At 39.4% G+C, this 72,089-nt stretch overlaps 5 protein-coding genes across 6 annotated transcripts; 4 read left to right on the forward strand and 1 right to left on the reverse strand.

The window, feature by feature from the left end:
* The first annotated feature begins 38,647 nt into the window (after positions 1 to 38,647).
* Positions 38,648 to 39,409, forward strand: LOC128740543 (uncharacterized). The gene is made up of 2 exons (XM_053836091.1): positions 38,648 to 38,904; positions 38,959 to 39,409. Exons 1-2 carry the CDS (start codon positions 38,648 to 38,650, stop codon positions 39,407 to 39,409), a joined length of 708 nt encoding a protein of 235 aa, XP_053692066.1.
* A 2,307-nt stretch (positions 39,410 to 41,716) lies between these two features.
* Positions 41,717 to 46,770, forward strand: LOC128740544 (uncharacterized). The gene is made up of 2 exons (XM_053836092.1): positions 41,717 to 42,389; positions 46,574 to 46,770. The coding sequence occupies exons 1-2, from the start codon at positions 41,717 to 41,719 to the stop codon at positions 46,768 to 46,770; spliced, it is 870 nt and encodes a 289-aa protein (XP_053692067.1).
* A 7,257-nt stretch (positions 46,771 to 54,027) lies between these two features.
* LOC128743164 (uncharacterized) lies at positions 54,028 to 55,783 on the forward strand. Of its 2 annotated transcripts, XR_008412288.1 has the most exons (5): positions 54,028 to 54,129; positions 54,187 to 54,247; positions 54,308 to 54,575; positions 54,635 to 55,010; positions 55,085 to 55,783. XR_008412288.1 is itself a non-coding variant. In XM_053839689.1 (4 exons), exons 1-4 carry the CDS (start codon positions 54,081 to 54,083, stop codon positions 54,761 to 54,763), a joined length of 507 nt encoding a protein of 168 aa, XP_053695664.1. In that variant the 5' UTR covers positions 54,028 to 54,080; the 3' UTR covers positions 54,764 to 55,783. The 2 variants fall into 2 exon arrangements, 1 of the variants encoding a protein (XP_053695664.1); XM_053839689.1 differs by having other exon boundaries at positions 54,635 to 55,783.
* Positions 55,784 to 59,944: 4,161 nt separating this feature from the next.
* On the forward strand, positions 59,945 to 61,096 carry LOC128740545 (uncharacterized). Its single transcript, XM_053836093.1, has one exon. The coding sequence runs from the start codon at positions 59,945 to 59,947 to the stop codon at positions 61,094 to 61,096; it is 1,152 nt and encodes a 383-aa protein (XP_053692068.1).
* An 883-nt stretch (positions 61,097 to 61,979) lies between these two features.
* On the reverse strand, positions 61,980 to 63,134 carry LOC128740546 (uncharacterized). The gene has a single exon (XM_053836094.1). It carries the CDS (start codon positions 63,132 to 63,134, stop codon positions 61,980 to 61,982), a length of 1,155 nt encoding a protein of 384 aa, XP_053692069.1.
* Positions 63,135 to 72,089: the final 8,955 nt, after the last annotated feature.

Below are 72,089 nucleotides of genomic sequence, written 5' to 3' on the forward strand. Positions count from 1 at the left end.
TGAAACGATTAGCTGAGCTCGATGGAAGCAAGTTTCCGGAAGCAGCAAGGATATTGGCAGAGGATTTTTATGTCGATGACATGATGTCCGGAACAGAAAGCATTGAGGAAGGCGTACGACTATGTGCCGATATGCAAGCCTTGCTGACCGGAGGGGGATTTATACTGCGGAAGTGGAGTTCTAATTGTCCAGCAATTTTAGAACAGATACCTGACGAATTTAAGGATGATCGTACATCATTCGACTTTTGACTTTTATTTCAGCATTGCCAGCTAGTCGTCTCTCTAGTGCCAGAAATCGTTTGAGCGCTGTGTGTTTTGAATCCCCCATTCTGGAAATGAGCGAATCTTTCTTCGGTAGGGACACAATAAATCTTCCACTAGCGTCTCTAACTGTTGTGCGATCGAACCAGGCTTCGCAAGCTGATTCGTCCACCGAATGAATAGTGCTAGATCGACAGGTTTCAAGCTCCCAAAACCGCGCAACAAGTTCATCTATCTGCTCGCTGCACGTGTTTGCGACAACAGATTTAGGATGTCTAAAACTGTCCGCAATTTTTCCACACACAATCCAACCGAAAGCACTATTTCGCATGGATGGCCCTCGCTCCCAAGATTAAGCTTATCTGTTGAGAGTGTGTCATAAAATAGACCCGCTCCAATAATAATGTCTATTGAGCCTGGCTCATAGAAAGTGGGGTCTGCGAGGATTATGTCTCTTGGCAGTTCCCAATGGTTGGTATTCACTCTCGTAATCGGCAAGGTTTGCGTCACTTGCGGTAAAACATAGAAGGTTTCGTCACCGATAAAGTCGGATACTCGAGAGCGAACACGAGCGATAACAGATTGTTTGCATTTTTTTATAGCTTGTCCGATTCCACTGATGGAGAGATTTTCACGAGATCGTTTAAACTTGAGCCTTTGCGATAAACTCTCCGACATAAAAGAAAGCTGAGAACCACTATCGAGAAGAGCTCTAGCTAACGTGGAATTTCCAAAGTGATCTTCGAGAACGATGAGAGCAGTAGCAAGTAATACCGCTTCAGCAGAATGGATAGCATTGTGGCATGTAGGTGTAGAAGGCGGTGTGTGTCCGTGTGTGCTTGAAGTAGCGAGGGTATCGTGTGAGGGTTGGTGTGATTCGTGCTGAGGAGTTGTATTTCGTGTCTGTTTCTGTGTTTGTGAGGTTGTTGGTGTCTGTGTCGTGTGTGGGTTCTTCTGATTCGTTTGCTGGTGCGGTGGCTGTGGAACCGGAGATTTACTCGCATTCGTTCTGGAACCTTGGTGCAGCATCGTATGATGCCGTTGTCCACATATTTTACAACTAGTTCGACAGCAGAGTTTTGATACGTGGCCTCTCGATAAGCAGTTGTAACACAGTCGATTGATTTTAACCGCATTTCTTCTCTCCTCTACCCCCATTGCCTTGAATTTTGTGCACTGAAAGCCCTGGTGATTCTCATTATTGCAGAATGGACAGACGATTTGTGTACTGGTATAGCTACTAGCAGCCCGCTGTGGCCTTTTGGATTCGACTAGTTGGAGACGGTTTGGAGCCACCGATTGTAAAACGATACAATGCTTCTTCAGAAATTCTATCATATTCACGTATTTTGGGACATCACGTGAGCGGTGTTCACTTTCCCACAAGCGCAGAGTCGTGCTGTCTAACTTGCTGGCCAATATATGTGCCATGACAGTGCTCCAAGATGCCGTATCTTCTCCCAATTTACTCAGCATTTGTAAGTGCTTATCGAATTCGTTGATGACATGATTCAAAGATTCAAATCCTTCTTTCTTCATTTGATCTACCGCCAAAATTGCATCAAGATGAGACTTTACCAGCAGTTTTTTGTTCTCATATCGCGATTCGAGTGCTTGCCAAGCTATCGAATAGTTGGCCGCAGTGAGCTCTATTGACCCTATTTCTTGAAGCGCTTCCCCGAGTAATGCCGTACGAAGATATGTGAATTTATCGATGTCGGAGAGTTGTGTATTATCCGAAATCAGGTTTTTAAACGTATCTCTGAACGTTATCCAATCTCGTAAGTTACCACCAAATGTGGGAAGCTTGAGTTCTGGAAGCTTCACACGCATCATGGAAATGGAGGACGGTTGGTGATTGACGATTGCAGCAGGAACCATTCTGGAGCTCGATTCGGCAGGCATTAAAAGATCTTCCATCGATTGTTTCAGCAGGAAATATTCGCTTACAAAAACCTTCAAGATTTGCTGATTTTCCCTCTCACGTTTTTCCTTATTCACCGCCATTCTTTTAACATGTGCTTCCTCGGACTCATCTGGATCTACAAAATCTTCTCCGGTGTCGGTATCTTCGAGAATCATCTCTATTCGTGTCCGCACATGACAGAACAAATCGTAAACCTCATCCAATTTTTTGATCCGAATCTGCAATCCAGTTTTATCACGTGCTTCTTGATAATTCTGAACGAAGTCTCTAATTGTATCAAGAACACTCCGAAGTTGCCGTTCCTGCCTTGTTAGTGTCCGCAGTTCGGTGCTCGACATATTGCACTTTGTATAATTTTCACTGCACTTTAATTAATGCTCCACAGCTTGACCGACCGAATGATTATACGACCGAGAAATTGACAGAAAGAACCCACCGATCAACAGACTAATAATTGTGAAATATAAATCAACTATAATGCCAACAAACCTCGAAACTCAACTCAGCGGACCAAACCCTTTTCTTTGCAATCAATAAGACACAAATCGTAGCATTTATTTAACTTTATTGTTTCACCACTAGGCCACATGCAATTTTGCCAATTTGCAATGGCGGAGGACTGACCATGCATTCAGTTCGCCACCTGTACTTATCTGTTCCTTTCCAAAACGATGTTCGGCGATGCAAATATTAACCGTGTCTCCAACGTTCCGATGTGAATTTAATTCCAACAGTTTTACACCGCCTTTACTGCGAGGGCTGCAATCTCGTCGTCACCGATGAATACTTCGTCGATTAAGTGCAATGGCGCGATCCCACGCCACAAGAACAAAGCCACGAAATTTTGGAGATAGTTCACTATATTAATCTGTCGTGTCCACCGGGTCATCCGGTTCGAAGGACCACAAAATGATAGTTCTTCTTCGAAAAGTCACTGGTCACAATTTGCGTTTTCTTAACACAGAGTTTATTTTAACAGACTAACACGTTTTAGAGGAACAGACCGATATGATCACACTAAGTGGTTTATTCATAATGAATGTATAAGATGAATGCTAGTTTGATCGATGGCAAGTATTTATAGAAATTCTCTCGGCTAATGCTATCGTTATTCGTTATAGATAGCGCTGTCAATGTATGGATAGAGAGTGAGTTCCCGCACTCTTTTGATCATCAGTGATGCTGATGATCATTACAGAGTGGGCCGGTTGAACGAGAATCGTAATAATAATTAACACATGCATTGAATTAGGCCGTTATGTAATTTCAACAAGATGGCGCTACTTGCCACGTAGCATGTGAAATAAGTAATCATTTGAGCGGTGAACTTGATGAGTAACTAATCTTTCGTTTTTTCGTTTCGTTTTTCGTCATGGAAGACAATATTACACGAATTTTTGTTGAGATATCAGCCAAAAAGCTCTTGATGTTTCTCATGAACCATTTCAAACGTAGTTGCGGCCAGCATTTGCAAAGAATCAGCTTGGCAACTACCAATTTTTCCATTCATATAAAAATTCATTTGTCACACACCTTTTTCAAAATTTGTGTTTTATTTTAATATTAAAAAAAAACGAACATCTTAAAAACAAACTTGTTATAAAAAGTTTGTTTTGAAAAAAAATTTAAAAATGACGGAAGCCTGAAACTTTTGAACATTATTTTATGTAAATATATCGAAATTGTAAAAAACTATAAAATAATTTTTATGTTAGCTTACAACCATAGTGACTCATACCGATTGTTTTCGGTTTTGTGGTGAAACAGAAAAGAGTTCTTTAAACAAATCGCTATTACAGTTGATCAAAGCCACTATTATGGGGCTTCGACCTGAGTGAGCATTATTATTATTGTAATTATGATTACTATTATTACCCCGAGCGTCCAATGGATTTCAATCGTATTGATTAGCGGGATCGGCTCACGATGCACCCAGCAAGAGGGCACACATTCAGCGCAATTTTGCATTTCAACATCGCGTGCGATTGGCACGCAAAGCGAAAAGTTAACGGGATAATTGTGATGATGGAAGCCGATCTCGTTTCACCCGTTTTACTTTCAGCTGGAAGATGCACCTCACACCGGCCGGAGGGCGGGCGGGCGGTCGGTCGGCCGGCCGTGATGGATTGAGACCGTGGAAACAAAGGGAATCAAAAAACCCCTCGAGACACGGGAAATGAATAGCTTGCGATAAAACCAAGTATTAAATGTGGTGAATTTACAAAAACCAGGTAAAACTGGGCCCGGACCTGACGAGAGCCCCCATTGTTCCTATTCCATTATGGCAATTGTTTCTTGACACACGAGTGGATAGAGAAATGCACTCACGCTGATGCAGATGCTTCGGAAGAGATTTCATGTTATGCTAAATATGCTTCTTATTAGTTTTGCGATGGTTGGTTCGCAGGACTGTCCAGTATTGTAAGCATTTATCAAGACAACAATTGGCAATCAGCTGTCCTTAGAGAATCGAATAGCTGATTTATAAATTTATCAGAAATTAATTTTCATCTAGTTTTATGTTTTGTTTGCAAGGATATACACCTAATTAGAAATATGAAAAATAAATTTCCTGTTTCAGTTCATCACTTCTATGTACACACGTTTAATATACTATTTCCTGAACATCATCACCATATCAAACTTTTACGAGACAATCATTTCCAAGAGCATTGGGCTGTGTGTCTCTCGGTTGCCGTGCAGGAAATTCATTTCTAAATTAATCCAGACTGTGCCACCGCGCTATTAGTCGAGTCATAAAAATGACAAATGCTCCCCCGGGCAAAAACTGCTGTGCCAGACGTCGAAAATAAATAAATACTAAAGTTAAATGCTGACGGAAATATGAACGCACACTCCGATCCGACTCCCGGTGAGGGTACCGGCGATTATTATTATGGTTATAATAATTGTTATGGCTCACGGCGATACGAAATGCAACGCTGCAGCAAGCAAGCAAAGCAACACTCTCTCGGATCAGGATGATAGCGCAGCGAGCCGTCGTCGTCGCGTGTTCCCCCCAAAACCTTTTGCTGCTTCCGAAGCAACAATGACGGGCGGCTTTTGATGACGAAGATAAAGTTATCCTCTGTCGAATTCCCTCAATGAAGCAACGAAGTTTGAAAGTTGATTTTACACTTTTATCACGATTTGCAAAACCGTTTCATCAGAAACTCGGTCTTTAAAAGGTGGACATTTAACAGAAAATTTTCCGTTTTTGCCTTAGGCAGCTTCCATTCTATTTGTGCCAGGACAACGTGTCGAGCAAATTCTGCAAGTGATTTCATTTCCTTCTATCATCTCGTCATTTCCTTCCGAGTTTTCCGTAAATCGATTATCGCAGCCTTTTATAGCACTTTGCGTTTTTTTTCGCAAAGCACAAGTGTTGGGAAAACGTTCAAAAGCAGGGATTTCATATAACAACCGACAGTAAACTCATCAGACAGCCTTCAACTTCGGTTTTATTCTTTGATGTTTTGTTTTCCAACTTTCGAGTCGATTCGCGACTTGTTTGCGGGAAAAAAGGAAATGCTATACTTTTCATCGCGCAGGCATCGTTGACAACGGAAGATGAGATTTGAATTAGGAAATAAAATTGAAGCAATCTCAAAACTTTCCTCAAAGTTATATTTGAAAGCTTCCATTAAGTGTTTGTTATTTTTTATTGCTACAAAGTGAAACTGGTTTAAGAAGTTTGAAATCCTTTTCGATTATTTCGACTGCTTATTTAAGTTTTGGTTTCATTGAAAGAAGGAAAACCACCCGATGCTGGAAGGAAATACTACATTTACCAAACATCAGCTGTTATCGACTGAAACCACCCAGTTGCAGTGAAAACCAACATACCACTGCACTGACTGAGACAGAGAGATTTACCTACTTTATGCTCTCGTCCGTACCAGAAGTCTGTACTGCGGCGTAAAATGCAAGCAACATCGTTTCGGCTTCGGTGCCTCCACCCACCGATCACATGTTTTGTGCTGGCAGTTTATGTTTGCCAGCATAAGTAGAAGCGTTACGTGTTATGTTGGCATCGGCAAAGACTACAGAAAGGGGAATCAAACTGATGCTGTCAGTTGACTTGCAGGCGTATTTCATCCTTTGGATGTGATGAATCTACAATTCACAAATGAAATGGGATGTTAGTCGCCACTCGAAAAGTGTGGAATAAATTGATCAAATTGAATTGAAACAAGCACATTCAAAAAGGTCACTAATTTTTATCGAACAAACCCAAGAGATCCCAGCTCTTGTTCGGCTAACAAATCCCCTTGTTTCAAGTATGATGAGCAGAAGTATGCAAATTATAAGTTACGGCTCGAAGCATACTTCTCCGAAGAACATGGAAACTGGTGACACTCGATGATGATTATGATGGCCATTGAAATGCAAACTACATGCCAGCTTTGGGTCAGCTGCGGACTACGTGTCGTGGCTGGTGGTGTAGTGCTTTGGGTGCTGAATGATCCAATTTCAAATACCCCAAAATGGAAATCTCTTGAAAGTTTTATACAATTGAGCTCGAAATGAGATTTTCCTTCTCACGGGCTTGCGTGCTACAAGGATTGGAATATCATCAATTGTGCACTATCAAATGCTGCTGTAGTGATAAGAGGAAGTAAATTTGGTTCCCTTGACAAGTTGATTCTCGCTTTCTAGAGAATTAAAATGTCAATATAGCGTAGATATTGAATAGGATGGTTGATATGCAAATAAGTTAGAAATATGTTCAGTTTCAAGATCAGGCGTTTTGGGTTTTAAAACGTTGACCATTAGTGCTTCTATTTATTCCTCATTCCTGCGTTTGCTGGTAGCAATCAAGCTGGTTCAATGATATCGATTCTAATGACAGCTCTGCTACAGCTACCAAAGACCGGTGCACCAAAATACCCTAGAATGAGTACTCTAAGATCTTCAGGGTCAGTAGACAGCCGGGTGACTGGTTTGGAGTTAACTCTCAATCTGGACCAGTAGCATCTCGAAATTGTCATTGTGAAGGACTGTTATTACGATAGTTGATTTTAGGTGTTTTTAAAAGACTTCATGGCAGCCTCCCATAGGCCACCGAAGTCCGAAGAGCGAGGTGGTATAAATTTGAAGTGAGTTCCTTTTCCAGACAGTACGAAACGACGGCATGTAATGTTGCTGGGATTTGAATTGGGTTAGAAGTTCGGCTAGTGCTCGGAAAACTCCAACAAACTTCATTGCATTGTCGTACTCAATGATTGCTGGCTTCGATCGCCGTGCAGTAAACCATTTCAGGGCAGAAATAAAGACATCGGTGGTTATGTCAGCCACTAATTCAATGCGCAACGCTTTTGTAGCCAGTCAAACAAAAACCGCTATGTAGCATTTCACCGGAGGTGTTTAGCGGCCGACGCGACAGTAGAATAACGGACCACAAAGATCAACGCCGGTTGGGGATACACGTTCACTGGGAAGAACACCCATCAGCTGCTCTTGGACTGTGTTCGGTACGATAGCTCGCTTGTTTGAACAAAAGTGAAATCACAGGAAATATGTTGAATACCTGTCAAATAGGAAACAGCTCGTAAAGCTTAATAAGTCTTGCTCAGAAACCTTCGATGTAAATTATGGAGTTCCACAAGGGAGCCACCTTGGGCCCTTGTTCTTTATTGTTTTAATGAACAATTTACCTGAGTACATTAATGATGCGTTCTTGCTAGTGTACGCTGATGACGTGAAAATGTTTTACCCGGTGAAAAACAATATTGACTGCTGCAAGCTCCAGGCTGATTTGGACAACTTCAAGACATTTTGCGACAGATGTGGTTTGATAGTCAACACTTCGAAATGTAGCATTTTGACTTTTTCACACAAGCTATCTAATGTCATACATCACTACCGCATAGGAGATTTTGACTTACAACGATCGGACACAGTACGCGACCTGGGAGTGATTATGGACAAGAAACTATCTTTTAACGCACATATCGATGGAGTGATTCGAAAGCCTTCTCGATGTTCGGTTTAGTAAAACGTTATGCAAAAGATTTTGACGATCCGTATACAATTGTGACACTGTACACAGCTCTGGTACGATCAAGTGTGGAATACGCAGGAATTGTCTGGACACCTCAGTATAATATCCACAAACAGCGGTTGGAACGTGTTCAAAAGAAATTTGTTCGGTTCGCACTTCAGAACTTGGGTTGGCGTGATGGTTTAGCACCGTACTTAGATCTCTGCAGATTAATAAATCTAAATTCGCTGGATTGTAGACGGAAAATGAACGATGTGCTGTTCCTGAAGGACCTCTTAACGGACCGGTTCTACTCGCCATACCTTCTGAGTCAGGTAACGAAGGAAATAGAAATTTGAGGAGAGTTCGCCAGTTCCAGCTACCCACGAGAAATACGAACTACATCATGAACGAACCAGTTCGCCGCATGATGTCCATGGCAAACGACGAACAAAACGTAGTATCAATTTTAGAATGTAGACAATCAATTAAAAATAAGTTAAGAGTGCATTTTATGTAATTTATGTTATACGTTTTTATGTTAGTGATTTTTTTTAATATCCTATGAATGAAGGGCAAGACCCATATATCCGGATTTCCTAATAATAATAAATAATAATAATAATAATAATAATAATAATAATAATAATAATAATAATAATAATAATAATAATAATAATAATAATAATAATAATAATAATAATAATAATAATAATAATAATAATAATAATAATAATAATAATAATAATAATAATAATAATAATAATAATAATAATAATAATAATAATAATAATAATAATAATAATAATAATAATAATAATAATAATAATAATAATAATAATAATAATAATAATAATAATAATAATAATAATAATAATAATAATAATAATAATAATAATAACAATAATAATAATAATAATAATAATAATAATAATAATAATAATAATAATAATAATAATAATAATAATAATAATAATAATAATAATAATAATAATAATAATAATAATAATAATAATAATAATAATAATAATAATAATAATAATAATAATAATAATAATAATAATAGCTCTTTAAACAGCTAAAGCTTCCTTCAGATAGTACCGGAACAAAAACAATTGCGTGTATTTCAGTTATTTATTATTGAATTCAAGATCTTTTCTTACACAAATGTAGCATTTTCTTCATACTTTTAAGAAAAAATACGGATAAAATTATTCGTCACGGTTTCGAAGGAATCTCGAACTTTTCCTGTAATTAGGCGGCGCACACTATCTTCGTCCATCGTTTTGGCTTCCTTATTCCACCAAGTCTTCATCTGATTGATGTCTTTGACAACTTTTCTCTTTGCCTTGAGTCTCCTCTTCATGATTGCCCAGTATTTCTCAATAAGACGGACTGGGAGCAATTAGGTGGGTCTTTCGGAATAAACTGGACCCCTTTCTCTGCATACCATTCTTGAACCACTTTGCTGTAATGACAGCTTGCCGAATCTGGAATCTGCCGAAACATTTTTTTTTGTATGGACTTATTACTTTGACCACAACATTATTGATCTATTGTAATGTTGCCCGGGTGTATGCTGTATTCTGCACTGCATTTCTATGCTTTATCGTTATTGAGTAAACGATAAACTTATATATTTTTTTTTATGCGTGCTTATGTGTTGAGGGTTTTACCCATGCTTCGATGCATGTCCTACTATATCAAACCTGTTTCGCCTCGTTATAGTTAGCACTGGTGAGTCCTCCTGAGGTTCAAAACCATTACCTCATTGAGTCCTCATAGCAGTATACTAACCATAAGAAGCGTCTTTGGGATAAAGTAGAACTCAGTATGAAGGAAGGGTGATGAGGGGCCAGAGAATAAACCCATGCTAAAGTCATTTTGACATCGAATGGCCTGATTCGAACCCACGACCATTCGCTTGTCAAAGCAGACTCGGTAACCTTGCGGCTACAGAGTCCCCCTGCCGAAACATTACGGGATGATGGTAGGATCGAATGAACGGCAAAACTCGTTTTTGGAGACACTCCTTTTGGTACAGTTCCGATGACATTGTCTTATTTGTAACGAAAATTTTCGTTTTTCTGCCACAGCCGCAAATGTCCTGCCAAATCATACATTTTCGAGCAAATATGTCGGCAAAATCAAATTTAAATTTGCTTGGAACATCCCCCCGAGCCGTTGCCCAGTAAAATTTTTGACCTGGCATTTGCCCGAAGATAGCCTTGACATAGGTTTCATCGTCCATCAAAAGACGCCCGTCGATCTTGGTTAGCACCCGGTCGTATAGCTTTCGAGCATAAATTTTGGCCACACTATTCTGTTTTATGGTTCGATTTGGCTGTTTGCTAGCTCGATACGACTTGATTCCTTCCCGGAGTCGAATTCTCCTCTCGGTGCTATGGGCAGCACCAAATTTTCTGGCCAAATCACGGTCCAAATGATTGGGATTGCTTTTGATGGTCTTGAAAATCTTACCACGCAGTTTCCGGTCGACAGTTCCATTCCGATGATTAGCTTGAGGCTATCGAATTGCCGTCAATACCGTTTGATAACGTTCCTTATACCGTTTGATAACGCGCCATACGCGCAATTTCAGTTGTTTAGCTAGCTTGGATGCAGACTACAATGGATTTTCCAAATAAGGCCATTGCAAATCATATTTAAAGTTTTTGTCACCCCCAAAGTCTAGGTTAAGTCTAGGATAGAACAATTTTACATATTGATAAAATATATGCGATCAATATTGGCTGTTGTAGAATTTTTTAACTAATTTGTTACTAGTAACCCTTGAAACGGGGTAACTTACAACAAGCAATATTTTTTGGAAATTGAACGAATTTAATGATTTGTATGAGTTTCTTTTGACTTGAATATGCAAATAATAATCGGACTAGCGATTTTTAATGCTTTTGCTATGAATATACGCATAAATGTCCTATGTCACGTTGGTAGATATAATTTATGAGCCCCGTAACGGAAATTACGAATTAAACTTTCTATATTATTCATGCAGTTGATATTCCTTGTCTGGATCCGATAAAGCTGCCTTTTTTAAGGACCATTCACATATGCAAAGCCTGGGTGCTAATTCCGTTATCGAAATTTGACCTTCTGATTTTATACGACAGACTTCGCAATCAGCTGTTAGAATACAGGACAGTGCGGAGTCAGTGCTACGATCCTATTGACTCTAACAGCCTCTCTCAGCCGAGATTCGAACATACGACGACTGGCTTATTAGACCAGCGTCTTACCTCGAGGCCAACTGGGAGGCTGTTTTATTCAGTTAATGCCACTGCACACCTAATTTTATGAATGTTTCTTGTAGCATTTTTCCTCAGCTTTCCAATGGCGGTCTTAAAATGAAAATCGGTTGGGGGCTCATGGTGATAACGGCGATTGTTTGATAAAATCCAATATGGCGACCAAATCTAAGATGGCCGCCAAAAAATTTTTACTCCATTTGAAGCCCTGTTCTTCTTTACAAAACCGGGCTATTTGTTAGTTGTTTCAAGGTAAATTTATGAAATATCACATGATATAGATCTCAAGGTTTGCTCAAAATTCAACTTTTTTTGAACCTGTTAGGCCCCTTGGCGGTCCACTATTTCGAGGTATCGAAAGTGTAATTCTTATTTTTTAAGCATTTTCAACCATTTAAGCGCAAAAGTTCCAATATTTGAAGACCTCGTGTCAGTAGTGGCCCTGTTTCAGCGAGAACCGAGAATTACCCTTTTACAGCATTTGTTTAATTTCAGAACATCAATTTAATCTAGCTTCAATTGAAATAAATTGATTGAAATAAATAAATTCAATTGAGAAAAACTGGCATATTTCCGACTTACCGAAAGTGTCTTACACTCTTCAGGTGTGCTTTAGTATTGCTTAATGCAAAATTAAATGATAACTTGCCTCGTGAAGTTAACGGAACACAGCTTTTTATATCTACCAGCTGTTGCAAGTTACCCCATTTAAGTACTTGTTTTACGAATACTATGGTAACAAGCAGGATAAACAAAACTAGTCATCATAAATCAACTATTTTGTTTCCTTATCATTCATTTTACTATAAAAACGCATGCTGGCTTCTTTTATTTGAAGTGCTTGTGGGCGACACAACCGTTTTACAGACGCAAAATTGACGATGAATTTGCCATCATCTTATGGGATTTTTTAAAACAGCAGCAAATCAATATAACAGTATCTAAGGCTTCTTTGAACTGTTAGCAACAAGGTTTAATGACTGATATAGATTAAAAATTGAAATAACAAAGCAAAAAGCACAATAAATTGGATCGATATAGCATGTTATATAGCGTTGCATCTTATCCCGCTGTTGCAAGTTACCCCGTTTGACAGTATTGATTTTTAAGTTCACAACATTGAAACATTGTCAACCTGGAAATCCTCGCTTCGCGATTGATTGGAAAAGACGCCATCATAGTTTGAATTGTCGTGGATTTCAGAGCAGCACACGATATAGTTGAACGCGAACAGCTATGGCAGATAATGCACGAGTACGGTTTTCCGGACAAACTGAAGCTGCCGATCAAAGCTACTCGGAGCGAGTGAGCGAGTGCTACGTGCGCGTTTCGGGGATACTATCGAGTTCTTTCGAAATGCACAGAAGGTTGCGGCAAGGGGATGGACTGTCCTGTATGTTATTCAATATCGCTATTAAAGGTGTGATTCGGTGAGCGGGCATCGAAACGAAAGAAACGATCTTCAGCAAGAGTATTCAACTCCTAGCGTTTGCAGACGACCTCGACATGATTACTAGAAACCTTAGGACGGCAATCTACGTCAGACTAAAAACGAAGGCTAGGAGGATAGGGTTACAAATCAATGCGTCGAAAACCAAATATATGGTAGGTAGAGGCTCCAGAGAAAGAAACGTTTGCCTTCCACGAACAGTGACTATTGAAGGCGATGAACTGGAAGTGGTTGATGAGTTCGTATATTTGGAATCTCTAGTCACCAATAATACGAGTAAGGAGCTCCAACGAACGACGCATTTAGGCTGGAAATCGAGCCTACTTTTCCCTCCGCAAGACGCTTCGATCTATGAACAAACGCCGCGGCACAAAACTGACGATGTACAAAACGCTAATCAGACCGGTAGTCTTCTACGGACTTGAGACAGTAACTTTGCTTACGGAAGACATACGTGCACTAGTCGTATTTGAACGAAAGGTGTTGCGGACTATTTTTGGCGGAGTACAAGCGGAGAGTGGCGGAGACGTATTAATCACGAGCCACAGGCACTGCTTGGAAAGATTCCCATCGTAAGCGCGCGAAAACCTGGCGAAAGTTGAGAGACTCCGGTAGGCCGGCCACGTCGCAAGGATGCCGGACGACTGTGCAGTGAAATCCGTTCTCTTCAAGAACCCCTCCGTCACCAGGAATAGAGTGACCCAACGTGCCAGATGGCTCGGCCAGGTTGAAACCGACTCGCGTGTGTCGGGATGCGCAATGAATTGACAACGAGTAGCCCAGGACCGAGTACAATAGAGAGGAATTCTTGATACGGCAAGAGTCACCCCGGCTACCGGCTGCTAAACAACAACAACGTAATTTTATAATTTTATTTATTTTTGCAAATGTTATCGTGGCATTCTAGCACCAGACTCGTAGTTGTCCTGTACTCGGACAGCTGGCTACAAATTCTATCGAATAAAAAACGGAAAGTCAAGTTCCGATAGCGGAATGTAGCACTTAAGCTTTGCTTTGACACCTTTAGCACACCTTTGTTTAATTCAACAAATCGTAAATGTACTTGTGCCGGTCGAGTCGGTTTGATTTTACAATGGTAAAGTCATACGCTTTATAAATAAATTTTAATTTATTATAATCTACAAAACCTACTGATTCGTTGCATATGGTAGTTTCTCGGTTCCAGTTTCAATGGCTCTCGCATGAATGGCACCATCCTTTACTGCCCACGGCTTCCTACTGGAAGCCAGAAATAGAATCTTACCTCCTCTGATTCAACACCTACTGTAATAAAAGCAATCAACACCCCGCATTAATCCGAGAAGGGTACAGCAACTTTTAAAACTGTCCCATTATTATCACCTAAGCAGTTTCCCCCTGCTGCCTACTACCAGAGGCATGAAGGCATGGAGGAGAACGTTATTACACTCTTTTGGCTTCCACCACTATCGCACTTCAAATTCAAGCAGGACCCATAATTCACAGCAAATGGCTTTTATCATTAAGTTGTAGTATGGCTGGTGGTTCGCTCGCCCCGGCCGGTGCGGTGGTGGTGCCTTCGAGGGTGCTACCGAGTAGGTAACACGTAGTTTCAGCCGAATTGTCGAAGGGGTCGCCAATGGCTCCCGAAAATGTTTATTTTTATTCCTGGATTTTCAGGATTCGGGGGTTGCTTTGAAGTGTGTGCTTGTCCCTTGGGGACACTAGGGAACAAGTATGGCTCTTAATAAAGTGAAAAGGAAGGCGAGGATGATGGTCAAACGAAAAGTAGGGACGATTGTTCTATGGCTTATTCAAAGGTTTTATGATTTTTAGTCTGAAATATTTGCTATTCATATTCCAACTGTTGTATTTATTTGGAAATTATATCCAGAGGGGGACCGTCTTTTAGGTATTAGAAACCATTCAAATTGCGTGATTTGGCTTCCAGCATGCGAGATACACACTCTTGTCTATCTTATGTAGCAGCTAATACGTATAAGAACAGCCAAAAGAAACTGTTCATCCACTCTTCAAAATTGAGGCGTCAATACGATTTCATCTGATCGATTTCATTTTCCTCAGTTCGCTTCATTGCTATATTCCTCGATAAAACCATTATTATTGAACAAATTTATTTTTCCCGCTAGCATTGCTACGAGTTCTGCTTATTGCGCTGCTGTCACTTCGAAATGATTTTCCGAGATCCAATAACAACACACGATGTCCAAAGGATTTGCGGGAAAAACCAATCCCGCCCGTCGCTGTGGGATAAAATTGTCCAGGATAGTGGAACTCTGCTCATACTAGCTCTGAATGGAATTGCTTATCCCATCAACTGCTCCACAACTGTTCACCTCAAAGCGATAGCGGAAAGAGCATGATAGTAATTGAAAAAGGAGATTATCCTTACGGGCAACCAGCGGGACTGTTGAACAATTATTTTGGTAACCTCTATACAATTGTGGTCTCAGAACACCGGTTGATTGTCGATATTTTTCCTGAATATAAACGAATATTGAAAGTATTTCAGTAGGTACCCACCTCGTCGGTTTCTGTTGGGCACATCCGGGTCGGGTCATGGATGCTGCTGTGCACAGCAACCGGAAGGCCTCATCAAATATGCATGAAGTAATTGTCTGGTCTGTCACGTTTCTGGTGCAGTTTTTCTGCTTTCGTTTTTTTTTCTCTCGTCTTCCCGTCTTCTGTGTGTCTCCTTCGTGAATGTTTTATCTGGGCAAAACTACACCCGATGCTACGGACGAGTGCATCAACTCAACGGGGATAAGTTTTTTAAGTGACTTGATTTTTATATAAAAAAACTCTGGATGTTCTAGGTTTTGGAAACTTTTGTCGTGTTGGCTCTCGTGAGTCTATGAAAAAAGCTGTCTGTTTATGTATCGGACTTTCCTGATATCGAGAAAAAGAAAATAAAGTTGTTACATGCAGTGACGAGCACACGTGTCGTGATTCACACTTGACAATGGATTGTGTAACATGAAACTTGTCATATAAAACAGTTCATTGCTAAACTTATTCAGAATGCAGCAGATCATGATAGGACGTAACATGACAAAAAAAATACTTGTGCAGGTGAAAAATAGGTTTGATGGTAACTAACCGAATTATGCATTAGTTCTTTTAATTTCTTTGCATTAAAGAAAACTTTGGTCACACGTAGCACATCCGTGTCACTGCACAAGTTTCTGAGCTTTAAAAGTGAGAGGCAAAATCATTTTTATAGTATTCTTAAATATTGAAATTCTTCGTTATTAAAAACTGACGTCACAGGTGAAAGTTGATGGGTTGTTAGTAAAAACATCGGGACTGAGATGTACCAATCAAGTTTGCATATTGATTCTTCCTTCGACACATCCAGTGCATTGGCGACTGCAGCTCAGGGCTAGAAAAGCAGTCATGACACACTCGAACGAAATGGAACGGAATTTGATAGCATCAAAATCCAAACGACTGACTTGATTTTTAAAATTGTTACAAATGCAGTAATCTATTGAAATGAATCGATTTTCATGTTTTGATGGTTGTAGCTCAGGAATAATGAAGTAGACAGGACAGAACACGTTCGGACGTATTCGAATGAAAAGTTTGGCGGACTATTTTTGGCGCATAATACGCATGTTTGTCCTTGTATTAGATCTTCATCGTTCACTTGGCGAAAATCTGCGATTCTCTTCAAGGACCCCATTTTAAAACAGTTGAATTCTACGAGCAACAATTCAATTTCATTGAGTTGAAAATATAGATAAACTTTCCTCGGATAAACTATAAACGTATGCATTAAACACATCAACATCAATAAAATATACAATTAAAGAGATAACTATAACGTTGATGATCTTATATTGTTTCCATTGATTCAACTGACAAATGCAAGCTAAATAAGCAACACTGCCGCAATTTATATCATGAATTATTTATCTGCCTGATCAACTTTCAATGTTCCGGATAATAAAGCTCGCTGATCCCCTTCAAAATGACTCTTTTGTTTCCGGCCTTCCGAGCTGGCATTTGCAATTGCAACACAACAACCATTAGAAAAACTCACCCTCGACTGCGGGGTGCGTCCAGCCAATTTATTTCGTTTTGCAATCATCGAAATCTCGGATGCATTTACAAGTACTGTAGCTTTATTTCTGTCGACGCACGACGGTGAAACCCACCGCACCGCAGCGTTCCTGCCGTTGTTCATTGTCCTACCGCTAGGAAGTGCGCCAATAATTAAGACCTAACAATGAAAAGTCATTTGCAGATTCCAGCTCATTTATTCACCCTTGCCGAGCTGTCCTCCCTTAATTGGGACTTGTTATTTCTGCTGACGACGACCGGGCCATCCCTGCGCTAGCCAGCCAGGCTAACTGGCCAATTCCAGGCAGCGACCCTCGCCGTTAGAAGACGATGCGCTTATTATTATTGTACCGGCCAACAAACAGAGACTTGCAGAAAACGTGTTTGATCTACAGTTTTGCAAAATATTTTCAAAGTTAGGTACTGAATTTAATGTCTATGGTAGACTCATTTATTTTCTGATAAGTAGATACAAACTCTTTGCTGGAGATACTCTTTTCTGAAGATACCTATTTTAATACAAAAATTGTTTGGTTTTAACTTTACCACAATGTTTGATATGATGCTTAAATTCTAACAAGTATGCTTAACAGTCAATTTACGCTAGTCACCTAACTACTTTCCCCTGCAGCAGACGATGATTTATTGCTATTGGAGGATAGCATCATGGTGGGCTCACTTGAACATTGAACGGGGAAAGTAAAAGTAGATGTTGGTACTGCGATTATTTAGTTCAAAATATCCGGTTTCACAGCACGCCACAGCAGGATGTTCTGACCAAAATGTAGCGGAATTATTGCGTTCAATGGAGTAGAAAGACAATACGGTTAGCTGTTCTTCGCTTGCCATTCTGTTTTTGGACGACATACAATCGAACTTCTTAATAGTAATAATGTATGGTGAAAAAAAATCCAACTGGTATTGTTTAGGTGAGCGATTATTCCGTACCTACCATTAGTTTTGAATTTAAACTTTTCGACCGCAAAAGATAGAGCTCAGCATTCGACGGTGTTTTGCATAAAGGTTTAATCACGAAACTACCAAATTTTAATTTTGAATCCGTTGAATGTCCTGATAAAGCAGGTGTGCCCCAAGGCTCGATCCTGGGTCCAATCCTCTGCAACATAAAAATATCAGATTTTGCTGAATTATAGGCTGCCCAGCTAGCACCAACTCGTATATCAATGTACGAAAACTATCGTAAATATCTCCTAACAAACTCGAAATCGTAACTAAAGCTGGATAAAGTGGGATCAAGTTGATTTTCTGTCGTATATAATGATAATGACTGACATAAATACGATTTTCAGCACAAAATCGTAGAGTAGTACGGAGCGAGTCGCGCTTAATCGGATATTATCGTATATAAATACTTATATAGTCGTAACGCTCAAAATTATTCGTAATCACGTATATCGCCTCCAAAATAGTACGGATATGCCAATTCTGCGCATGAAATACGATTTATTTAACATGTATATCTGTACGTAATGCTGATTTTTACCTTTTTTATACGTATGAAAATGCTAGCTGGGTGGTTACACTAAGTCGTTATTCTGCGACGTTACAAGCGATTCTTGTAACAGGAAAAAGTCATCGTGGCATATTCCAAGCAACACAATTTTGGTTCTTCTGGTTTAGTTGACTTCCTATTTATAAACAAAATTTGTCATATGAGCAGTAGTCATAACAACTTTATAACAGCTGTGTTAGTAGAGTTGTATTCGACTGCAGAAAAGCTTGGATATTTTCTCCAACTACTTATAAAAGTGGAAAATTTCTACCAATACATCTGAAACTCAATCAATAATTTTTCCTCAAAAGCCAATGGCTTCGGGAAACTTGGTACCTAGAACTGCAGATCGTCAAATTTCCTGGCTGGCGACAGGGTGCTGCTCGATAAGTTAGGACCCCGAAAGCTCGGCACCATGGCAGAACCGTCGCAAAAGTGACAAGGTGTGAATCATCCGTGGCAGTAAAGCCCAATTTTATCAAAGCTGGAAACGGGCTTCGTAGTGATGGGCAAAATGCAGGAACGCGTGATGGACTAGAAAGCGATTCACGAGAGGATGCGCATATTGAGGATAAAAGTCCATTCCGTTAACTACACCATCATAAACGTGCATTGTCCACACGAAGCTAGACCCGACGATGAGAAGGAAATGTACTATGAGCAGCGCACCGGTTTTCGATCTCGAAAAGATCCGGCGAGAAATCGGTCAGCTGAAGAACAATAGAGCCGCCGGAAAAGACCGACTACGTGCAGAACTCTATAAAAATGGCTAAGAATCGCTTGCAATGGTACTTCACAGGACAATTTCAAGAATTTGGGAGGAGGAGAAACTACCGGAGAAGTGGATGGAAGGTGTGGTCTGTCCCATGATGGGACTCCCATCTACCAAATAGGCAATGGGCTAGATTGCTGTAACTACCGCGGCATTACCCAAGTAACCAGTAAGCACTAAACACTAGTCCTTGGACAACATTGTATAAGCATACAGAACTATGATTAAAAGCATATTTTTCTTTATATACTTCTGTAGAACTCACATAATGCTAAAAAGGCGAAATAGCGGGTTGTTAAAATGCTACGCCACAAGCATCCAATAAACATGATCAGTGTTTGTTTGAGTTTGAGGCTTAAACGAAACGTCATTTTGTCTACATTATCGACGTATCGAAAAAGTATCGACGGCATATCGTTTGCTTGTTATTGTAAATAAAAATAGATTCAGCCGGGATTTAAAAAAGCAAGCGATTTTTTTTGCTGCATCTCAAGGGGAGCAGGATAAACAGAACCATTTTTTGAAATGCTGAATAATCTTACCACCTAGACAGGGTTCGAACCGGGAGTTAGTCATGCAACCTCATTCGTTTCCTTGCACCTTTGCTATCTAAACCATAGCGGATGTGATTGAGTGAGTAGAAATTAGTCGTATTTAAATCTTGGTGATATTCCCTCTCATATCATAGCTACTTGTCCTGCATTACCAATAGGGTAGAAAAAGACGGCATTCGTTAGGTGGAAAAGGGGACGAATAGTGGCCGTAGAATAGCAAAATAAGAAGTCAAGTACAAGCCGTTTATCAACACTTACGGCTCATTTTAATGCAATTAACTAAATGCATTATATTGTTACGTTATATGCACATATATTACTTTCTTTAATGCTGATTTACGTTAATGCTTCTATGCATCAACAAAGTTAATACACGTTTTAAAAGCATTAAGATTGCTAATATACAAAAGTTTGGCATTAGGGATGCGGAATTATTTCCAATATACGGTTTTAGATTAATGCTTATGGTTATTTGGGTGCACTGGTCAACGCCGCCTACAAGGGTGCTGTCCCAGATTTTGTTGTGTTGTGCATCTATCCCTAATAGCAAGAGAATTCGTAGGGCAGAATCAGGCGGGGGCCCGTGCTACTACGGATTCAATTTTTGCTCTCCTAAAAATCCTCCAGAAATGTCGAGAGTACAACATGCATCATGTTTTCGTAGATTTCAGAACAGCATACGATACAGTTAAACGCAAACAGCTATGGCAGGTAATGCACGAGTGCGGTTTGCCGGACAAACTGACGTGGCAAATCAAAGCTACACTGAAGCGAGTGATGTGCTACAAGCGCGTTTCGGAGACACTCTCGAATCCTTTCGAATCGCGCAGAAGGTTGCGGCAAAGGATGCAGTGTCCTGTATGTTGTTATTCAATATCGCTTTTGAAGGTGTGATCCGGCGAGCGGGCATCGAAACGAGAGGAACGATCTTCAGAAAGAATACTCTACTTCTAGCCTTCGCAGACGACCTCGACATCATTACTAGAAACCTTGGGATGGGGGAGGCAATCAACGCCAGACTAAAATGCGTCGAAAGCTAAATATATAGTAGGAAGAGGCTCCAGAGAAAGCAAAGTTTGCCTGCCCACCTAGTTAGCTCCGGGTTACGATGCTGGCCTAACAAGCCAGTCGTCGGATGGTCGAATCTCGACTGGGCGGTACCGCTACAGTGTTTTTAGGATCTTTGCACTAGCGCCGTAGTTTTCCTGTACTCTAATAATCGGCTGCGAAGCCTGTCGATAAAGAAGGTTCAAATTCTGAAAGACGTTTATACCCATGGCATTGCTTTGCTTTGCTTTTGGACAATGACTAATCGGCGATAAACTGGAAGTGGTTGATGAATTCGTTTACTTTGGATCTCTAGTTAGCACCAACAAGAATACGAGTAAGGAGATTCAACGACTGCATTCAAGCTGAAAATCGATTCTAGTTTTCAGTTTGATCAAGGAGAATTCATTTTCTTTCCCCTCCATTCCCAAAAATCCTTCTTCATTACTTTCCCTTACCGTCCCTTCATCAATTGTAGAACCATCGTTTCAAAAAAATATTAATATATGCCTGACCGCATTTCAAGGTCAAAAGACTAAAACACGTGTTTGGTCAACTACTTTATACTGGTATTTATATGTATTGTTTATAAACATGCTAATGTTCACTGTTTAGGTTTTTAGCTTAACTTTATGTTGTTGGCACAATGTCACCCCGTAGAAGGGGTGAGATTGTGCCAAAGTTCATGCACTTCCAGTAAAATTTGATTTCATTGTAACTAAACCATCTCTACGGTAGTTGTTAATTGAACAATTTAGTATATATTGACTGGTTTGAAATCAACTTAGTTTCTAAATTGTGTGTATACTAAGCTAAAGATCAAAAGCATATGTTTTTTTGGCACAATTTCCACCCCGGATGATGGTACTTTAGAAGTGGTCGATGAATTTGTTTACCTTGGTACGTTAGTGACATGCGACAACGATGTGGGCCGTGTAGTAAAAAGGCGGATAGCGGCTGCCAATAGGGCCTTCTACGGATTACTTAGCCAGCTGAGGTCCCGTAGCTTACAACTCCGTACAAAACTCGCGCTCTGTAAGACAATAATTCTCCCGGTGGTACTCTACGGCCAAGAAGCGTGTACATTGAAAGAGAGAGACCGACGAGCTCTTGGCATTTTCGAGCGTAAGACCTTGCGATCAATTTTTGCTAGCATATTAGACGAAGGAGTGTGGCGCAGGCGCATGAATCATGAAACATACCAAGTATACAAAGATGCGGATATTATGAAGCGATCAAAATACGGTAGGTTACAATGGGCTGGCCACGTAGTAAAGATGCCGGATGAGAGACCAGCGAAAACTATATTTAGCAAAGAACCTTCGAGGCAGATCCCGTACCCGTTTACTGAGCGCTGTTGACGAGAATGTTAGAACAGCGTGTGTTAGGGACGGCTGGTGAGCGGTAGCGCAGGACCGACAAATGTGGAGACGGCTCTTGAATTTGGCATGGATTCAATAAGCGGATTGTCGCCGAAAAAGTAAAAGCAAGTAATCAGCAAGTAGCAAATAATAAACTGCAGTGTTATGAAAGCCGCACTCGTGCGGTCTAATTTTCTCATTTTAAAAAACTCAATGGCATGAGCATCTCTTTCGGACATACCTTCTTATTTTTTGCACTGCATTGCAGCGAGTTTTTGCGGGTATGTATTTAATTATCAGCCACGGTCTTAATTCCCGTTCGTATTTGCAACCCGTGCAGTTGATTTTGATCGCTATAACCCGCGTGTGTAAATGAGGGTCTAAGAGAAAGAAGAAATAAAACAAAATCTGTATCCATACAGTCTAGTGTGCCGCTCACGAGCTGTTGGCTTCGTGAGTGAGCTGTGCGGAAAGACGCAACGGAAGTTCGCTCACGAGTGTAAACAGTAAACAGTAAGTAGTAAGCAGCAAACGGTAAACAGTGTTAGAAGTACAAAAGTACAAAAAGTATAAATTAAAAAGAAAAGTGGGCAGTTAGGCTTATACAAATTTGAAGTTTTTTTGAAGACTGAAAATTAGGGTGCTTGCAATCACACTTTTGGCTCCATTTACCTTAATTTTTTTCCATTTTAATTCAACATGTTTTAAAGGAACTCCCTTAAACAATATTTCGAGACCAAGACATAAACGTTTTTCCAAATTTGTATAAGCCTTACTGCTGTCTTACCATGAACATGATATACAAATAAAATGCATGTGAATATTTTTATCATTATCTTCTTTCTATATAATAAAACCAAGTTGGTGCGTTTGTTTGCAAGGGATAAACTCACGAACGGCTGGACGGAATTGCATGATTCTTTTTTCAGTTGTTGTGTTTTAGTCTGCGTCAGGTTTATACATAAAAAAAATAATGAAAATCCACGCGAAAAGTTGGAAAAAATCCAAAAACCGTTATTTTACTTTTCCCGCCATTTATCGTAGACACTATGTTTTAGGCTACTACGATTACAATCGGAGAAAAGCAACAAACACCACGTACCATCAAGCAGCGTCGTTGTTATGGTCGTTATGGTGTGGTAACCAAACACGTGGTAATGATGGTAGGTAACTTAGACCACTGAATTTTCACAGAACGCGTGTTCCTCACAACTGTGCAAATCTTTTTGAAATCCTAAAATTTCTTGCAACCATCCATAAGAATGTTCGATTTGTTTCAAGTTGATTTTTCAACTTCCACCACTACCCAACAGTTGTGGTCGTCATCAGATTATCTTTTCCATAAGTAATAAGGCTTTAGATAACACCCCATTTTGCTTGCTCCTGTTGACCGTCCAAATAACTTCACTGCATATGGAAACGAAATCTTTATACTTGCTATAACCAATTTTATGAACGTATTTCTTATTTGGATCCGTATTTAATGCATTTTTACAAACTGTTGTTTTGAGCCATGAAAAGACCTGACTGTCAAGTGGATACTAGAATAAAGTTGCAGTAAAATTAACTGACAACCAACACAATTCCGGAACTGGGAATTAAAAAACTAATATTTTGCACATGTTTCAAACGTGTTGCATGTTGCAATCAATTCCAAGATTGCGGAAAGATCGCCATTTCCAACCAATGGTTCAGGAAGGTTCAGAAACAAACGCTCTGTGAAAATCCGAAATCAGTTAACTATTTTACCAGAGGCTAAACTTCTCAAAAAATGCAAAGCCTAAATTATATCTTGAGTACATCCGAAATTTACAATTTCTGACAATTAGGTAAAAAAACCTCCCAGTTGGCGTCGAGGTGCGTACGACACTAACCTCACAAACCAGCCGTTGCGTGTTCGAATCTGGACTAAGAGAGGCTATTAAAGGCAATAAGATGGCAGCACCAGCCCGCAACCGTTCTGCAGTACAACGGCCGCGAAACCGTTCAAACAGAATACAATAGGTCAAGTTCCGAATGCGAAATGTAGCACCAAGGCTTTGCTTTTTCAATTTAGTACAATTTGTAGCAGTACAAAGTTTGCCGGGTCAGCTAGTTGAATATATATTAAAGAATGGATTACCCACTAGCTAATCGCCAAAACTACAATGACTGACGGTTCCACACAGTTCCTGGGAAAAGTGTATCCATTCAGCCGATTATGTCCTACCTAAACAAGCTCCAATCCACAATCCCCATTGACCTAATTCATTTATCGTTTAATCTATCGCATCGACACCTTCACTGAAGAGGAAGTGAGTAAACGGAAATGAAATATAGTCCACTTCAATCCGAAACGAGTGTATATCGGATGCCCTGAAGCGTGACAATTCAGTGAAAAGGACAGCAACCAAGGAAAAAAACCAGATAACCCGAAAGCCCGATAAGCATCGATAATAATAACGAGATGGTGTTTTCCAATCCAATACCTTCCGCACCCGCCGTCACAGAATAAAATGGATGGTGGTAGTGGCGGCGGTGGTGATGGGAGATATCATTTCCAGCCGAACGATGATGGTAAAATGAGCACAGCCGCAGCCGTTGGGACGACAAGGACGATTCCGGACGTGTAATAAAAACGTGTATTTCAGTTTGATGAGACCATCGGATAGACAGGAGTGCGAGCAGAGCAAATAATGCGTGAATGTTATCGAAAATCATTAGAGTCCGTTCGGGTGGAAAAACAGAAAATTTGCGTGAACTGAGAGGCTATAGAACGGCTGAGGAGAAATAAGACATTTGATTCGATTTCGTATCATTTTATTACATCAATACATTTGTCGCATCGCTAGCAAGCGAGCGGTGTGGCGGAAGAGGCAGCAATTTTCATTTATTTGGTTGTAGATTGAATTTTTATTGCAAAAATAACTCGATGAAACAGCGAGCTCGTTTAAGCCAACTAGTAGTAACAGCTAGAATATCGAAGCGACCAACCAGGGTACGCAACTTACTTCCGGTGTCTGCGTTTTGCTATGCAAATGCAATAAAAATCTCGTTTTTCTTAAACATGCTCCGCGTCTGTTTCAAGTGTTTACACTTGATGTGCGATTACAGGGAAAAAGCGTTGCACGTAGGCTACTTGGAAGATGCTATCTCTAGTATTTGTTTTCTTCGATCGGAATTGTGCGATTGACTCGTTTTGACTTCGATTCTAATAACGTAGTGACTAGTGACAGTATTGTGAGTGGAAACCCGATTGACGACGTCAAGTTGAAGCAAATGCAACGTAAACAGAGACCAAGACGTGCATCGACTGCAAAGGATTCCATCAGCATCCCGAGGAGCACATCTTCACTCAATTTATGTTTTCTTGTGTGGTTCGAGGGCCACAACTTCACAATGACGATTTATTGACTTCAAAACATTTGATTTCAGTTTACGACTTGCTAGGTAACTTTTGAGATGGGATTTGATTTGTTTATATTTAGGTAGCAATAGGGAAATGTCGTCACGGTTTGGCCACCTTTTGGAATTTGTCTATATGTGCTACTGCTTCCCATTTTATTACATCAATTTGTCCGAACTTTAAAGTAACAGCGATATATCCGGTAACGATTTGCAAGTCGATAGCTCTTCCAACGAAACCGCTTCTTTGCGAAACCGACAAAATAAACTCTTCTTTTCCGGCAAGCGAAGCCAGGACCAGGTAAGATTGCGTCGTTCCGATGGCAACTTCCAACATCGGCGACTGCCTTGAAGTTTTGTGATGACGACGGTCCCTGTCGCTTTGATTGTGTAGAAAGATCGTCGTCCTCGATAATGCGATTCTGTTTTCGGAATCGGAAAACGTTCGCTACTTGCACCACGATAAGGCTATGCAAACATCAATTCTTCCATCTGGCAGTTTCTCTATTTGAAATGCCGTTTTTCTTTTCCACAAGAGGAAGAAGAACGATTGGAATGTAACTAGCAATCAGGAGCACCTCCAATTGACTGCCAAATGGGCTAGGTTTGCTTTTTCTCGTTTTGTTTTTTGATAAGAGAAAAAACAGGAAACCAACCAAGGAAAACCAAACATCCGCCACCATGGCGTGTGCCGATGCTGGCGTTGCTACTGTTTAAATTGTTTAGGGTACTCTTCATGCATATGATAATTTCTGAATAACAGATAAGTTCTAGTGCTATAATTTCTAAATCAAGAATCTTAGCCATAAACACCCGGTAGAAGAAAATGTCCTTTTCATCAGCTGTAGGTACACCCTACCGTACGGTAGAAAAACGTTAAAGATGGTGGGGGTGGTGAGGTGATGAGTCTAGCCAGTCTTGGCATATCACTGAGGTGCTACACCAATATGTAAGTGTATTTCTTACACTGCGGAGATCGATACAGTCGCACAGGCGCGCAAAAAACGAACGCTTGCTTAAAGGGATTAGCAAACAAAGTGTACAGCTGTGTATGCGTGAAACAACAGCGGTGCAATTTAGAATCACACACCCAACAAATACGCCACTCAAGAGCCCGTATGTTTCTCTCACCACAAATCGCACTGGTGTGCACTACTCTGCAGAGCTTTCACTGGCGCTTCGTTTTCGATGCAGCAGAGCATTCACATTCTGTCTCTGCAGGAAAAATTCAGGTTGTCTGTATGGTGTGCAGTCAATTTGACCGCAAAATTCAAATTGCCATATCTCAGTCAAAACTTAGAAAGGTATTTTAATAGACTGTTTGCATAATTTTTGTACCCAGGTGCCACGACCGCGATAACCATTTCTTTATAAACAATTAATTAAGGACGATAAAAAACTTTGCTATTTTGCTAGATTTTTTTCTAATTCAGGGTGTAAATCAAATTGTATCGCCGATAGAAGTATGACGTTATACTGATTTTTGTAAGTTTAAAGTTTTCTCGCGCGCCTATAAAATACAGTGGAATTTCGATTTTGGCTCGGACCGATTTTGGCAACAAAAGTATTCGTTTTTGGCAACAAGACGCTTCCAAAGATATGCTTAAATATCAATCAATTTGCGCATGCATGTTCAAAATGAAACAAAATGATGACATCAGTAAGTGCATGAAAAAACAATTGTAGTTGTGGAATGTTTTGAAAAGTAATATTCTTATGGACGTAGGACTACGTCTTACCGCAGGGTGTCAAAAACTTGCTTGCGTCGGCTTGATAGCTTTCGTCGGATTTTTTTAGTATAAAATGGTTGCAATCGTAAAAAATCATTTATGTATTAACTAGTTTTGACCCACTTTTATTAAATTTTTCAATAGGTTTGCACTTCCAAAAAGATGCTGAAATATTTATCAGTTTCCGCATACATGTTCGAAAGGACGAAAAATGATGCCCTCAGTATATTCTTGAAAATATTTTGTGGTTATAGAGTGTTTCAAATAATATTTTTATTGCCGTAGGACTACGTCTTACTCCAATAGCTCTCGAATAGTTACAATCGTAGAAAAATCGTTGATTATTGATATTTAGTCAATTTCTAACGCATTTATATTCAATTTTTTCATATCAAAAATGGATGTCATCTTTGGCATAGGCATAGGTGACACGCATTTGTTGTCAAATTCTGAATCCCACTGTATTGTCGTACAAAGTTATTGAATATTTACGGAGCCCACCAAAAGGCGGTGGGGAGCACCAGATAGAGAGTTAAAGAAACACGAAGGCTCTGATTTAATCTATCTAATGTAAGAATTTTTATTATGCCACGAATTTCATAAATAAAAATGTAGGATATTGAACTATTATTTTATTTTTATCAAAATCAATATATACGAATAATTGCAATTGCTAATGTTCTCCTATTTTATTGAGTTACCGAAATTTTTTTTTAGAAACTGAGATCTTTGAAATAGTTTCAATTTAAATCTTATAATTAAATAATAACAACTCACAAATCGTTCAATCTTCTACGCATACTTGATATGATGATATATAGGTTCAAGTCGTACAAGAATGACAACAAGCCAGTCGTCGTTTTTTCGAACCATAGCTAGAGGAGACTGTTAGAAAGTAATTTTTGGAGCATTGAGATCTCGTAGTCTCAACACTAAGCCCAATGGAATCGGTATGGTATCTCGATCAATTGAATTATTGTTTGTAGGGTGCTAAAATGATTCAAGTTTGAATAAAAATTTCTGTACTAACTTCTGAACGAAACTTGTCGTCCGAAAGGCATGTAATAATCTATAATAACCAGAAAGCTAAGCCATCTGTAAAAAAAGATTTGGCACTCCTAAAATAATCAATTTTTTTTAATTTAAAAAACTATACTTTTAGATAACTATTAATAATAAAAACTTGAGTATTTTTATTCACAGAATTGTTATAAGATCCCATGCACTAATATGCATTTGATTTAATTTTACAGTACTTTCAGTTGCAGTTGGCAGTACTTTCTTTCCAAAATGTCATAAAAGTATTTTTCACATTTAAGGAATAACTTGCACCGATACTTACATAACTGATATTTTTAACAGTTATAACAGTGTATAATGAAATAAATTACAAATTGCATAAACTGTTAGTTAGGACTCGGTCATTCGGGTGAAAAACAAAATTTAAATGGGTTTTTTGAAATGTGTTTACGTTCAGAACGTGACTAACATTATAAAAAAAAATTTCATCCGAATAATCGAGTCCGTTCTGTAATAATCAAATTAAAGTAATGGAAATAAATGATGCAACAATTATTTCTAATTTTTAGAACTATAAATGAGACATTCGTTTATATATTTTTCTCAGCTGAAACATTGGAATGATTTGCTTGTACAGTGGACTGTCGGAAAAGTTAACTCTCTAAAAAGTTAATTGTTCAGAAAAGTTAAGCGAATATTAACTCGAATGCAACACTCTAAAAAGTTAATTTTTGGCTTAACTTTTCTGAGAGTTTGAATTTATTGGTTGTCTAAAGCGTTTATTCATACAGGAATGTTACGGGCACATAGTTGCTTCGGGATTTTTGATAACATATTGGAAAAGCGCAAACTCAAACTGAATTTTAAATGCAAAATAAATGAACACCAGGGAACAAAAAATAAGAGCAAACATTGTCAAAACGTTGTCGTAGACTACAAAAAATCAAAAGTAAACTAGTATAACCGACTATTTTAAATTTACTGAAAGGAACTAAGTATTATTTCATAATATCTTGCTCTCTTTACATTACAACTTTCAAATACTTAAAAATGTGTATCCGAGAATATATTTTTCGCTTTTGTATTATCATTTATCAAAGACTCTTAGGACTACTCAGAAAAGTTAATATTTCGGAAAAGTTAATCGACCCATTCCCCAATCGATTGACTTTTCTGAGAGTCCACTGTATAACCTTTATGCATGCATTGTTAAATTTGATGTGTAGGCTATTCATTATAAATCCATAGTTTGTTTCAAATTTGGCTTTCTGCGTATTTAAAATTGTCAAATGTTGCTACAAAACACGACTGATTTATTAAATGCATCAATAAGGTATACCATTCAACAACGCTTAGAGGACTATCAAATTGCAGTTTTTGCTTGCTTGCTTATTTCGCAGAAGTGCTCACTGCGGTGCGATCACAGCAGAGTTATTCTCCCTCGTTATTCCGCACACTGGTGATTCAAAGCAAGGGTGTGTGTTGAAAGTAGGCAATCCAAACTTCAGTGCACATGCGGGACGTTAGACAGTGGTGTATACGCCATCGCACGCTCTGCTGTCGCTAGGAATGGAAGTGTGTGGTGATTTTTGCGCGCGCCTCTTGCATACACTGAGGGGAATGCCAAGACTGAGTCTAGCTGCTGCGTTGATAACATAAATGTGTCAACATTCTGCTCTTGATATCTTCACAAAGTACAAAAATAGAGGGTGCAGCCCCGAAGCATCACTTTTTCCCCAGCGCCAGCAGGCAGCAGTGGCAAACATCGAGTTGAATGACTATAATCAAAAATCATCCACAGAAAGCGATATTGGACACGGGGAGGATTTACACAAGAGGGTGTTTAATTCGTGTTTCCTTTGGCTCTCCATCCGATCCATCCATGGAATCAACGCGAACACGAACAGATTATGATGACTCAATTTGTAGGCTCCATTCGCAGGGGTCAGGGGTGCAGAGTTACCTCTCCCTCTTGGATTCAATTCTCGCTGGTAGAAGCACTTTGTTTCATCGAGGATTTCGAAATTAGATTCACTGAATTTCATTATCCGGTCTGTCTGCCAGGGACTGACTTCGTTCGCTATCTGGATACGATATCTTTAATGATACTTATTTAAAACCGGGTGTTGGTTCTGGAAAGTGTGGCAAAGGTAGTGTTTTCGATTTGGTCGTGACGGAGCGCTGGTTGCGTTCGTGATGTTATTTGGCTACGCGGATTCGCGGCTCGTCACGATGAGTCAACACTTCTCCGGTCGTGAACGTGTTATCCGATAGGTGACTCGGTTTTCATTTTCCACGCAGGTGGCATCCAATCGTATCGTGTGTGTAATCAGTATTTACGGCGGAAAATGTATGATATTAAGAACGATTTATTGCTCAATTATATGTCAACCGGAATTTATTACGGCCTAGCAGCCATTCGACAAATTATCGAGTAAATAATTTCTTGTGGATGGGACTGGCGTATTGATTAATTATATCAAATAAAGCTCACCTGTAATGATATACCTTTGCTAAGTCCCAGTAATAGGAATAAATTTGGGTACGAAACCTGCCATCATCTTCAGTCGACCTGAGCGGCTATTTTATCTCACCATCTCTTTATTATTGCAGCATGTGAGAGGCTAGGATTGGTTTTTGTGCAGGGACCAACTTTCACTTATGTGTATTGCCGTAAAGGATCGTGTCTAGAAATCAATCCCGGTCCGGCTATAAAACCTCCAGACAAGTACAACTTCGTGCGGCGGCGTATGCTCCTTGATCGAAGCGTCTTGCGGAGGGAAGCGTAGGCCTGACTTCCAACATGAATGCGACGTTGAATCTTCTTACTCGTGTTATTTTCGGTGGTGACTAGAGCGTCCAAACACATGAATTCATCAACCACTTCCAGTTTATTACCATCAGTAGTCCGCTACTTTTGCCGAAGAGCGATCCTCTCGTTTCAATGCCCGTTCACCGAATCACATCTGCGCACAACCATCTGCGCAATCCGAAAGGAGTAAAAAGAGTGCACCTGAAACACACACGTAGCATGTCGCTTACTCCAGGGTAGCTTTGATCGGCCGCGTTAGTTTGTCTAGAAAATCGTTCTCGTACATTATCTGCCACAACTGTTCGCGCTCGACTGTATCGTATGCTGCCTTGAAATCCACGAAGATGTGATGCGTGGTCACGTTGCACTTGTGAGGTTTCTGGAGAATTTGTCAGAGAGTAAAAATTGTTTCTGTAATAACACAGAACACCCCAAAAAGCCCACCTGACACTGCCCTACGAAATCTCTTGTTATTGGGATTAGACGACTTAACAAGATCTGGGAGAGCATCTCGTAGGCGTCGTTTTTCAGCATAATGCCGTGGTAATTACAGCAATCGAAGCAATCACCCGTTTTGTAGATGAGGCAAACCACACCTTCCATTCTCCGGTAATTTCTCTTCCACCCAAATTTTGGAATACTTTACCATTTTTGGAGGTCCTTTCCGGCAATTCTAATAGCTGTTATCGTTTGTAGGCACTCCTAGCTTAACATTTTGCCTCCTTTTGCCATATTTCCATTGAGATGCCCATCAAAGAACTGCTTCCATCTGTCGACCATCTCGCGCTCGTTTGTGATAAGGTTTCCCTCCTCATCTCAACATTCATCAGGCTTCGGTGTGCATACCCTTTACGAGATTGGTTCACCTTCTTATAGAACATGCGCCCGGATTAGTTGTTCCAGCACTTTATGATCTCTGTCCTACTCCCGGGGTTTTTTTCGCCTCAGGATTGTGATTGATGCATTAATCGCTCGACGATATTTGACCAAACTTTCCCACGTTGTAATGCTTCATTTTTCAAGCTCTTTTTTACTCTGCATCGCTTGTTGGCATTCCTCGTCAAAACCAGTCATTTCGTGCACTTGGGGTTCTCCACCTAACATCGAGATTGCGGCCTTTCGAGGGCCGAAACACCTAGGCACCCAGCTCCGCAGACGAAGGTAGAGCTTCATCTATCGAAGGCCACGATATTATAGAATCAGTTGCTCACAATCCTGAGGAATAAAAAGCGTCATAAGGTGAACTAATCTCGTAAGGGCAACATACCGATAGCCGACATGTGTAGGGACGATGGAGGGAAAATGATCACTAACAAGCGCGAGATGACCGAACACTTCAATGGTGAAGTTGCAGAAGAAAGTGGTATGGAAGTTAGCCTAGGAATGCCCATGAAAGATAGTAAAGTCCCAACGACTAACCTATCAAAGGTAGGACGAAAAATTAGTGCGCTCAAGAACAACGCAGCCACCGATTAGGACCACATTTTAGCAGAGCTGTACAAACACGGTCGAGAAACGCTAGCAATGGCCCTACGCTGAGTTATTTCCAAGATCTGGCAAGAGGCGAAGCTACCGGAGGAGTAGATGGGAGGAATTATTTATACCATCTACAGCGAGGGTAATTGGCTCGACTGCTGCCTACAAAGTATTTTCTCAGATCCAGGGAATCAAAATATCATTGTTCATACACAGAAATAACCAACTCAAACGAAGAGCGATAAACCAGTTATTCTCTACCTATAAAACAAACATAGGGTAAGGAACGAGTTAAGCAGTGTCACCTATTTTAATCAGTTGAAAATAAATGGGCCGAAAATGCACTTTTTTATTCATATTTTCAAAATCTTTTGATAGGAACTTCTTCACAACTCACTTAACGATACATTTAATTCACACAAACACAATTTACTGGGTTTCCGACAAGAAATAGGTTGAATTAAAAATTATTGTCCAAAAACGTACATTTTTCAGCTGCTGAAGGCAATCGCCACCTCACTACTAACCAATCCATCACATTTTTCAGCACTGATTACAACCACTCTAAAAATCAAGCACTCAATTGTCACATACCATATTATTCACTATCTTTTTTTCTATTATCTAAGGCTTTGTCACTAGCCGGAAGTTTTATTATTTTATAACAAACCTGAAAATAAATTCTGAATTGACGGAACCTGTTCACCAGTAGCAGCTATCGTGTTGCCAAGACACTGTTTTGGTTCTGGAAATAAGAGTTATAGGGTCGAAATTAACTGAAACCTCCAATGGTGAAAACGTGGTTCAATACTTTCAAGAGTTTAAGTTCAAGTTTAAAAACAACAAAAAAGACAGCTTTTTCAATAATTTTCGAAGATTTTCTCAGTGATTTAATGAAGCAACGATGTGTTTCAATGTTATTTGCTCTGACAACACTGTTCTACAGTTAGACCGTGTGCACTGCTATGTTTGCCTCTTTTGTTCTCCCACCATCCTTATGAACAGCGAGTGAGACGTCAAACTCGCAGTTTCCCATAAGAACACTAGAGAACGAAGAGGCGACGAATACCATTTGCCGAACGGTGCGGTGAGTGTATGCCCCGATAAACAATTTAGACAGATTGCATTTTACGCATCTACCGACCGAAAATATCAAATCTATTAATGCAGATGCCGATTAGTAGGTCGCGGATAGGAACGAGAACTTACTGAATAGGGGGAAAAGTTCGAGGGATTTTTTATAGGGGCGTATAAAAATTCAGATTTCAGAACTGCTTAAAAAAGCACCTTGAGGGTAAAAATATGTTCGGTTTGATCAAAATTAGTTCCATCGCTCCAACTTTTAAAGCGAAAAATCAATAGTTTAGCTCAACAATAGCGTCTTCTAATGGTAACAGCTTGAAGAACTAAAGATAGCAAGAAGATTGGTATGCTGATATCCCCCACTTAGTCAACCCATCGCTTGTAATAAGGTAAAACAATCAGTGGCCCGCTTAGACTGCTTAAAACCGGTTCTTTACCCTACGTAGCAACCAGAATGAATCACGAATGTAATAGGACAAATTAATGTCCTTTCACACGAGTGAGAAGGACAACTTTCGGTGAGAATATACTTTGATACACACTCGCTCTCACAAACGCTCACACAACTCTCACGAAACACCGCCGCTGCCGACACACAATGTTGCGTACAATACGTATTGCATACACCAGTGTGTCTTGTTCGCAGGCAACAACATAGTTGTCATAATGCATCTGTATTCACAATAAACAGCTACGGTAACTTGTCATTGTCCTAACTTCCATGCAATAGTGACAAACTTTCATCATACATTGTCGCAACATTTTGAAGTAGCGACAATATCTTTGTCTCTTTCAGATGTTTTTCAGATGTTACAGAAAGGTCGGAAGTACAACGTGCCAAAACATCTCATCGTTATTGACTTCAAAGCGACATACGATACAATCGGTTGAGACTAGCTATAGCAGATACTGTACGACCACGATTGTCCGAATAAACTAACGCTACTGATCAAAGTTAAATGGGATCGACTGATGTGTTTCGTGCACATCTCGGGGATACTCCCTAGTCTCTTCGAGACGCAGCTAGTGTTAAAACAAGTGGACGGCTTATCCGGCATGCTGTTCAACAACGCCCGATGAGCGGGTGTCGAAACGCACAAATTTTATCAAAAGTAAGCAGCTCCTACTGTGTGGAAGTCCCTTTCTCCGGAATGTGAATATTAAACTTCATGAATGGCAGCGATCTTCACTCGGAATCGCTGTAGTTCCTGAGCAAGCAAGCCAGCTCTTGCCGGTTCATGAAGACTTTGGACATTCCAGGTACTAAGTTTCCAATCGTTATCTGTTAGTCGTTTCTTTGTTCTTTACCATGTCCTATGCCGATTGATATGTTCTTTTTTGCTAAGTGGAGTAGGTTTGGTGCGAAAAATGATAAACTGGATGAAACAGGGAAATTTCGATATGAGGCAAATAATATAATGGGTCGTGGGACTCCAAGTCACACTCTCTCGGTTGGTACCCAAGTGTTTTTGCAATTAAACTACCGCCGCACCCTTACATTAGATGGTCTCATATCTAATTTTGCCCCTCCAATTTTTTACCATTACAAACACGCACACACACGCTCCCCCTGTTCCTATTTCCTTCGTCGTTTTTCGTGGTAAAAGAGAGCTTCAGTACACTACCTTACTAGGGTACTAGGGCTTACTACCTTACTACTCGCAATACCTTCATCCCACGGATGGGTCTGCCATTTTAGGTGTATCTTGCGGGATACGGCGCTTCATATTCAGCCGCTCGCTCCGAGATAAATGCTGTTTGAGACGCCCCTCACCTGGAGACCATGCGCTTAGATCTTAGCTGGTCCAGTATGTACATGAAACATTTTCAGGTATGGCTATCGATCGTCATCGTTTGACTTAGATCTTCGAGAAGGCGCAAGATAGGGGCTTGAGAGAGCCAGAGCTATATTTGACGCGTCTTCCAGGTAACTATACTAATTTATATCCCCATTTCATACTGTAGGGATCGAGCGGGGCATTAAGAGAAAAATATTGTTTGTTCGTCTGTGGTTGAGGACTGAGAAGCAGTAGAGATAGGGTCACGTACTCTCCGCACTCAGAGAGCAATACTGATGTAGAAAGGAAAAAAGCAGAAATAAACTGAGTCTTGTGATTGATCGTGTCGCGTAAAGACGTTTATTTATTCACAGTTCGCATTTAACAAAATGTCCGCCAATTCGCGAAATCACCACAGTGGCGCAAGTTGGTAGGCTTGAATTAGTGAATTATGTTCAATAATTATAAGTGAATGAGATGTTTTGCTAGACGCTGAAATATTGGCTCATATGTTAATGGAATTTTCGATAATGTGTGCGTGATAATGACATTGAAAAGAGGAGGTTTTGTTGTATGAGCCTAAATTAAAGGATGATGAAATATGCGTCCGGGTTTATTTTAAAAATGCACGGGTTGAATTATTTCCTCATGTGTTAATTTTGATTACTCAACGATGTTCATAGGATGTTGGCAGTTAAAACATAGGTAGATGGGTTTAAAAAACGGGCTGCATAGGAATGAAATATGTGTATGGCGGCCATGTTGAATAGGCACCTATACGGATGAAATAGTGGCAGGAAATGAACTTGCGATAGCGATGTGTGAGTGTGTTGGAAGTACAGTTTCGTTCGAGGACAAATGAGTATTAACAAGTGAGTGGAAAGTTTTATTCCGTTGCTTTTTGCCTTTCCAGCTGCTATTTGCGCGATGGATAATAGAAGCTAGCGGAAGTTATGTGACACATACAAACGAAAAGCAGTAGCCGAACAGTTTGGGATAAGGATGTATGCGTGGGAAGTATGGCATCGCGCGACAGCTGGGCACGTCGCCAGAACTAGCCAAAAGCCAGAGTAAAGAGTGTGCCACATCAAATTGCACCCCGGGAGAAACGCTGTAGAAAATTACCCATTGAAATCTCTTGAAAATTTGAGTGGATGTAGTTTAGAGTGTATTGTTTACACTCTATTTTTATCGCGGTCAGTTTTTCGAAAATTGGAAAAAATTCCGTCCTGAAACCTGAATCCTGAACTCCTGAAGGATGCAGAAACTTTCAAAGTTTTCTAAGAAATGCATGATTTGGCAAGCGATCTGCTCATGTGGCAAATGGAGTGCGTCGTTCGTGACTATCGAGACTGTAAACGGGTAGATCTACCTCTAGGACAGTCCAAAAAACCATTTGCTTCCTCTGTTGATGCAACACGATCTTCTGGCCGAATCTAGCTTTGTGCCACTGTTCAAAAGATGTCCTGAAGTGGTGAGAAGCCAACAGGGTCACTTTCGTACCCAAGGGCATGAATCCCCCCAACGCGCCGGAACTAAGGCCACCGCGGGTAGCAACAGTGGTAAGAAGATCCGGCGATGCATTCAAGCGGAAAATCGGGCCTACTCTGCTCATAGCAAAATGCTACGATCAAGAAGCATACGCCGCCGTACGTAGCTGACAATTTTTATGAGCTTGAAGTTGTGTTGTTGCTCATGGAAGACATACGCGCCCTTGTTATGTTCGAGTGGAGGGTGCTGTGGGCGATAATTGGCGGAGTATAAACTGATAGCGAAAATCGTCGGAGGGGTATGAATCCTAAGCTACAGGCATTTCTGAATGACAGATTCCCATAGTACATCTGGTGAAAGCTGCTAGGTTATGGTAGGCCGGACACGTCGTAAGAATGCCGGACGACAGTGCAAGAAAAACAATTGTCTTCAACAACACCACCGGCAACAGGAACAGAGCGGCCTAACGTGCAGAATGGCTCGACCAGGACGAAAATGATTTGCGACTTTTGAGACGACTGGGAAATTTGCGACGAGTGGCCCAAGATTGAGTTGCAAGGAGACGACTGCTTTGAACAGTACCAGCTACCCCGGCTCTAGGCTGCTGATGAAGAAGACTAGAATCGAAATTATGGAATGACACCTTGTAGTAAGACGTAGTCCTACGTCAAAAAGAAAAATAAATGCACAGTGCGCATTTTTTAAATAAAAACTTTCCCAGCAAACAATTTGGTCTGTATAGCTCGGTTGTAACTGAGAGGTACGAAATCATATCCGCACAAAAAAGTACAAAAAAGAAGATATAAGTACCAAAGTGGAGGCAATATACGTGCAGAAATGTTGACAATCATTTGTAATTCTATCCTGCAGTCTATACAATAATTTTTGGAACACGCTTGCAAGTATTTGGAACACGAAACACTTAATACTTCTCAATGTACGATTTAGATACTTAATGTTACAATCATCTATACTGCTTTATAATTCACAGCCATAAGTTGTATATGACGACACGCACGACTGCAAAACATCTTATTGTACGTAGACTTCGCTTTGGCATACTCTAATCATTATGCAATTCTAATTTAAAATTGGCATGCATATGACTTAATGTGGACTTTCTATTACAATCTTCTGCTATCTGGGATTTCTCTGTATACCTCAAAATTCCGCTAACAAGCAATGGTAAATGTTTTGTTGTCAAAAAAAATATTTTGATACGAACTCCAATGGTGTGGTCCTTGCTCACGGTACGCGTCTGTTTCAAGCGGTTTTGGCCAAATAAAAGGCACTTTACCCTTCTCTTGTCGCAGTGCAGAGATGTTTAAAACCCGCAGTTTTTTCACCATAAGAAAACCATTTTCATATAAATTCCGATCCTCAAATAGCCTATTACTTATAGCGCATGAAATTCATAAAAACAATTTCATTTCACATCCATACCACTCATATTTATCATATCTGAATGATTCTCTGTTATCACATACAAGCTCACAAGTATGTATAAACAGTGTCAATGGTCACTTTGTCTAACTACAATATTTGAATTTTCCAACTCTGACGTTTAATATTTTCAATTCATCAATAATTATTGTTGGCTACAAGAGAGGTTGCAACGTTGCAACCAGTACGTGTGTTATTTTGACTGTGCAATAGAAACTTCAAAAGTATGTCTGATTCAAATTACCAGTTGTTGGAAACACCCAAATTTTCCCTGAAATCACCGCGCGCGAGACCGAAGGAACATCTCCAACAGGAGCTAATTCGAGCAAGTGATAGGAAAAGTCGTCCGAAAAAGCAGGCAGTTAAGCGATGCTTATCGGAGGGCTTAAGCAGACATAATGGACAATTAGTAAGTGAAGCCAGAAAATATCTACCCCAGTACGACCAGCTGGTACAAGCTGCGGTTAATCTCTATGTAACGAGGTATTGAAAAAGCCCTTTTTTTAGCGAATTGATTAATTTTCGTAATGTTTACAGTGAGTTGAAAAAAATTTCCCTCCCAAATTCGGAAAACAATGAAATGATAAAAAATTTGATTCAGCAATTCTTCGGACAACCGCACTCTTTGCAGCAACAATACGTCAAAACCGCCGCGCTTACCCAAAGCAAAGGCGCCCAACTATGTTCCGACCCGTTTCTGATATTTTTGGATCTACACAAAAGGCAATCACGATCGCGACGTCGAACCGAACGTCGGCTGGAAGGAAGTGATTCGGATATCGGTCTGTTCGCTTGCAACGCCTATCGTGCCGAATCCGGCGAGGAGTCCGATCCTACGCGATTCCGTGCCGGTGGTAACCAAGATGACATTGTCCTATCAGAAGCTAGAGCGCTGTGGAAACGAATGAGTCCCGAGTTGAAGCTTCCATTTTTTGTGAACGCTTTCCTAGCGGTTCATGCTCCCGAAGCACTGGATCAAGCGTTATGATGTGTGAATGGGAAACATTTGGCATTGGGATTTTTTCCGTTTTGAATTATTGGGTTTAATAAATCCTTATGAGTGTTGCACGCTTCAAAACAAAGATTCACTTCATTCTGAATTTATTTGCGGAATATTTTCGTCGAATTCTGGACTAATCGCATTTTTAAGCATCACTTCTGAATTCTGTACACTTTAGTCAAATTTTAGGGCAAACAATTTTTGCTGCCATATTGCTTTTAATAAAACCATTTTAATCAGTTTAAATTACAATAGCAAAATAATATAAAACAACTTTATAATCCCCACGAAAGACGTCAACCATTGTGTACATATTATTCCATTCCCAATCGTAAAATTTATTAGCCACCCACCGTCTAATTCCAATGTTCGCGAATTAAACGGCTCGTTTTCCTTTTCAAATGCGGATGTCTGCTAGCTTCTAATTCGATGTTAATGATTCCACCATTTCGGAGCTGGTTTTTGTTCGAGATAATTGTATCGTGGGACCTAAGCAAAATGATTCCAAGGTCAATGTCGCCGTAATCGGCGTAGTTCATCTGGCGTCGACGATTGCCATTTGCTGCTCACCGACTCCAGAGCTAAACAGTACCTACCTACTGCTTGACGCACTTATCGTTCACTTAATACTGTTTAGTTGATGGCATTTTCTCACGTAACAATAGACCCCTCACCAAAGATAAGTAAATCACCCAAAGCCGAGACTGATCAATCACTGGAAGCTTCTCTCCCTACTAAGTTGACAATTGGCCATAAATATTCCACCTCATCAGCCTCCTCAGCTGCTTAATCCCTCAGCAGCATGCCATCAACACGCTGAACTTGAACCTTACAACGTGTAGAGGGCGAGGCTATTTGAAGATCAAATGTTGATTTATTTATTCACAGTGTCTGCCTCGCCGAGTGGGATTGTCTCTACTCTAGACGTTAGACGTTTTGGCTCCAACCGTCGCGTCGTCGTCATTTACTGAGTCTTATCGAGAATCACGCAATTTCCTTCCGATTCCGACGAAGGTGTCATCTCGCGAGCCGGCATTTTGCCGATTGCAATCTACCTAACACACAACGGAACTGAATTACAATCTGGTGGAAATGTCTCGATTGAATTTGGTTCTTCGGACAGAGACAAACAGACATCGTTCTCGCAATCATTTCGCTATTTTGTATAGAATGAAAATAGACACAAATGCAGATTCATGAAAAAAAACTTAGAACAAGCTTTCCGAGAATCATTAAGGTGAAAGCGGAGAGTTACCTTTATTTATGATGGTACTCTCCGTTTTGTTTCAAAATTTAGTGAATTTTGAGTGTCTCGGCGCCTCTGTAATCTATAGTCTCTGTACCCATATCCTCACATGAATGCCATTTTTCCAGCCATGTTGGGATTCAGTACCGTTTCACCTTAATCGCTACTTGGTTTGTCTTGACCGTGAAAATCGCGATTTAGGGCCTATAATGAACGTATAATTATGTTCCTAACTCCGCGCAGATCAACTCGGCCGTATTTATTTTCCATTAAATAGGTAGGGTAGATGATCCATTAGTTGCGCCACTAAGCACAATATACCCTCATTTTGCTTGTTTATTGAGGTATATGCTTCAATTAATGCTTGTGGGATATAAATTTATCAAATACAAGGTATTTGTCACAAGGCAAGACAATTGCTTTCGTTGTACGAGAAGCTTTATAAAGAAAAAATGAATTTTCCGATTCAATTATATTGTACCAACAGTTGCGCTAATGTTTCCTTAATTAAGTTTGATGTTCCTTTAATTGTGTTATTCCATATACATTGCTAGGTTGCTAAGTGAAAAAACATCGTAGCAAAACTATAGATGAGCGCCTATAGTTGTGCGCTCCAACTGCGCGTTAGATTTTGGAAAATTGGATTTTAGCAAATAATGCTTTAATTTTAAATGGTGTAGTCTAACTACCAATACTTCTAAAAACCTGTTTCATATAATGAATGTAATTGTTTTATCTAAAATGCTACGGTGACGAAAATATGCATTAGTAATGAATAGTAGCGCAACTATTGGTACTACCACAACTACTGGATCAACTACCCTAGATACGTTTGTCTGACTTTGCCAAACGGAATCGCAGTGAGCAGCAACCGCATACTCTGCAGTGCTGCTAGATATCACTAGAACGCGAAACAGAGGTCGCAGAAACATGCGACGCGATTTAGCTAATTTTGTAAGTCGCGATCGCGCCAGTCGCCGTTCGTCACTTGATGCGACCGGAGATTTTCTGCCTTTTCAGTTCGGTGCTTGTCGAATATATCTTTCAGTATGAAGAAGTTATTGGAAGTTGTGATAGTTTTTTGTGTGTCATTGCTGTATTCTTCGGTCGAATCGGTGAATCCCTCCCCAAAAGTGGACTTGACCGAGGCTGATGATCTTAATAATGAAAACGGATTTGTGAGTGTGTACAAAAATTACCCGAAAATTCAAGTTACAGTTGATACTTCGAAGCTAAAACGTGTTGCTAATCCAGAGAACGAAGAAAGTAGTTCCGGCAGCTCGGGAAGTTCCGGATCGGAATCCGCGGAACAACGAACTGTGGGAGTGCGCACGGATATAACGATCGAAATTTCCGAAGAAACTGCCAACGAAACCAATAATGTGGATGTGAAAGTGGATACTAGACGCAAGAATGGAACAGAACCGAGAAGGGGTGGAAAGGAAAAGGATGATGATGACAATGCCAGTGTGCCAGTGTTCACTGGAATGAATGGAATTCCACCTCGGGAAAGACTACCGAAACCAACTATTTCGAATGACATCAATGGAGATAAACCGTCAAGGCCAGGAGTTCCGTTGAATGGAAGACCTACATTTGTGCATACACTGGATGATCGCAGGAATGGAGGTCCTTACGATGGATGGAATGGGTACCAACCGGTGATGGGCGTGTGGACTACCGAGCGACCGTTCCTTAGACGGATTGATTACGACTTCAGAGGTTTGTGGTTGAACTATTACGTTTTAGTTTACACTGTTTTATAATGTTTAAGAACTGTGAAAAAGCCATAGCAAATATTTTTTAAAGTTTTTCTCACTTCCCCCCTAAAATTCACTTGAAAAGTCGGGGACCGAAAAAAAAATTTGTAGGATAAAAGTTAATTTTTTTTATAACATCAATTTTCTGTGGGCTCTACAACCTAAAGAACTCAAAAAATGAGTGTACGGGCGGAATTCACCATTCTAGCTCGGAAAATATTTGTAATGGCCTAATGAAAACTTTTGAAAACTACTTCATAAGAAACCGGTACTTTCTTCGGTGAATCTCGTACAAATTCGTCGCTTTGAATTTATGAATCCACGGATATAATATTTTATAACTTACCGTAAAGTCCGCATCCTTTCACCCGGCTGGACTGTTGGCCCTCGAATCAAATCAAATCTGCCCGCTCAAAGAATCAAATTCTGAGCAATGGAGCTTCGGGCTCAAAAAATACCTGAGAAACTAGTGATGTTAGACGACACATTTTCATAATCCATTGAACACTTCAAATGGACACAAGTTCCAATTCGACTGGAAAGCCCAATCATGACGTAGAAAATATAACGATTTGTACAAAACCTTTTCAAATTCTATTCTAGATAAATGCTCATGAACTCTGCAAAAATTACTGCTTTACCAAAATAGTTTTTAAAGTTATTATGAATTTCCCGTTTTTTGGACAAATTCCTGGATAAAAATTTTGAACTTCGTTTCTTTCAGCAGGGTTTTTTTTTCGGCAGGGTTTCCTACAAGTTTACAAAATAAAAATATAATGAGAAGTTCCCCAAAAGTAACACATTCTAACTTACTTTCTAATAAACCAAAACATTTATTAATCTAGAAAGTGAGTCCTTCAGAAGAGACTGATACCATTTCTGGACTGACTTTAGAAGCTGTTGCTATTGAAATTTGACCAAACAGTGCTACCACTGTCATCACTGTGATTTCCAAAAACTGGAATCTAGCAAATGCTAAAGCTTGCTTCAGATAGTATTGGAACAAAAACAAACGCGTGTATTGTTAAATACAAGATCTTTTCTTACATAACTGTAGCATTTTCTTCATACTTTTAAGAAAAAATACGGATAATATTATTCGTCACGGTTTCGAAGGAATTCTCGAACTTTTTCTGTAATATAGCTCATTAGGCGGCGCACACTTTCTTCGTCCATCGTTTTGGCTATCTTATTCCACCAGTTCTTCATCTGATTGATGTCTTTGACAACTTTTCCCTTTGCCTTGAGTCTCCTCTTCATGATTGATCAGTATTTCTCAATAGGGGGGAACTGGGGGCAATTGGGTGGGTTAAGGTCTTTCGAAAAAAACTCGACCCTTTTCTCTGCATACCATTCTTGAACGACTTTGCTGTAATGACAGCTTTCCAAATCTGGCCAAAACATCACGGAATGGTGGTGGGATTAAATAAACGGCAAAATTCGTTTTTGGAGACACTCCTTTTGGTACAGTTCCGACGTCATTGCCTTATTTGTAACTTTCGTTTTTCTGCCACAGCTGCAAATGCCCTGCCAAATCATAAATTTTCGTGCAAATTTGTCGGCAAAAACAAATTTAAATTTGCTTGGAACATCCCCCCGTTGCCAAGTAAAATTTTTGACCTGGCATTTGCCCGAAGTCAGCATTGACATAGGTTGCATCGTCCATCACAAGACACCCGTCGAACTTGGTTAGCACTCAGTCGTATAGCTTTCGAGCACGGATTTTGGCCACACTTTTCTGTTTTATGGTTCTATTTGGCGACTTGATTCCCTCCCGGAGTCGAATTCTCCTCACGGTACTATGGGCAGCACCGAAGTTTCTGGCCAAATCATGGTCCGACAGATTGAGATTCCTCTTGATGGTCTTCAAATTACCTTACCACGCAGTTTCCGGTCGACAGTGCCATTCCGATGATTAGCTTGAAGCTTCCGAATCTTGAAAAATTACACATATTTTACCCAATTGCTAATGTTTGCATTTTTTCGAAACCGGACCACGGTGCAACCGAGCCGTGAGATACGATGGGCAGGGTTTGTTGCTAGAATGGTATTTGCTTCAAATAAGGTTGGAAAAATACTTTAACGAAATCGTATGAAATTTACCTTAAATGTTATGGTAGATCACCTTTCAACTACAGTTGAATCTATGATATATTTCGCAATGTTTCATTTAATTTCGGCAACGACGAAATTTCGCGGAATCAGCCTTAAGCCACAGCCTTAAGCAAGATGGTTAGACCGAGTGGAGCAAGATCTGCCGAAGAGTAATATGGCGAGGGGAAATATGACCCCTCCCCCTATAAGAGGCGGGCTCCCATATAAATGAAATAGAAACTTCCTCATAACTAGAGAACTAATCAAGCAAATGGAACCAAATTCGGCATGTGGGGGATTTTGTAGGCAGGTTTTTTTTATGATGGTTTGAGACTCTTCACCCCTGTGATAGGGGAATAAGGACTCTCATACAAACAAAACAAAAATTTTTGCGTTACTTGAAAACTAAACGAACTCGAGAAATTTTAGACTCTTCCATAAAACATAACAGACAATAACAAGACCACCAAAAACTATCTGCAGCCCCCCGCAGAAATCACCTCTGTCTAGGTTTATTTGTTTTCCTAGGTCTACGAACCTCTATTACTTTCCTTCAGTTGGGTACGATCGAGCGACAACGAGTAAGGAGAGGATCACCCCGGGGATCGAAATGGTACTTTCCACGAAAAGGTTTTCCGTGAAATGGTACATTCCGCATGAGGTTTTTCACGAAATGGTATTTGGTGAAATGTTACACAATCACGGCGAATATTTAAGTGCTATCCGTTTTATTTTATCTGGCTAAGTAACGGGGGGTTTGTTTTCTACTTTACTGTGAGGGAAAATTAAAAATTTGTAAATTAAAATACCCATGCTTTCATATGACGTAACTGCCAAAATGAGCTCCTCAGATAACTGCTAAACTCGAGATTGGGACAGATTCACGATTTATGTACAACACAGTATAATTAATGGCAATACGAAGTTTGTCGGGTCAGCTAGTTTTTATAAAGATATTTAATTTAATCATTTATGTCACGAATTGTGTGTTTAAAAGATTAGCAATTCATAATTTCCTTTCCTTGAATGTTAGTCTTGAAAAGAACTGTTTTGATTTTTACCTCGCTTGGCGATGGGCTTGTCTTTCGCTGCACCAGAATCATAGAAAAAGCTTCATTGTTTACTTCTAAAAGTACTTGGGACGAATAGTTGTGGAATTTTGAAAAGAAAAATAAATCTAAAACGACCGCAACATTTACAGTAAGGAGAACCGTAGTTGCGTTCTTCGACCAGATATATTATTTACAAAATAGAAAGTAAGAACTTGATCAATTTAACGACAATTTCGAGCACAGGCCGGACTCGATTATATAGAGACTCGATTATAAACAGACTCGATTATATATGATTCGATTATATACAATTTTAGACTTGATTATATATAGTCAACAAAAATTTGCTCCGATTTTGTTAAAGCTCGCTCTATTTATTCTTTTTTGAAAATAACTAAACCCGTAATTTTTTATTTGGTCCCCCTTTTATTTGAATTAGGGTGGTTCCAAATAATGCGATTATAACCTACCTTCCTTCATAACTTTTAAACCACTGGACCGACCGTTGACGCAGCAAATGAAAGGTATTAGGGTTTTCTAGAAAAAAATATTGAGGTTGAAAGGTAGGTTAAAATCGCGTTTTTGGGACCACCCTAACACAGAAAGTACCACCCTAGGCACCAAATAAAAAAAATACGAGTCTAATTATTTTCAAAAAGGAAAAAGTTAAGTCAGTTTGAAGAAAATCAGGTTATTTTTTCCGATAGTGCTTTTATGCGGAATTGTTGTATATTCATATTAATTTTTAATGTAAGAAAGGTATTTTCTGCCTTTAAGCTGAAAGCCAAAAATAATTTTTTTCTTTTACATTTAAAAATGCACAAATTTTTTTATATAAAACAATGAAAACAAAATATTTTTCTTGATTCGATTATAAGGAGGATTCGATTATATGCAGTGAAAAATTTTTGGCTACTATATAATCGAGTCCGCCCTGTAATCCTACATCTAGTTGAATTTTTGCATGATACAACCCTCTAAACTCGTTCTCGTTCTACAGGTAATCCCATCTATGTTAAGAGCTACATTCCGTACAACGTGGGTCGCCACTACGATACCCGTGGAAGCAGCTGGAAATCCTGCTACTGTAGTGCCTATCCACCGTGGGACCGTGCTCCATCGAATCCGGTACTGCCGACACCGCGACGAAAGGTACAGGACAAGGTGGACGTACCCCACAAACAGCACCGTGATTGACGTTGATCTTTTCGATCGATTATCGTTTTATCGTTGTACATATTTTTGTTTTGAAATAAATTGCATTTTTATTATTTTTTACCTTACTAGTTTCATACGGTTGGTCTTAAAGTTTCTTATACGTGCGTTATACTAATTATGTTTTCAATATGTTACTTTTGTACGAAAATTATTCAAATTTCAAAGCATTTTGATTGACTTAAGCCAAATATCAAACGCTACGTCATAAGGGTTAAGAATCGTGTATAATTTTGTTTTTGATTCTAAGTTTCGGTACAGTAAATACTAATTCGAATAAAGTAGCACAGCAGATCGGCTGATTTGGCTCAGCCACTAGGGATATAAAAGCACACATTTTTCAATTTAGCTCAGTTCGTTGGTCGATAACGGTTCAGCTTGCAAACATGAAATACTTCCCATTTATTGTTCTAATTGTCGTTCTACTTATAAATGCTAATACAGGTTAGTGCAATTAATTGAGTTATTAAAACTTTTTGCTTAGCATGTTTTATTGTACACTACTAATAATCTTTAAATGCAAAACGAATACGCATTATATTCCTAGCATTTCCGGTCTCGGAAGAGGACGGATCATATGTACGTGCGGAGAGACAAGTCGCCGAAGAGCCCGTCAATGAAAACTTCCAGTGTCTTTTCTTCGTATGTGGTGGAGGTGGAAAAAGTTCCAGTTCGAGCGAATCGTGCTAATGCACCCTATGCATACCAGAAAGATATTAACAATAAAATAATAATTAATCCAATCGCTGCTAGACAAATCAGTTGATTTAGCACGAAAAAACTACCAAATGTTATCAGGACAAAGTAATAAAATTATTACCGAACTACAACAGTAGCAAATGTAATGATTTTATTCCCAATTGCAATCGTTCAATCGTACTATAAGATATGTAACAAGCACATGATTGTAAATTTCACTATTATTTTGAGTTTGCTTCATGAATGCCGTACAGCAAGTAGCTGAACAACCAAGCAAATCGTTTATCTTTAGATTTGATAGAAGTATTTTGTTCATCAGTAGGTATTCGGCGAGGCTTCCTATTACCTATAACTCCGCAAGCTAGTGATTTTTAGGCTTGAAAATATTAAACTTATCGAATGAGTTCGTAGCTTGTAGAATCATACTTTATCGCCGTAGTTATGGTAGAAATGGTGCTGCAAATTATCTAAGAGAATAGCTGTATAACCATGATGGATTTAATTTTGAATTTGTGAATGACATTAACCAAGCTGCTTAAATTAGTTCCAAAGAAAGAGAGGGCGCATGGTGATTTTTCAACTTGCAGTACATAAAATAATTGTTGGGCAATTGCACTAGATAAAGGCTTCTACTAAATGTTTTGGATCCACTTTCACCGTCTCGGATTTTTGTTGCTAACGAGAACTAACAATGTCCAATTGTGAAGTCAAAAGCCTAGATTATTGTCTATTTCGTGCTTTACGACAACTTGAGATGTAATTCTCTTTTCCAGTTATGCAGTAAAATAATTTTTCCACAGCTTTTTTCAGAAGTGATTTTTTATTTTATCATAAATACTCTATTCAAATATGAGTTTTATTGTAGAAGATCACATTTTAAGCAGACGGATAGTTTTGAATTGTATGAATCAGTAAAATTCAAAACTTGTTCGCCCAAATTAACACGAGGTTTTTACAGTGTCGTTTTTTTGTATTCAGATTCTAAGGGACGACTGTTAAAATTCAAGCAAATCCATTAGATTTTTCTGATAGAACGCTTAAAACGCCATGTAAGTGAAACTAAAACTGCGTGTAAAATCATTTATGCCTCTAATGTACCACGAACGCAATTCGTAATCCAATTCTAATCGACTAATCCGATTTGATTCAACATGTTCACATATAAAGACGGATATTCGTACTTCAGCTTCAATTGATTGTCGAGCAAACATGAAATATTTTCTAGTTTACGTTGCAATGATGGTTCTCGTAATAAATGCGAGTACAGGTTAGTAAAAACTTTTCTTGATGAGACCGATATTTTTCAAAAGCAGTAATCGTATACGCTATTTTCACAGCAACTCCAGGAAGGCATCACAAATTAGACAAGGATGCTAAAGACTATTCAAAGCCCAGTTGGTGGTTTTGGAAGTAGATCTAGCATCTAGAACGAACGAATCACGTTGATGGTGCAACGAATCGCCAAAAACAGGACACTAAAAGCCGCACTGTTCAAAAAATCTACTGCATTCCCTATTTAGGAAAGCAACGGGAATCATTATATATTTTATCAGAATACAAATATAAATGGATTAGGAGCTGTCATGTCATTTGCAAGCAATTCACTGACAAAAAAGATCCCATTCAACTCTGACCGCTAGTGCTCGTCACCGGACTTGTCTGCATAGCATCCGCAGGTCAATTTCCACTTGGTCGATCCATTTTGACCACGTACACGTAGCACCTCTTTGCCTCGTTCCTACCGGGTCGTTGTCGAAAACTATTTTCATTGGGCCACTGCAACATGCCGTTTTTCGCGGTTATGGACGGTGAGTGGTTCTGTTATCAACTGCTACAATCCATGGTTTGTTCGCCTTCTCCACGGCCTGTCATCCATCTGCACTCCACACTTAAAAAAAACTTACGTAGGGTATGTTGCTGCTTCGTTGTAATTGTCTATTCCCGTCCTATCCAACACAAATTATTAAAAATATCAGCATTTTTATGACACACAATGCAAAACTAGGTAGTTATTCTCTAATATTTTAGTTATTTGTCTATCATACGCGATCAATCAAAGTGAGCTGAGATTTATTTAAATACTTTTTATCATTAAAGAAGTCCTACCAGCCAAATTTCCTACGTTTTTTCGTGCGACGAAGAAGAAAATGTGGACGAATCGTTTCAATTTCCGTCATTCATAAATGAAAATAGCTCACGCAAGGCATTGTCGTTATCCTACTGCCAGGAATACTTGCCTGACCTGCAGAAATTTTGCGGAATAACATTTGTCATGCCGTCCTACACAAATACACGTGCGTTAGCTTCGTAAACATTGTTGTGATTTTTAGTTCGGACGATGAAAAATTTTGATGGACGGATTTTAAAACGGTACGACGAATTTAAGAAATAAAGTCAGTTGCGTAATTTCAATAATATGCTTTAATAATCACTTTTCAGTGAAGTTCATGGATCGGAAGGTAAGTGTGTTTTAGTCAAATCAGCACAAGAATTTTTGGAGTATTCATTAAATCCATCCAACAAATGATGAAAATTAGAATGGCTTTACTTACTACGACGGGAATTATAACCCTATCCTATCCCTATAAACCCTATCTAAAGGCGGTAAAAATAATTTACTTTGGGCATGTTTTTCAATATGTTGTTTTAAAGTAACATTGCGCATTTAAGGGTTAAAAACAGTAGCAGCATTGAAGGGAGACAACGGTAAAAAAATGGCTGACTCAAGGATGACGGCAATCATAAGTTAGTTAAGAAGTTGGGCGATGAGTAATAAGTCCGTAGTTCGTGAGTTGAATAACTAAGTGCCAGCCACTTACGAAAAGATAAATTCCAAAGTCTCACGGAAGTAGTAATAGTTTGTAGTAATAGTCAGATGCTCACGCCAAAGCTTGGTGGTTGCGTACTCCGAGATGGGATGGCGAAGATAAGGCCGAAAATCGATGAGCTTTACGAGTTCGATAAGATAAGGACAGACACAATGTCCACACGCAGATCAATTAGTTAGTGGCGAACCCCTACTAGCACGGTTGTTACAAAGTAGTTGTGGTAACCGAATTATGACTAATTTCAGTCGTAATCCGGTTGCTTCAACTAAATGGACCTATAGTGTGATACTTAGGACATTAAATCTGCTTCAACTACGGTTGAACGCAGGCAACAGGATCTCAAGGCTAGTACTTTGACTGATGAAAGCGCACTTAGTGAAGTTAAGAGGAGTATAACTGCTGTAGTATTGGAAACGCCGAAAAAGCCTTCCATCCCGAACCCACGTACGGATAAAAGGAAGAGGGAAATGCCTGAAAAAGAATAAGCTCAAAGGACGCAAAGAATGAGTAAGAAGAGAATCCGGATTAGGGAGAAGGCATACTGTTGACAACCGGAAGGACAAGAAGCAACAAAGCCGGAGCCAACCAGAAAATAGAGCAGAAGAAATCTAATCCTCGGGAGGGAAGAGAAATGCCTCTAGTTGTCGAAGCGAACGCCAACGTCTCGTACGCAACGATCCTCCGAAAGGTCCGAGAAGTTCCAGAGCTGAAGAAGCTCGATGAAAAAGTAGTGCGAACAAGTCGCACTCAAATAGGAAAGATGGTCTTTGAGCTTCAAAGGGACCCGTTGGTCAAAAGCACAGCCTTTAAGGAGCTTGTAGCCCACCAGTTCTGGAGGTGACCCAGATCAATCTCACTCATTGCGACACAGTACAACAACTGTCATGGCAGTCGGCAGCGGATAAAATGGACCATGGAGCAATTTCGTCATATGCAGGACGAGCTGACCGACAAAACCCATCGAGCAAAGATCGCTTACCTTTGGAGGATACTTCAACGCTTGGGTTATGGAGTGGAGTAGCAGACATAGCAACGTCAGAGGGTATAGTTTATTGGAAGCCTTAGCTAAATTGGAAGTCGCACCGTTCAATGAAGGCATCGATAGTATATTTCGCAAAAACGGCCGCGAATCTATCATCGACGTCACTTTCGGCAGTCCATCGCTTGTGCCGAACATAAACTGGAGGGTCTATAAAGAGTATACCCACAGCTATCACCAGCGTTGGCCGGCGAAATCCGGTTATAATGCATAGAACTAAAATCTGCGAGCCAGAGTGGAAGACGACGACCATTGACAAGAAATTGTTCGTTGAAGCACTCCGGGTGTACAGCGGACGATTGATCTTGAATGCGCACGAGTTGACAGACACGCCGATAATGCTACCACGCCGAGAAAACTGGAACCGATAAACGCCCGGCGCTGAGCTTACTGGTGTCTCAGAACAAGAAGACGCTTCCAAAGAGCCAGAACAGCTGCGGATCGTAAGTGTACTATAGTTAGGCGAGGGCTGCATTAAACCAGAAGATAATGCAGTGTAAACGCAACTGCTACATAAAGCTATGCCGAGAACCTGACGCCAACCCCGGGAATGACGCGTATCATATCATGATAGCGAAAGTCAATAATTCCGACATAGCCAAAAAGATATGCCCAAATAACCTGAAGGGTACCGTGCATGGAATCTTCTCATCGCAAAAATGCCTGGTCACTTTCCGAACCTATAGAAGCTTCAGAAGCTAGTGCTGTTACCGGAACCGCAAGCTACCATCCTGGACCCTACGTTCTGAACTTGATGTACAACGGTGTACTGACTTAGAAGCTGCCCAAAGGTGTGGTGACCGTCGGCCTTACGAAGTACGGACGACCACGTTTTATCGGTGACAGACAAGTAACTGGAGGAGGTAAAAATGCTGGTGACAAGCGATTGATTCGAAAGATCGAGATCAGGTTGCGGGAGGCTAAGCTACACATTTCCCGCCATAAAACGGAGGCCGTGCTGGTCAATAACGATAAAGCAGTACAGCAAGCTGCTATTATCAGAGAACACGCCATTACTTCAACGCATGCTGTCAATGGCTGTGCGATGTCCTTTAGGAATTCAGCTGCAATGCTCAGCGATTGTTCCTGCTGGCTAATGTACCATCGTCGCTACTGCGATATTTATGGAGGTCCAGCCTGGATCACAATGTTACAAATTAAGCGGAATCACGCAAAGCTCGTACTGTCCAGCTTTGCGTGATTCCGCTTAATTTGTAGCATTGTGATCCAGGCTGGACCGCCTCATGGCCGTGAGAGTCGGCAGTGCGTAGAGAACAATATCATTGGAGGCAGTGTGCGTTATCGCTGGAATGACACCCATTTGCATCATGCTTGTTGAAGACAACGAGTGTTACGGTCAAAGAAGTACCAGAGAAGCTCGAAAGCTGGTAGGGAATCTGGTGTTGGACAAGTGGCAGCAAGACTGGGACATGGTCAAGAACGGTAGATGAATGCACCGACTCATACCGGTTCTGTTGACATCGTTCGGAACCGGTTCGGACACACCGCAACATTAGTCTGTTCTGAATGCAGAGGGACGATAGAAACACCACAGTACGTGATCTTCAATTGTCCAACATTTGCCACGGTGCGAAGCGACATGCCACCCCTAAGTGTGAACAACATAGTGGATAAAATGTGTCGAGCAAAGAGAGCACCTGGAATGCTGTCAATAATGGCGAAGCACTGATTACTTAGGAGCTGCAACAAAAATGGAGAAATGACCAGCAAACTAGCAACGCCGGCGCCGGTTAGCACGTCTCGACAAGCGTATCGGAGATGGAGTGACGATCACAACGGAGCATTAGAATTGGACAGAAATCCTGCGAGAGTGGGTGTGAAAGAATAGATCACGTCTCGATACGTAACGTTAAAGTGCCTCATGGAGATATACATGCCGGAGCTGGTGCTGCACGAAGTTGGTATTACTTCGTTCGTTACTTGATGAGAAAAGGACAGATCTTCGGGCATGAGCGTTCCACTGCCGTAATGGTTACGCATCAGGGTTACTACTAGAAGCTAGAACTGGTGGATATATTGGGATTGGGATTGGGATATATTTCATTTCGCGGTACTACACAATATTCAGTGTTCAGTGTTTATAAAGATCGGCATAACTACTGTCAGTAACATGAATGATAGAATGCAGCATATGTTCGAAATTAGTTCGAAATATTGATTAAACTGCAGTAAACTATTTGAAACAGTCAATGCTTTTATAGTTGAAGTTGAAGCTGTGTATCTGTAACAAAATAGTGCCAAGCCAAATTCAAAGAAGCTTTATTTGCGTACTCAGTGAAGATCTTCAGCAGCACCTCATGCACGACTTATAAACGTCTTAGACTTTTTTATAATCCAGTTCTAGTTCTGTCATAATCGCGACCTTTTCGTAGAACTACATGATAGTTATGTTCCTACTGTTATTATCTTTTCCAAAGTACTACTTTGCTAGAATTATATTATCCTGTATTTTGTTTCCTTATTAGAATCTCCATACTGCAAAAGCGCTTTAATAGTAATAGTTATTAATGCTTTATTATTGACTTTAATTAAAACTCACGCAAAGAGAGATAAGACTCATTAAAAGCCAGTGAACGATTATCTCCTTCAGTGAGAACAAAATAAATAGGTCAGCGGAGCGTCACGTTCAGTGATTGGCGAGTTTCAACATCGAACACTTGATAATTTTGTTACGTGTAGACACTGCAATTCGACAAATCAATAACATGTTAAAACTAATTGGTCTTAGCTGCCTATTCGTTACATGTACCGGCGGTAACAAATTATGAGATCTGTCCAATCTTTGTGATTTATCTATACTATTAATTTTAGTTCCATTCATTAACTGGAAGATTGGTGATCAAAACAGTAACGGAGGGCCAACGATCTTCAAGTGAGGACATTTCCATTATAGTAATATTTATGAGAAAAATAAAGAATTTCAATTTTTTAGTAAACTACAGGATTTCGGTGAAAAGGTTTACGAAGGTAAAAGAAATTTTCTGAACGGAATCAACGAGAAGGTTTCAAATCTGTTGTGGATTCCACCCTTATCAACCACTACTGAATTGATAGCTACGAGTACGCGGACAACTACAACTACAACTACGACTAATGCTCCAGTGAAAATTCCTCAGCACGTTCCGTATGAGGAAGACGAGCGTTTGATATTTTCCAGTAACGATAATGACGCCGATCATTACACTCTAAACTTGGCTATTGTAAGCCGTTGATAAGTATTATTTTCACAACTCAGTACTAAAGCAGCTTGTTTTCACAGTACGCAAGGAGCAGCTTTCTTTCTCCCGAGGAGTTCAATCAGGAGCACTCTCTAACTGCCTTCGGGTCGACTCTAGCTGTGAAAGTAAATAACAACTTTAGTTTGCTGAAAAATAACTTGTCACAATAAATTTATTTCAAAAATATTAATACGTGATCGGATATATTGTATCATTGAATATGTTCGGTTGTTGCTGATGTTGTTGATTCAACTGAATGTTTCGGCATTGACACGGATTGCCCGTTCATGGTCATTACGGTTGCAGGAGGATGGTCGCAGCCTACCATCGCTGATTCGTACGAGTCCATCGAATCTGAGCTGGCATCGGAGTGGTCGAAATTCATTTGCGGCGCTGTAAAATACCGTGAATTGTACCGTAAGTGCGGAAATATTATTTATGTTTAAGTCTAACATACCTGACTGAGAATGTAATACTACGCTTAATAACAGAATACACTTGAGTAAGTATGCCATATTGCGTGAGTTTCTTCCAGCGAATACGCGAAGTCACTGAAGACTTCGATTTAACTGTGTTCTATCACAGCATTCGTTCTACAATCGAATTACAAAACAGCGCCAACTGCCGCTGTCACTTATTCATGGAACACGATTACTATCAATGAGCCGAACGGTCGTAAACGAGGCGCAGATTTCTTCATGTCGTCGAAATATTCTTGTAGTGGAACATGACTGTCTCATGACAAATGAGGCTTTCAAAATTTTTAGTTCGAAAACTTTCGGCCTTTAAAATAGGGATTGTTCATCAAATTGTAATATTTTTTATGCAATTGAATGTCTGTTTTCAGTCATACGCATTAAGCAATAATAGAGCAGTAATATGATCAGTTTTCTGAATACGCCACCCGGTAAAGCATCATCATCGTAGGGAATACAATGCATCCGCATGTGACTGACGTCATTCGTACTGGTGGCTCTATCCGAGCAGGAACAAAAATCGAAATAATGTCAAGCTTAGCTAATGAAAACAGAATTGCTTCATGCGGCACAGCTATTGACCTTGATTTGGTTGGAGGAGTTCGTGAAATAACAATAAATGATAATGATAAATTATCTTGCAAGACAAAAAATTTATATGAAACTAATATTTAAAAACGAGTAATATAAGTATTGTAATCATATATTTTAGAAGAAAACAAGCACCAGTTTTCAGAATGTTGAACATCAAAATTATACATAAATGAAAATAGCCATCCTTTATTGACAATCGTTGACTTGTCGCCAAATGGATCCGACTTGTTTAGAAATTCAATTGGCACAACGTCTCTTGCAACGTCACATTATTTTTCCAACCTACGTCAGTTTTTATTTTTGTTAACTATAACAAAGGTTCAGGAATTAATCGAAAAACACGAAATTAATCCGAGGGAATCCCGGTTTCTAGGATTTCCAAAAACGGTGACAAAAAACGGTTTGCAGAACGTAAAAAAGCAAAAACGTCTTTCTAAAACTGGGCCCTTCTTCGTTATCGACAGATTTTGCCGCCGGCTGTTAGATAGAGTACAGGACAATTACGGGACTAGTGCATTGGTCCTACAGATTTTAGCAAGCACCGCCTAGTCAAGAGGGTTTCGACCGGAAAACAAACTCCTCCGTTTTAGATGTGGCAAAAAACTAAATCTGAGCCAAAGTTTCGTGCAGAAGGCCGAAACTCGAGAAGGATTTCGTACGTATAAAGTTCAGAACCGTGGTGAAAAACAGAATATAGTAAGGCCGTACCCGAAAATTATACAACAAAAAGCTAACGAAACCACACTGCTGCGTTATGGACAACGAGACCTACGTGAAAGCGGACTTCAACCAGACTCCGGGGAACCAGTATTTCACTGTAAAGGATAAGTTTGATGTTCCAGATAACCTCTGAAAACAAATGACGTCGAAGTTTACCGAGGAATTCTTGATTTGGTGAGCAATTTGTTCATACGGAAAGCGGAGTACAGCTGTCTAACAAGCCAGTCGTCGTATGTTCGAATCTCGGCTAGGCGGTGCTTGCTAGTTAGAGTCAGTAGGATTGTTGCACTGGCCCCGTAATTTTCCTGTACTCTAACAGCCGGCTGCGAAGTCTGTCGATAAAGAAGGGTAATGTCTAAAGACGGTATAAACCCATGGCTTTGCTTTTTTTGGAATACAGCTGTCGTGGACAGGTGTATTTGAAAGAGTCTCTCCAAAAGCGACTTCTTCTTCTTCTTATTCGTCTTCTTCTTCTTCTTCTTCTTCTTCTTCTTCTTCTTCTTCTTCTGTCTAACAAATGTCCGGTGACCATGCCATTACGCAAAGGGCGTGCTGGAGTAGTATAAGGCAAATTATGCCGATTTCGTGCCGAAAGATCTTAACCCTCCAAACACACTTTCTGCGACCAATCGATAAATACTAAGTTGTTATGCAGCAGAACCTTCTGAAACGCCGTAAAGTAGTCAAAATAGTTGAAGAAATGAAGAAAGCATGGGTAAATATGTAAGAACATGTCAAACTTGAGGTTCTGAAAAACCTTATGGGTGGGGTTAAGGTCAAAGTACGGACATTCGGATACAGTGGCTAAACTAAATAAAATGATACAGTGGCTAAACAAAACTAAGTTTAATTGTTCAATTTAATACCATCAATATTTAATGGTAATCGAATAAAAACAAGAATTTTAGTCTGCATAGTAGCATAGCACTCTTGGACAGTGATGCCTGGTTTTGCTGAAGAAAAATCCGTACTTTTACCCAGATTTCTTCTGTGCACTGAAAGTATTCTCAATTCTCGGCATTTTACTGGCAAAGCGCAGAAGACGAATCGATTTGCTCTCTCGCGATCGGGTGTTACCATCTCCGACAAGCAATGAGTTTTTTTGCTTTGAAGGTTTACTAAAATAAAATGTTTTTCAGTTTTGCTGAGAAGTGTAAATTAATTTCAAAGTGTACTGTTCTATGATACATTAAAGTTTTTTTTACAAGAATTAAATTCGTTTCATTTTGCCTAGACGTATAAACATTTTTTATTGCATTGGTATTGCTCTTGCTTGTAATATTTTTTCGAATCAGTTCACGATACATTTTAAATTTAAACGCTACGCTGGGATTGACCGCTTGTTTTTTGTTGTCTTTTTCACGTTTGTTAGTCATATTTTGTTATTTTTGACATCTGGTTTTCTGGATCCTTGCATCGTCACTTTGTCTCTTTTCAGCGATTTGTTGAAGTTTTTTGGAGTGTCTTAGTAGAATACGAAACCTGAAGTTAAATAAAACTTTTTCCAAATTAAATTATACTATTTTTATTTATTCGCGACAGATACCTATATCGTACGTAGTTCGAATACAGACACTGATGAAGACTGCAAGTCGTAAGCGATTTGTTGTCATTTTTTTTATTATCTTTTATGGCGTTTTTGGATTGATGGTGCCATCATTTGTAGTCTTTTCGGTATTTCGGCCTTGTTTTGCAGTTTTTCTTATTTTTGTTATTGTTGTTTATTTTCATTGCCTACTCTGTATCTAATTATAGTCTTTTTGTCGTTTTGTTTTCGCCTACTTGTCTTCATTTCTTCGTTATATTTCCGTCGTCTTTTCTCTTCGCGTTCGTCAAATTTTTGTCGTATATTTGCTGTTGTTACGTTATCTTATCGTTGTTTTTTCGCTATACTATCGTTGCCTTTCGACTTTCTTCATTATCTCTCTATCGTATTTTGTTCTCTTTTCATGGTCTTTCCATTGTATTTTCGTCGTTTTTGGACGTCTTTTCTTGTCGATTGTTGTTGTGGTTGTTTTGGCGTCTTTTCGTCGTCATTTTCCCGCCTTCTTTTCGTTTGTTTTTATCATCTTGTCAACATGTCAACTTGTCAACACAAAAATGTAGTATTGTCTTTTCGTCGTTCTTTCATCGTATTTCGGACGTTTATTTGCCATCCTTTCGTCTATTTTTGCATGTTTTATCGTATCGTTTTAGCGCTTTTTAACATTTGTTTGCCATTTTGTCGTTTTTGTCGCTGTTTTGGCCTCTTTTCGTCACCTTGTCATTGTATTTTCACATTACTTCCATCGTATTCTTATCGTCTTTTCGTCAATCGTATTTTTGCCATCTTTTTATCGCTTTCTGAAGGCCCAATAGTTTTTAATTCTCCCGTAAAAAGAGTGCATAAAACAAAAGTAAATAAGAACAAGGATTCCAGTAATTTGCTTATAAAGAACAACCTTATTCGCTTGATTTTGAAGTTATATTGCTCTACAGAAATCATACGAGGAACTTATTGGGAGAAGTGGAAATGAATAGAAACGAAAACATTTCGCCCTTTTTGCCGTACTTCAACCAGGAAAGTATCAGTATTACTATAAATGTGAATATAGTATGGTCAGAAGGCAAAAGCCTGAAAGTGAAGAACATCATGTCATTAACACGTATAATAGTGAAAATTTCTGTCCGCCGTCAAGGTGAAAAATACAGGTTGGTATTGACAGTATGGCAGCATTAACGTAAATCTCCTCTTTTTAAGATATTTCTCATTAAAGTAAACTATGTAGTTCGTTTCTTTCTCACAGAAATATTAGTCACTGTATGTAGCGTGCTTGTGATTTTTGTAACTAAATGAAACTTTTAAACTTTTTCATAAAGTTTTTGAAAATCCGTAGATCTGGCATCACTGCTCCTAGCAAGCAAGCAAGCAACCGAGCAAGCAAGCAACCTGGCACGAAGCTTCCTATCGTTATCCATTAATTAGTCCGGCATTATTTAACATGTCCTTTACTGATTGATCCGTTCTGTATCTACGTCCATTTAAATACTTGGAAGATTATTTTAAAAAATTAAAAAAAATACGGCGCACGATGTTCCGGATCCAAACTATGTTGATAAATTGTACGATTCTAACAATACATTTAATGTTTTTAATACGTATGTGTTCCAATTCGATTAACCAGGTTATATGCTGAGCGAGAATAATCACTAAAAGTATCGTTAAAACAGAAAAATAGCCGAAATTATATTTAAAATGAATTAGGTAATTTATCCACACTGGAGACATAACCATCTTTTTCCACTGTAACTGACATAGGCTGTATAATACCCATATTAAGTTTGGTCATGTGGTCAATGAGAAAACATCACATTGTTGTCTTATGTTTACAAATAAAACCATTTGAATTTGGCGACACGCGTGGTCATAAAAAATTGCACTTCTGAATTAGCAGCCCACCGTTGACCGTGTCACAAAGTTCAACATCCAGTTCGTAACACATAATATTCTTAAGTTTCACTATAAAAGATGAACGGGATATACTCTATCATCAGTCAGTTATTTATTATCTTCAACTTAAGATGCATGTTCTGTTGTCAGTCTTTCTGTGGACTCTCGCTGCACCCGCGCTAAGTCAGAATTTGCACTGGATCTCGCCAAATTTGAAATCACTGGCCGATGCTCAACAGCAATGCGCTTCGTATCTACGTTTGACGAACGAAACAGTTGCGCGGTTTGTCAAAACTGGTTATCCCGATGAACCAAGTGTTCGCAAATTGGTCAACTGCATATTAATTAACCTAAATGCATGGGACGACGATATTGGTATCAAAGAATACGTCATCAGAAATTACCTCCACCCGTACAGCACGGATTGTTGTTATGCAAACCGAACTCAAGCCTGCCTCCAGAAGGCACTGTGTCAGATTCCACGAACAGACAACATAGCGCGGGCTTATTCGTCCTTCTTGTGCTACTATCAGCATTTCGGAGATTTAGTCAACGAGAAACAATTTGTGCCATATCGTAAACAAGCAATTCACCACCATGTCGAAGCTTTCCTGATTGAGAACATCCCTCGACAAACTCTGGAAAGTTTTAGCAAAGGCAACATTCTCTGTGCTAATCAATTTCCAGATCTACTTTACACCCTATTCCTGCAAGGTGGTTTTTATGACGCAGAAAATGGCTTCTACCTGGATCGATTGTACACTCAATTTGGAAACGAAGATCTGATCTGCAATAACACCCGTCTCTGTGAGGCGAATGTTCGACAAAAATTCTGTGACGAACCAACCCGTCTTTCGGAAACCTTCAAGCAGTGCCTGATCAACAGTATGCCAACGCTCAAATACATACAGGATGTCGCGAAACAACTTCTCGAACAGCCAGCTACAACGTGCAACATCTGTGGTTCTCCGGCACCTTGCGATCGTTGTCACACAACGCCTCCACCAACTCCGGCACCTGCTTGCAGCAGGTGTGGGGCTCCTGCGCCATGCCATCGATGTCCGGTGAATCCAACTCCGGCTCCAACACCGAGTCCACCAACGCTATGCACTAGCTGCGGAACACCATCGCCATGTACCCGTTGTCCGACACCATCCCCGGCTCCGGTAGCTCCGATATGCTCCAGCTGTGGTTCTCTAACGCCGTGCCATACCTGTGGTGGAATGAGTAACGATATCCTTCGGCTGCCGCCCATCCCATGCTACAATGGGCAGTGTATTTGACCCGTACCGTCGCTCCTTAGTTCACTAATTCAGTTTCGTGTTGAAACTCCGTTTCTCCGTCGAAGATGTTGATTAAATTAAAAATATAGTAATGTAATGATAAGTTTAACCTCTCAATAATTGCTGTTACTTAATCCGAATTCAATATCTAGTAAACATTGAATAGACACAACATCATGGTTTTGTTCTTTGATTTTAAGTCACCGCAAAATCACTATCTTCAGGTTTAGTTCAGTTCACCGAAAATTTTTCAACTAAACCTGAAGATCATGGTTTTGTGTTTGACAGTTGGATTTTGGTTCAAAGGTTAAGCAGTATCCAGTCGCAATAGACCAGTTCTCTATGGTTCTAAAGGTACACAATTTTGGCGAATCACGAATCCTGGGAGAAAAGTTGGGTTCGAATCCGATTATGATTGGCTTCCATTATAGCTAGGATAAACATGCGGACAAAGGAACGAACTACATACGAACCAAATAAGGGTTGCTTCAATGACCCACCCCTTGTCCAATTTTCTGTTCTTTCCTCTTCATGTTTTATCCCAACCATGACATACTATAAAACACCTCTGTTTCATTACTTTCTGCTACTATTTCGTTGATCTGTTGGAAATACTATCGTTCATAAGCAACAAAGCACAAAAATATGAAGTTGAGCTAACTACATACGTTTGCTTCATTGGATTTTTGCACTAAAAATTAGATTCATAATTATTGATCATTTTAATTTTTTATTGATTTATTTTTCATTTTATCAACATCTTCGACAGATGAACGGAGTTTCAACACGAAACTGAATTAGTGGACTATTTTCAATAAATAAAGAAACAGTGCAAAAGCTCTCCTCGGACAGCCTGCGAGGAACTAAATAGCGACGGTACGGGTCAAATACACTTCCCGTTGTAGCACGGAATGGGCGGCAGCCGAAGGATGTGGTTACTAATTCCACCACAGGTATGGCACGGTGTTGGGGAACCACAGGTGACGCAAATCGGTGCTGCCGGTACCGGGGATGGTGTCGGGCAGCGGTTGCACGGTGCAGATGCCCCGCAGCTAGTGCATAGCGTTGGTGGACTCGTTGTTGGAGCCGGCGTTGGATTCACCGGACATCGATGGCATGGCGCAGGAGCCCCACAGCTGCTGCAAGCAGGGGCCGGAGTTGGCGGTGGTGTTGTGTGGCAACGATCGCAAGGTGCTGGAGATCCGCAGATGTTGCATGTTGAAGTTGGCTGGTCGAGAATCTGTTTCGCGTATTGCTGCATGTATTGAAGTGTTGGAATACTATTCATCAGGCACTGCTTGAAGGTTTCCGAAAGACGAGTTGGTTCCTCGTAGTACTTTTGCCGAACATTCACTTGACAGAGACGGGTGTTATTGCAGATCAGATCTTCGTTTCCGAATTGAGTGTACAGTCGATCTAGATTGAAACCGCTTTCTAGGTCATAGAGACCGACTCGCACGAAAAGAGTATAAAGTAGATCCGGAAGTTCGGTAGCGCAGAGAATGTTGCCCTTGCTGAAATTTTCCAAAGTTTGCCGAGAAATATTTTCAATCAGGAAAGCTTCGATAAAATGTTGGTAAATTGTTTGTTCGCGGTATGGTACAAATTGCTTTTCGTCGACTAAGTTTCCGTAATGTTGATAGTAGCACAAGAAGGACGAATAAGCCCGCGCTATGTTGTCTGTTCGTGGAATCTGACACAGTGCCTTCTGGAGACAAGTTTGGGTTCGGTTTGCATAACAACAGTCCGTGCTGTACGGGTGGAGGTAATTTCTGATGACGTATTCTTTGATGCCACTATCGTTATCCCACGCGTTCAAGTTAATTAATATACAGTTGACCAATTTGCGAACACTTGGCTCATCAGGATAACCGTTTTTGACAAACCGGGCAACTGTTTCGTTTGTCAAACGCAGATACGAGGCACATTGCTGTTGAGCATCGGCCAGCGATTTCAGATTTGGCGAAATCCAATTCAAATTCTGACTTAGTGCAGGTACAGCGAGGGCCAGCAGAATAACTGACAACAGAGCTTGCATCTTCCTGAATCCAGTTGATGATAAGTGGATGATGAATAAATAACTGACTGATGATAGAGTATGACCCGTTGAGCTTTTATAGTGAAACTAACAAATACCATATGTTATGAACTCGATGTTGAACTTTGTGACACGGTCAACGGTGGGCTGCTAATTCAGGAGTACAAGTTTTTATGACCGCGCGTGCACCAAATTCAAATGGTTTTATTTGTAAACATAAGTCAACAACGCGATGTTTTCCCGTTGACCACATGACAAAACTCAATGTGTAGGTTTATACAGACTTTCCTGCAGTAGAAAAAGTTGGTTATGTCTTCAATGTAGATGAGTTATATAATTTATTTTAAATTTAACCCATTTCCTCCCATCGTTGCGGAAACGCAACGGACTATTCCCTCAAGTCTAGAGAAGACTAGGTTTAATATACCAACTTGGATCCTCAGAAACAAAAAAAAGATTAGGGAAAAATCTAATCGACCAGGTTTTGCTCAAATTTCCGAAATTACATGTAACTAAATTGCGGCTGTCAAAAATAATAGGTTTTGCTGCGTTTTGGTTACTAAAATGCTCATAAACTTCGATTTTGTCTTACTTTAACGCCTGATGAATTTGTTAGTATTGAAAAGAATCTCAAAAACAATTTTTTTTTCATAATTTAGCTCATTTTCGTAATTTTAGGATGAGTTTTAAGCTTTGCCTTCACTAACGTGCCCAATCATACACGAAAGGTGGAGCACCCGACCTTTAAAAAAATATTTTGGCCTGGAAAATCGACAAACGTAAGATAACGAATCTATTACTATTTCGGAAAGTGAGAAAGTGTCTGATGCGAAGAATCATTAATTGGTTGAATTGTAAAATTCCGATAGAGACTAAAAATATAACGGGGTGATGGCTAGTGGGATTCACACTCACGATCTTTCGGTTGATTCCCAACTGTTTCACTAACTAGACACCCCAAGGGGTCAGTCCCGACGTAGTGGTTAGCATTCATGCCGCTCACGCCGAGGATCCGGGTTCAAATCCCAACCCGCAGAAGTCACGAAGGACCCAAACTGGTTAAAGTAAAGTGACTATAATCGAACAAAACAAAAGACTAAACATCCCGTTATCGAGTTTTTCCAGTTCATTCAATTAATCGTTCTTCGCTTCAAATACTTCCCCACTTTCCAAAATAGTTTACGTCATGACCGCGTTTGGTAATTTACAAGTAAATAAGAGAGAGAAAACAAAGAATCCATTATTATTTACCACAGAAATACCAGCCGATTATGTTGAAAATTTTGGACGTTCGGCTGCAATTGGATTTAAAACCAATGTTGAAATTAACCCAAAAATTAGACTTAGAACAGGATTAGTAATTAGAGTTGAAATTAGACTTGTAATCGAACAAGATATAAAGAATTAAATTAGAATGTGGACTAAATTGGGCTTAAAATTTTATTTCATTGGCAATTGGACTTGAAATTGGATTTGAAATTGGGTTTGAAATTGTGCTTACATTTGGAGTAATTTGGACTGGAAGTTATTAGCGATGTCGGCGTTGCTGATATATGTACAGGGGTTTGCGTCAGAAAACACAAGAGGGAAGCATTTTTGCTTTTTCATCACGCACACGTTGACAATTCGGCATGAGATTTTGTGTAGGGGAACTGTGGGTAAGACGAACAGGGTGGGTAAGACGGACAGGTGGTTGATTCTACCAGTTAAGCACTAAAATTCGTAAATGTTTTGATGGGCATCCAACCATCTTACTATCTCATGATTTCTGAACGCTTCCATCATCATTTAGAACTTTCAAATTTTGATAAAGTACAGAGAAACTGAAAATTGGAAGTGATTCTGCGTTTGGATGTAACTTTTCTGCCATCGAAAATAAGGTTTTTGAGTGGTTTAATTCAAAAATGTAACCCATAACATGAAGTATTTCGATTTAATACCTTTTCAAGTAACGTCTGCATTGAAAAAATAGGTATATTTATTTACATTTGAACAATTGTGAACGCTTTAAAAATATGTATAATGGTGGGGTGAAATGGACAACTGCCAGTGTGGGTAAGATGGTCAGTGAACATTTTATAATAAAATTGTTGATTTTGCTTCTTAGTATTATCTCATGCATAAGAATGAAAATTTAACCGGCAAATGTGGACTTCAAACAAATTAGCAGCAGCCAGGCACGAAATAGACTTTAGAATGCTTGTTCATATTGCCGCTGCCAAACAATTTTTGATTGGCTGCCACTGGTGGGAGGGGGTGAACTGCCCCCTTCACTTTTTGCACGCCACACCACCATATTTTACGTATTCAATTTGTTAAGGGTCAAAAATAATAATATGCTCACTGTTGGGGCGATTTACAATACCTGTCCATCTTACCCCCACACATTGTCCGTTTCACCCGCAGCATTAAAAAAGTTCACTTTTTTGGACCATTTTTAAAACTTAAAATACACATTGAAAAACATTTTTTGTTAAATATTTCACTAGCTACTTTTGAGAACAATATATTGAACTGAAGTAAACTGTATTTAGGTTTTGTAAATCATAAGTGCTCTGTCTTATATTAGATGTTCTTCTTAACCTGTTCGTCTTACCCACAGTTCCCCTAAGTGCGAGCAGCCTGCGAACTCTCTTTTACTGCCGTCATTGCCAATACATACTTGGATTCAGACATGGAATCGTACTTAAAACAGAATTTGAAATTTTTATTTCAAATTGGACTTGAAGCAGGACATAAATGGGATTAGACTTAAGAGTTGGAATTACATTTAAAATTAGTTTTGAAATTGGAATTGGAATTGTACTTGAAATTGTACCTGAAATTGTACTTGAAACTGAACTTGAAATCAGAGTTTAAATTTGACTTAAATTAGAACTAAACTTGGAAGTAATTTAGCCTTGAAGTTAGGCTTTAAATCCGATATGCAATTGAACTTGAAATTGAAGTAGACATTAGACATTAAATTAGACTTGAATTTTGAGCAATTTGAACTAAAAGTTTTACTTCAAACTGGACATGGACACGAAATTAGATATGAAGTTTCACTTGAAATTAGGATTGACATTTTTCGTTTTAAGGGGATACCGAAAGTGGCTCAAAGGTGGCTAGATGAAGGACTACCGTTCGATGCATGTATTGTTTTGCGCCTTAAAACTGTATCTGTAGCTGTAGCAATTTCTTAAAACTTGTCAATCCATTTATCGATCCACTATATATCAACAAACGTACAGCAAAACATAATTGCTAATACAAAATAAATTTAACCCTTAAATGCGCACGCTAAAAAATGTCATTTAATAAGAAAACTTACTTATCTAAAGGCGGTAAACATAATTTACTTTGGGGATGTTTTTCACTATGGTGTTTTAAAACAACCTTGCGCATTTAAGGGTTAACTGATCATAGTGATCATTACGTGTTCATAAAACGTATAATCTGGAATTGGTTAATTCGTTGCACAAAAACATTTTTATTGTAATCTCAGTTAAATGAATATTGCGAACATAAAATTTTCTGCAGCGGGTTAGAAATATTATTTACTAGCTAGCGCACTGGTGATTGCAAATGAAATGTGTATTTACAACAAGTAAATTAAGATCTGGATTCATATTTAGGTATGTATGGTTATGTTTATAAGTACTGAACCGAAAAATTTAGATCCAGATGTAATTATAAAAGTGATCTACACAATTGTTTAAGGGGGCATAGTACTTTTTACACCATATTTTTTGCCTTATTTTAAATATTTTTTTCTCGATAACGCGAAAAGCGAATCGATTCGGGTTTTTTGCATTCTAAACATTGCACTTTATACTAATATTTACAATTTTGTTTGCATATGTGAACCTCTTCCCCTCTCCCCTACGGCTCCTTGAACATGATCATTCGAAAAAAACATGATTTGCGGTACCATGGATTGGCGCTTATCCGAATTGAAAAATCCTAAAACGACGTGAAAGTATATTAAATTATCTCGTGTTTGACCCATGCTTTTTTTTAAATTCGAACGCATAACAAAATGGCGGACATTCAAACACAAAAGTAAGGTTTTTAGTCGAAAAAATTGACTTTAAACATTTCTAAAAAATACAAAAATTGTAATATCGAAAAAGGGATGGGTCAAACACTAAATAATTTTGTTGGCTTTGAAACAAAAAAAGAATCATGAGAATTGCTTGAGCAGTTCTTGGGATGTTTATGGTACCGACTTTCAAAACCTGGTTTCGAGAAAAACGACGTTGAAGTTTTTATTCGCTGTGTCATCGCTCCAGACATGCGCGATACAAATAGCTGTAACTTTGTCAATTTTTGGAATTCATCGAAATGACTTGAAACACATACGGTCAAAATGTTAATCTTTTGAAATAAACAATAAAAAAAATTTCAATTTTTTTAAATTGTAAAAGTACTATGCCCCCTTAAGGAAATTTTAATGGTTTTAAGCAAAATTATAATAATATTTCATCAAAGGCATGCTTCATTAATGTCCTTATTGTTTAGTGTTTATTATGTATGAATATTTTAACAATTTTAAATAAAATGCAGGGAAATAACCCAAGTAACGAGTGGCGAATGAACTTCCAGGTTTAAAACCACTCTCTAATAAAAATCAATACCAACCAACCATTACATTATTACATTACACTCTTATTACACTCTTATGATGCCATTTAAGACCAAAATTGCTCATGAAAACCGTCATAAGAGTACAATAAAACTCGCATTGTTGCTTGGAAACAATTATAGTAAGTATATATGTTATTTTCTAACCCAACAATAACATTTGATAGATTTCAAAGCGCGTATTTGAAAAACCATTTTAAATTCACTTCGGATGATTTCAGTTTTCTATGCGTTTTAACAGCTTGAAGTAAAAATATCATCATTTTTACTGCGGCGCCAACTACTTGTCATATGACACTTTTGTTCGTGTATAAGCTTTCAGCTTTCGCCGCATCGATAAGCTTAGAGAGAAGTAAACAAACAAAAAACTGAACAAGATACTGGCCTGCAATGCAAACGGATTAATTAACCAACCTATTGATCCTATGCATTATTCAGTTGCCGTTGCAAATCTGAAATGCATCGGAATGTAAGAAAACAAGTAAAGAAAACAAACCATATTTGGTGATGTTCGTAGTCGGTACGGTTGGCTGCGGATCAGCTGTGTTTATGTTTGCAAGTTCTGCTATTTGACATATATCTATACCTATAAAGAAGGATTTCTGTCTGTCTATCTGTCTGTCTGTCTGTCTGTCTGTCTGTCCGTATGTTCCTTATAGAATCGAAAACTACTGAACCAATCGGCATGAAAATATGCATGTAGAGGTTTTTTGGGGCCAGGAAAGGTTTTAGTGATGGTTAGAAACCCCTCCCCCCACTAAGAGGGGGGGCTCCCATACAAATGAAACACAAATTTCTGCATAACTCGACAACTAATCAAGCAAATAGAACAAAATTTGGCATGTGGGTGTTTTCGGTGACAAGAATTTATTCTATGGTAAATTGAGACCCCTCCCCTCTTTATAAGGGGAATTATAACTCCTCTCCTATTTAAAAGGGGGGGCTTCCATACAAACTTCCTCATAACTCGAGAACTAATCAAGCAACTGGAACCAAATTTGGCATGTGAAGGTTTTCGAGGGCAAGAATATTTTCTATAGTAAATTAGTACCCCTCCCCACTTTAAGAGGGGGGCTCCTGTACCAAAGAATCACAATTTTCCTCATAACTCGAGAAGTAATTAAGCAAATGGAACCAAATTTGGCATGTGGGTGCTTTTGGAGGCAAAAATTTTTTCTATGATGAATTGGGACCCCTCCCCGTTTTAGGAGGGGGGGATTCCTATACACATGAAATACAAATTTCCTCATAACTGAAGAACTAATCAAGCAAATGGAACCAAATTTGGCATGTGATAGTTTTCGAGGGCAAGACTATTTTCTATGGTAAATAAGGACCCCTCCCCACTTTAAGAGGGGGTCTCCTATACAAACGAAATACAAATTTCCTCATAAATCGAGAACTAATCAAGCAAATGGAACAAAATTTGGCACGTGGGTGTTTTTGGAGACAAAATTTTTTTCTATGATGAATTGGGACCCCTCTCCACTTTAGGAAGGGGGGCTCCTATACAAATGAAATGCAAATTTCCTCATAACTCGAGAATTAATCAAGCAAATGGAACCAAATTTGGCATGTGAAAGTTTTCGAGGGCAAGAATATTTTCTATGATGATTTAGGACCCCTCCCAACTTTAAGAGAGAGGGCTCCTATACAAACGAAATACAAATTTCCTCATAAATCGAGAACTAATCAAGCAAATGGAACAAAATTTGGCACGTGGGTGTTTTTGGAGACAAAATTTTTTTCTATGATGAATTGGGACCCCTCTCCACTTTAGGAAGGGGGGCTCCTATACAAATGAAATACAAATTTCCTCATAACTCGAGAGCTAATCAAGCAAATGTAACCAAATTTGGCATGTGAAAGTTTTCGAGGGCAAGAATATTTTCTATGATGATTTAGGACCCCTCCCAACTTTAAGAGAGAGGGCTCCTATACAAACGAAATACAAATTTCCTCATAACTCGAGAACTAATCAAGCAAACGGAACCAAATTTGGCACGTGTGTGTTTTTGGAGACAAAAATTTTTTCTATGATGAATTGGGACCCCTACTCACTTTAGGAGGGGGCTCCTATACAAATGAAATTCAAATTTCCTCATAACTCGAGAACTAATCAAGCAAATAGAACCAAATTTGGCATGTGGAGGTTTCTGGAGGCAAAAATATTTTCTATGGTGAATTAGGACCCCTCCCAACTTTAAGAGGGGGTGCTTCTACACAAATGAAATACAAATTTCCTCATAATTCGAGAACTAATCAAGCAAATGGAACCATATTTGGCATGTGGGTGTTTTTGGAGGCAACCATTTTTTCTATGATGAATTAGGACCCCTTACCTTTTTAAGAGGGGGGGCTCTCATACAAACGAAATACAAATTTCCTCATAACTCTAGAACTAATCAAGCAAATGGAACCAAATTTATCATGTGGGTGTTTTTGAAAACAAGAATATTTTCTATGGTATATTTTCTATGGATTTCCCCACTTTAAGAGGGGGGGGGGCTCCTATACAAATGAAAAACAAATTTCCTCATAACTCGAGAACTATTCAAGCAAATGGACCCAAATTTGACATGTAAGTGGTTTTGGACGCAAGATTTTTTTTTATGGTGAATTGAGACTCCTCTCTTCTTTAGAAAGCGAGTTATGGCCCATCTCCCCTTTAAGAGGGTGGGCTTCCATACAAATGAAATGCAAATTTCCTCTTATCTCGAGAACTAATCAATCAAATGGAACCAAATTTGGCATGTGGGAGTTTTAGATAGCAGAAATTTTTTCTATGGTGAATTACGACCCCTTCCCCTTTTAAGAGGGGAGCTACCATACAAATGAAATTCAAATTTCCTTATAACTCGAGAACTATTCAAGCAAATGGACCCAAATTTGACATGTAAGTGGTTTTGGACGCAAGATTTTTTTCTATGGTGAATTGAGACTCCTCTCTTCTTTAGAAAGCGAGTTATGGCCCATCTCCCCTTTAAGAGGGTGGGCTTCCATACAAATGAAATGCAAATTTTCTCTTATCTCGAGAACTAATCAAGCAAATGGAACCAAATTTGGCATGTGGGAGATTTTGGAGTCTTGAATTTATTTTACGATAGTTAGAGACCTCTCACCCCTGTGGGAGGGGGATATGGACTCTCATACAAATAAAACAGAAATTTTTGCAAAACTCGAGAAATTCGAGACTCTTCCATAAAACATTAGTCAATACAAGACCACAAAAACTATCTATAGTAAAACTAGATCATTCAGGACGAGACGGTCGCGAGTGTTGCCGGTGACCCGCCGTCGGAAGCGCCGCCCACTGGGGGGCTTGCAAAACTCGAGATTGTGACAAAGATCATCCGAGATTCATGATTTATGTACAACACAGGTTAATTTGTGGCAATACGAAGTTTGTCGGGTCAGCTAGTTACCAATATTAATACAACATTGAAATAAACGTTTAGAATTTTAACGTACACATGAGATGTGTAGTACAGTGTTTGTCACTCTAACACAATAACGTCAGCCACTTTCGGTTTCTCCTTAATCGCTTACACGTTTTATCTCTGTTACCTTTCGTTGCGCTTCCGTTTTCCTTTTATCCAGTTCCGGTTTTCACTTTTTTTGTTTTTCCTCCTTTTCTGTACAATTCTCTTGATTTTTCCTGTTACTTACCTTCCATTTTTGCTGTTTCTCTCATGTTTTGCTTCTGCTGTTGAGTGTTTCTTGTTTCATTGTTTTGTTTTTCTTCGTGTCCTGTTTCCTTTGTTCTTATTTTCAATCTTATTTCAAAACAAGTTTTTCACTCGATTTTTGTCATTTTCTTTCTCGGTTATGTCTTTTTTTCCTAAGTTACATTCGTGGATCGCATTTTGTGTCCCAAACCTTTTTTATCATCTCTCTCTCTCTCTCTCTCTCTCTCTCCCGTTGTTGCCTCTTTTTCTGTCCATTTTCTCTTCTTTTTCCTGTCATATTTTTCGCCCTTTCCAGATTTTATCCGAAGATTTTTATCCGATCCCGATTTTTGTTTCGTTTTTCCCTCTCATCTTGTAATTTTTGTTTTTTGTCCCGTTTTGACTTATTCGATCCGGGTTTACTTCTTTTTTAGCTCTTAAACTCCTTTTCTATCGCATTTTTCGTTTCCATCTGTTTCGTTCTTCCTCTTATTATGTATTGCTTTTCTTCCCTTTCTGTTTTTTTTGCGTTTCATCCCTTTTGTCTTCTGCTTTGATTTTTTCCCAATATTTTTCTTTTTCTGGCGTTTTCTCAGTTTTTTCTATCGAGTGCGTACTTTTTTTTTTTTACGTTCTTTTGTTCCGAAATTCCTGTTTCATT

This window comes from Sabethes cyaneus, chromosome 3 (assembly GCF_943734655.1).
Source record: "Sabethes cyaneus chromosome 3, idSabCyanKW18_F2, whole genome shotgun sequence".
NCBI lineage: Eukaryota > Metazoa > Arthropoda > Insecta > Diptera > Culicidae > Sabethes > Sabethes cyaneus.

Bases quoted from the DNA above. Each gene is read 5' to 3' on its own strand.
- LOC128740543 (XM_053836091.1), top strand. From the start codon at position 38,648: ATGTCTGATTCAAATTACCAGTTGTTGGAAACACCCAAATTTTCCCTG. The intron at 38,905-38,958 runs GTATTGAAAAAG...TAATGTTTACAG, and splicing joins GTTAATCTCTATGTAACGAG to TGAGTTGAAAAAAATTTCCC.
- LOC128740544 (XM_053836092.1), top strand. From the start codon at position 41,717: ATGAAGAAGTTATTGGAAGTTGTGATAGTTTTTTGTGTGTCATTGCTG. The intron at 42,390-46,573 runs GTTTGTGGTTGA...CTCGTTCTACAG, and splicing joins GATTGATTACGACTTCAGAG to GTAATCCCATCTATGTTAAG.
- LOC128743164 (XM_053839689.1), top strand. From the start codon at position 54,081: ATGTTAAAACTAATTGGTCTTAGCTGCCTATTCGTTACATGTACCGGC. The intron at 54,248-54,307 runs GTGAGGACATTT...TCAATTTTTTAG, and splicing joins GGAGGGCCAACGATCTTCAA to TAAACTACAGGATTTCGGTG. The intron at 54,576-54,634 runs GTAAGCCGTTGA...TTGTTTTCACAG, and splicing joins ACACTCTAAACTTGGCTATT to TACGCAAGGAGCAGCTTTCT.
- LOC128740545 (XM_053836093.1), top strand. From the start codon at position 59,945: ATGCATGTTCTGTTGTCAGTCTTTCTGTGGACTCTCGCTGCACCCGCG.
- LOC128740546 (XM_053836094.1), bottom strand. From the start codon at position 63,134: ATGCAAGCTCTGTTGTCAGTTATTCTGCTGGCCCTCGCTGTACCTGCA.